Raw genomic sequence first — 72,089 nt, forward strand, 5'->3', positions numbered from 1 at the left:
TACAATCACCACCAACACCTACAATCAACACCACAACCATCTACAATCACCACCATCACCTACAATCACCACCATCACCTACAATCACCACCACCCTCACCACCCTCACCTACAATCACCACCACCTTCTATAATCACCACCACCTTCTACAATCACCACCCCCTTCTACAATCACCACCCCCTTCTACAATCACCACCACCATCACCTACAATCACCACCACCTTCTACAATCAACACCATCACCACCTACAATCACCATCTACAATAACCATCACCACCACCTACAATCAACACCATCACCATCTACAGTAACCATCACCACCACCTTCTACAATCACCACCATCACCATCTACAATAACCATCACCACCATCTACAATAACCATCACCACCACCTTCTACAATCACCACCATCACCATCTACAATAACCATCACCACCACCTACAATCAACACCGTCTACAATCACCACAACCACCTACAATCAACACCGTCTACAATCACCACCACCACCTCCATCTACAATAACCACCACCACCGTCTACAATCACCACCACCTACAATCAACACCACCACCTACAATCAACACCATCACCATCTACAATAACCATCACCACCACCTACAATCAACACCGTCTACAATCACCACCATCACCACCACCTCCATCTACAATAACCACCACCACCACTGTCTACAATCACCACCATCACCACCACCTCCATCTACAATAACCACCACCACCACCGTCTACAATCACCACCACCTACAATCAACACCATCACCATCTACAATAACCATCACCACCACCTACAATCAACACTGTCTACAATCACCACCATCACCACCACCTCCATCTACAATAACCACCACCACCGTCTACAATCAACACCATCACCACCACCTACAATCACCACCACCACCACTGTCTACAATCAACACCATCACCACCACCTACAATCAACACCATCACCTACAATCAACACCACCGTCTACAATCAACACCACCACCACCTACAATCAACACCACCACCGTCTACAATCACCACCACCTACAATCAACACCACCACCAACGTCTACAATCACCACCACCACCACCTACAATCACCACCACCACCTACAATCAACACCATCACCACCACCACCACCACCAACGTCTACAATCACCACCACCACCACTGTCTACAATCACTACCACCTACAATCACCACCACCACCACCGTCTACAATCACCACCACCTACAATCAACACCATGACCACCACCTACAATCACCACCACCACCAACGTCTACAATCACCACCACCTACAATCACCACCACCACCACCACCTACAATCAACACCACCACCAACGTCTACAATCACCACCACCACCACCACCTACAATCAACACCACCACCACCACCTACAATCAACACCACCACCAACGTCTACAATCACCACCACCACCACCACTGTCTACAATCACTACCACCTACAATCACCACCACCACCACCGTCTACAATCACCACCACCTACAATCACCACCACCACCGTCTACAATCACCACCACCTACAATCAACACCATCACCACCATCACCACCACCTACAATCACCACCACCACCACCGTCTACAATCACCACCACCTACAATCAACACCACCACCAACGTCTACAATCACCACCACCACCACCACCACCACCGTCTACAAATCACCACCACCTACAATCACCACCACCACCACCACCTACAATCACCACCACCACCGTCAACAATCACCACCACCACCGTCAACAATCACCACCACCTACAATCACCACCACCACCACCACCTACAATCACCACCACCACCACCTACAATCACCACCACCACCACCTACAATCACCACCACCACCACCTACAATCACCACCACCACCGTCAACAATCACCACCACCTACAATCACCACCACCTACAATCACCACCACCACCACCTACAATCACCACCACCTACAATCACCACCACCACCACCTACAATCACCACCACCACCACCTACAATCACCACCACCACCACCTACAATCACCACCACCACCACCTACAATCACCACCACCACCACCTACAATCAACACCACCACCAACGTCTACAATCAACACCGTCTACAATCACCACCACCACCTACAATCACCACCACCACCACCGTCTACAATCACCACCACCACCAACAATCACCACCACCACCACCCAATACAACCACCACCACCATCCAATCACCACCATCTACAATCACCACCACCTACAATCACCACCACCTACAATCACCACCACCACCACCTACAATCACCACCACCACCACCACCTACAATCACCACCACCACCACCACCATCTACAATCACCACCACCACCACCACCACCACCTACAATCACCACCACCACCACCACCATCTACAATCACCACTACCACCACCACCTACAATCACCACCACCACCATCTACAATCACCACCACCACCATCTACAATCACCACCACCTACAATCACCACCACCTACAATCACCACCACCTACAATCACCACCATCACCTCCATCTACAATAACCACCACCACCGTCTACAATCACCACCACCACCACCACCTACAATCACCACCACCACCACCACCACCATCTACAATCACCACCACCTACAATCACCACCACCACCACCGTCTACAATCACCACCACCACCACCACCTACAATCACCACCACCACCACCGTCTACAATCACCACCACCACCAACGTCTACAATCACCACCACCTACAATCACCACCACCTACAATCACCACCACCACCACCATCACCACCACCTCCATCTACAATAACCACCACCACCGTCTACAATCACCACCACCTACAATCAACACCACCACCTACAATCAACACCATCACCATCTACAATAACCATCACCACCACCTACAATCAACACCGTCTACAATCACCACCATCACCACCATCTACAATCACCACCATCACCACCACCATCTACAATCAACACCGTCTACAATCACCACCACCACCACCATCTACAATCACCACCATCACCACCACCTCCATCTACAATAACCACCACCACCACTGTCTACAATCACCACCATCACCACCACCTCCATCTACAATAACCACCACCACCACCGTCTACAATCACCACCACCTACAATCAACACCATCACCATCTACAATAACCATCACCACCACCTACAATCAACACTGTCTACAATCACCACCATCACCACCACCTCCATCTACAATAACCACCACCACCGTCTACAATCAACACCATCACCACCACCTACAATCACCACCACCACCACCGTCTACAATCAACACCATCACCACCACCTATAATCAACACCATCACCTACAATCAACACCACCGTCTACAATCAACACCACCACCACCACCACCTACAATCAACACCACCACCGTCTACAATCACCACCACCTACAATCAACACCACCACCAACGTCTACAATCACCACCACCACCACCTACAATCACCACCACCACCTACAATCAACACCATCACCACCACCTACAATCAACACCACCACCAACGTCTACAATCACCACCACCACCACTGTCTACAATCACTACCACCTACAATCACCACCACCACCACCGTCTACAATCACCACCATCACCACCACCACCTACAATCACCACCACCTACAATCACCACCACCACCACCACCTACAATCAACACCACCACCAACGTCTACAATCACCACCAACGTCTACAATCACCACCACCACCACCACCACCGTCTACAATCACCACCACCTACAATCACCACCACCACCACCACCTACAATCACAACCACCACCTACAATCAACACCATCACCACCACCTACAATCAACACCACCACCAACGTCTACAATCACCACCACCACCACTGTCTACAATCACTACCACCTACAATCACCACCACCACCACCACCGTCTACAATCACCACCACCTACAATCACCACCACCACCGTCTACAATCACCACCACCTACAATCAACACCATCACCACCACCTACAATCACCACCACCACCACCGTCTACAATCACCACCACCTACAATCAACACCACCACCAACGTCTACAATCACCACCACCACCACCACCGTCTACAATCACCACCACCTACAATCACCACCACCACCACCACCTACAATCACCACCACCACCGTCTACAATCACCACCACCTACAATCACCACCACCACCACCTACAATCACCACCACCTACAATCACCACCACCACCACCTACAATCACCACCACCACCACCTACAATCACCACCACCACCATCTACAATCACCACCACCACCGTCTACAATCACCACCACCTACAATCACCACCACCACCACCGTCTACAATCACCACCACCACCACCACCACCTACAATCACCACCACCACCACCACCATCTACAATCACCACCACCTACAATCACCACCACCACCACCTACAATCACCACCACCACCACCACCTACAATCACCACCACCACCACCATCTACAATCACCACCACCACCACCTACAATCACCACCACCACCACCACCATCTACAATCACCACCACCTACAATCACCACCACCACCACCTACAATCACCACCACCACCACCACCACCTACAATCACCACCACCACCATCTACAATCACCACCACCTACAATCACCACCACCACCACCGTCTACAATCACCACTACCACCACCACCACCTACAATCACCACCACCACCGTCTACAATCACCACCACCACCAACGTCTACAATCACCACCACCTACAATCACCACCACCTACAATCACCACCACCTACAATCACCACCACCTACAATCACCACCACCTACAATCACCACCACCACCACCTACAAATCACCACCACCACCACCACCTACAAATCACCACCACCACCACCACCACCTACAAATCACCACCACCACCTACAATCACCACCACCACCACCTACAATCACCACCACCACCACCTACAATCACCACCACCACCACCTACAATCACCACCACCACCACCTACAATCACCACCACCACCACCTACAATCACCACCACCGTCTACAATCACCACCACCACCGTCTACAATCACCACCACCTACAATCAACACCATCACCACCACCTACAATCACCACCACCACCGTCTACAATCACCACCGTCTACAATCACCACCACCTACAATCACCACCACCTACAATCACCACCACCTACAATCACCACCACCTACAAATCACCACCACCACCACCTACAAATCACCACCACCACCACCACCTACAATCACCACCACCACCACCACCTACAATCACCACCACCACCACCTACAATCACCACCACCTACAATCACCACCACCACCACCTACAAATCACCACCACCACCACCACCACCTACAATCACCACCACCACCTACAATCACCACCACCACCTACAATCACCACCACCTACAATCACCACCACCTTCAATCACCACCACCTACAATCACCACCACCACCACCACCACCACCTACAAATCACCACCACCACCTACAAATCACCACCACCACCACCACCTACAATCACCACCACCACCACCACCACCACCTACAATCACCACCACCGTCTACAATCACCACCACCACCACCGTCTACAATCAACACCACCACCACCTACAATAAACACCACCACCACCACCTACAATCAACACCACCACCACCACCGTCTACAATCACCACCACCACCACCTACAATAACCACCACCACCACCTACAATCACCACCACCTACAATCACCACCACCACCACCACCACCACCGTCTACAATCAACACCATCTACAATAACCATCACCACCACCTACAATCAACACTGTCTACAATCACCACCAACGTCTACAATCACCACCACCACCACCTACAATCAACACCACCACCACCTACAATCAACACCACCACCACCACCAATCAACACCACCACCACCACCGTCTACAATCAACACCATCTACAATAACCATCACCACCACCTACAATCAACACCGTCTACAATCACCACCAACGTCTACAATCACCACCACCACCACCGTCTACAATCACCACCACCACCACCTACAATCAACACCGTCTACAATCACCACCAACGTCTACAATCAACACCACCACCACCGTCTACAATCAACACCATCTACAATAACCATCACCACCACCTACAATCAACACCACCACCTCCATCTACAATCACCACCTCCATCTACAATCACCACCTCCATCTACAATCACCACCTCCATCTACAATCACCACCTCCATCTACAATCACCACCTCCATCTACAATCACCACCTCCATCTACAATCACCACCTCCATCTACAATCACCACCTCCATCTACAATCACCACCTCCATCTACAATCACCACCTCCATCTACAATCACCACCTCCATCTACAATCACCACCTCCATCTACAATCACCATCGTCCTCCCTGTACCCACCTGAAGGCAGCCAGTAGAGGAGTGTAGATAGAGTCCCCATCGTACACATACAGGTGGTCCCAGCTGCACTCTGTAGCAAAGTGGTCCAACCTCAGTCTGAGGATGCTGTTGGGCCTGCAGGACAGAACACAGTCAGGCCTTTGGTTGGAAAAAAAACTATTAGCCTTTAGTTCAACTAATTATGGATAACCTCAGGTCTAGGAGACACTGTTAAGATAAATATGGATAACCTCAGGTCTAGGAGACACTGTTAAGATAAATATGGATATGGTTGAAGTTCAGCAGAGCAGAAAACCCACAAGTGTTCAAAATGTTGTCACTGTAAAAACTCATGGAACACTTGGCAATGCTTGTAAAAAAAATCAATTCAACGTCTCTTCACCTCTGGAATAATTTACATGTTCACAAATATCATCATTTAGAGGCAGAAGGGTCAAAGAGAATGGTTCTCGGGAAAGAGGAACTTGTCCATATATGGTCACGGATATGTTGTCTATTAAAACCACAATCATGTCCTTCTGTCTCAGCACCAGATGCCCAGTGCTGAAGGTCAGTAGAGTTGTACTAGAAGACTGTCTCCCAAATGGCCCACAATTCTCTATATAATGAACTACTTTAGACCAGAGCACTATTAGAGCCCTATGGGTCCTGGTCAAAGAGCCCTATGGGTCCTGGTCAATGTGACCTATTAGAGCCCTATTGGTCCTGGTCAAAGAGCCCTATTAGAGCCCTATGGGTCCTGGTCAAAGTGCCCTATTAGAGCCCTATGGGTCCTGGTTAAGGTGCCCTATTAGAGCCCTATGGGTCCTGGTCAAAGAGCCCTATTAGAGCCCTATGGGTCCTGGTCACAGTGCCCTATTAGAGCGCTATGGGTCCTGGTCAATGTGCCCTATTAGAGCCCTATGGGTCCTGGTCAAAGAGCCCTATTAGAGCCCTATGGGTCCTGGTCAAAGTGCCCTATTAGAGCCCTATGGGTCCTGGTTAAGGTGCCCTATTAGAGCCCTATGGGTCCTGGTCAAAGAGCCCTATGGGTCCTAGTCAAAGTGCCCTATTAGAGCCCTATGGGTCCTGGTCAAAGTGCCCTATTAGAGCCCTATGGGTCCTGGTCAAAGTGCCCTATTAGAGCCCTATGGGTCCTGGTTAAATAGCCCTATGGGTCCTGGTCAAAGAGCCCTATTAGAGCCCTATGGGTCCTGGTCAAATAGCCCTATTAGAGCCCTATGGGTCCTAGTCAAAGTGCCCTATTAGAGCCCTATGGATCCTAGTCACAGAGCCCTATGTGTCCTGGTCAAAGTGCCCTATTAGAGCCCTATGTGTCCTGGTCAAAGTGCCCTATTAGAGCCCTATGGGTCCTGGTCAAAGTGCCCTATTAGAGCCCTATGTGTCCTGGTCAAAGTGCCCTATTAGAGCCCTATGGGTCCTGGTCAAAGTGCCCTATTAGAGCCCTATGTGTCCTGGTCAAAGTGCCCTATTAGAGCCCTATGGGTCCTGGTCAAAGTGCCCTATTAGAGCCCTATGGGTCCTGGTCAAAGTGCCCTATTAGAGCCCTATGGGTCCTGGTCAAAGTGCCCTATTAGAGCCATATGGGTCCTGGTCAAAGAGCCCTATTAGAGCCCTGATAACTGTGTGCCCTGATAACTGTGTGCCCTGATAACTGTGTGCCCTGATAACTGTGTGCCCTGATAACTGTGTGCCCTGCACGCTTAATGTAAATGAAACATCTCTATTTGCATAGAGAATGAACTGGCAAAAACAGTTAACACAAACATCACTGCATATTATGAAGCTTAGCTTATCACTTGGTATACCTTTCAGTTAATAAATAGCAACATATTTTTGGTTGATCTTTAAGAGAAGCTTGGCTATATACACTCAGTTTATTAGGTACACCCATCTAGTACTGGGTCGGTGCCCCCTAAGCCTCCAGAACAGTACCGGGTCGCCCCCCTTGGCCTCCAGAACAGTACCGGGTCGCCCCCTTGGCCTCCAGAACAGCACCGGGTCGGCCACCCCCTTGGCCTCCAGAACAGCACCGGGTCGGCCACCCCCTTGGCCTCCAGAACAGCACCGGGTCGGCCACCCCCTTGGCCTCCAGAACAGCACCGGGTCGGCCACCCCCTTGGCCTCCAGAACAGCCTGATTTGTTCAGGGATGGAAACGTTGCTCAAATGGTATCAAGGGACCTAATGTGTGCCAGAAAAATATTCTCCACAGCATTACACCACCAGCCTGTACCGTTGACACCAGGCAGGATGGGGCCATATCCTGACTCTGCCATCCGCATGGAACCAGGATTCGTGGCACCAGGTGACGTTTTGCCACTCCTCAGTTGTCCATCGTGTGCCCAATGGAGCCGCTTCTTCGAGCTGATAGGAGTGGAACCCGGTGTGGTCGTCTACTGCAATAGCCCATCTATGACAAGGACCAACGAGTTGTGCTCCGAGATGCTGTTCTGCACACTGTTGTACTGCACCATTATTTGTCTGTTTGTGCCTGTCAGCCTGCACCATTCTGCCATTCTCCTTGGACTTCTCTCATCAACGAGATGTCTTCACCCACAGGACTGCTGCTGACTGGATGTGTTTTGTTTGTCACACCATTCTCTGTAAAACACCTAGATACTGTTGGGTGTGAAAAGCCCAGTAGTGCAGCGGTTTCTGAGATACTGGAACCGGCGTGCCCGGCACCGACAATTATACCACGCTCAGAGTCTCTTAGGTCACTTGTTTTGCTCATTCTAACGGTCAATCAAACGGTAACGGAATACTTGGATGGCCGTCTGCCTGCTTTATATAGCAAGCCACAGCCACGCGACTCACCGTCTGTAGGAGCCAACCATTTGGGTGAACAGGGTGGTGTACCTAATAAACTGACACTGACTGTAGATTGGGCTTTCAGTGACATTGTGCAGGGTACAGGCATGCTGTTGTTGTGCTATTAGTCTAAAGTTAAACTGACGTTCCCTCAATGAGCCAGGTGCACTTGGTCTTGTACTTGTAGTTCCCTGGTCCGTCTGTCAGGAACCCTGAGGGACCAGTCAGCCTATAGGAGAGAGAAGAGGTCAAAGGTCAGACCAGTCAACCAATAGGAGAGCGAGAAAGGGTCAGAGGTTAGCCTATAGGAGAGGACAGATCAGTCAGATCAGTTTCCGACTTTGCAACCTTACTATAGACAGAGGACGGTTGAAGAGTTAAATGACAACATCCACATTTAATGACAGCTCACACAATCTACCATAATGTTTTAGTGTGACTGTCCTTGCCAGTCACAAAGCCAGATGGCTGATCAATGAACAGGGACAGAGAGGGACAGAGAGGGACAGAGAAGGACCTACAGGGACAGAGAGGGACAGAGAGGGACCTACAGGGACATACAGGGACAGAGAGGGACAGAGAGGGATGTATGCTGAGCTGTTCTTTAACCAGGAAATACCTTTATTTACTCCTGTTATGGTCGGTATGTTCTTCCAAAAAAAAGGAACCTCCAATCTATTGAGCTGTTGTAGACTTCCGACCTGTTCGTGTCAGTAATGAGTGATTGTTATCGTTACAAGCTATGGTTAGGCTACTCATTGTGTACAATTCCTCGTGCTATCATTTTTCCCTCTCTCTGCATTGTTGGGAAAGGCCAGTAAGTCAACATCTCACTGTTCGTCTACACTGGTTGTTTACCAAGCAGGTGCCAGATAATATTTGGAGGTGCTGGATAGGCATGTATTCGACTTACCATCATAAGAGGAGAAGTAAATGAAGGTAGTTGCTTAAAATTCCAGATTTTGTGAGTAACAAACTTATTTTGACATTAGAAAGCTGTTTGTTTTTGCATGGTTTTTGATCGACTACCTCATCTCTGTACCCCACACATACAATTATGTAAGGTCCCTCAGTCGAGCAAGGAGGTTTTCCAATGCCTTACAACAACAAAAAAGCAGACATTGAATATCCTTTGAGCATGGTGAAGTTATTAATTACATTTTGGATGGTGTATCAATACACACAGTCATTACAAAGAAACAGGCGTCCTTCCTAACCGAGTTACCGGAGTGGAAAGAAACCCCTCGGGGATTTCATCATGAGGCCAATGGTGACTTTAAAACAGTTACAGAGTTGAATGGCTGTGATAGGAGAAAACTGGAGATAGGTCATATTGTGGAGTAACTATTTGACTGACTAAAAAGAAGAATACAAATATTCCAAAACATGTATTCTGTTTGCAACACGACACCAAAGTAATACTGCAAACAAATGTGGTAAAGCAGTTCACTTTTTGTCCTGAATACAAAGTGTTTTGTTTTGGGCAAATCCAATACATCACGGAGTACCACTCTTCATATTTTCAAGCATAGTGGTGGCTGCATCATGTTATGGGTATGCTTGTAGAAAAAATTACAGAGCTAAGCACAGGCAAAATCCTAGAGGAAACCTGGTTCAGTCAGCTTTCCACCAGACACTGGGAGATGAATTCACCTTTCAGCAGGACAATAACCTGAAACACAAGGCCAAATCTACATTGGAGTTGCTTACCAAGAAGACAGTGAAAGTTCCTGAGTGTCCGAGTTACATTTTTAACTTAAATCTACTTGAAAAACGTAGCTCTTACTCCGAATGCAAAAAAACTGTTGAATTGAAGATTTTACACGGCCCTATTGTCTAACAAAGAATTCCTTCTAATTTATTTCGACCAACAGATGTATTCATTCAAATTAATAAAAATGATGACACCTCCCCCTCTCTTCTTTGGGAGACTTTCAACGCTGTATTACGAGGAAAGATCATTTCTTACAATGCTCATTATGTCAGGAACTGGTGGACTCAATCCTGGCAATAGACCGCCAATATTCAACTTCACCATCCCATTAATTATACGCAGAGGCTGAAACTTCAAACTCAATTAATCTGCTTTCCACTGATGAAGCAGAGTTTCTATTGCAACGAACAAGGGGGACGTACTACGAATATGGTGACAAGACCAGCCACCTATTGGCACACCAACTTAAATGCCATGTCAGCATCTTATCTCTCAGGTCTATGACTCTTCCCGTAATCTTACAAGTGATCCCTCTAATATTAATTCAACTAACCTCTACAAATCTGAACGCCCATCAGATAATACGGCTGTGGACAACTTTTTAGATAACGTGGATTTCTCATCCATTGATATGGACATGAGTAAAGTTCTGGATAACACTCTGCATCAAGATGACATAACAAAGGGTCTAAAGTTAATGCAAAGTGGCAAGGCCCCAGGCTCTGATGGCAAGGCCCCAGGCTCTGATGGCAAGGCCCCAGGCTCTGATGGCAAGGCCCCAGGCTCTGATGGCAAGGCCCCAGGCCGTGATGGCAAAGCCCCAGGCCGTGATGGCAAGGGCCCAGGCCCTGATGGCAAGGGCCCAGGCCCTGATGGCAAGGCCCCGGGCCCTGATGGCAAGGCCCCGGGCCCTGATGGCAAGGCCCCGGGCCCTGATGGCAAGGCCCCGGGCCCTGATGGCAAGGCCCCAGGCTGTGATGGCAAGGCCCCAGGCTGTGATGGCAAGGCCCCAGGCTGTGATGGCAAGGCCCCAGGCTGTGATGGCAAGGCCCCAGGCTGTGATGGCAAGGCCCCAGGCTGTGATGGCAAGGCCCCAGGCCCTGATGGCTTCCCAGTCAATTTGTATAAACAAATTCTCAGATCAACCCGCAGCGTTACTATTAGATATGTTCACCGACGCGTTATCACGTGGGTCTCTCCCCCTGACGCTAACCCTAGCCTCCATCTCACTTCTACTTAAGATAAAGATACAGCGGAATGTGGTGGATATCGGCCCGTTTCACTTTTGAACGCTGATGTTAAACTATTAGTTAAGGTTCTAGAATACCGGTTGGAACCTTCAGGGTGTCATATCTGATGGTCAAACGGGTTTCATCAAAGAGGCGACAACTGGCTTCCAAAGTACGCCTGCTTTTGAATATTATACTCTCTCCTATCTCTCCAGACCTCAGAATTGTTGTTTCTCTTGATGCAGAGAAGTCTTTCGCCTGGGTGGAGTGGGATTATTTATTTTAAGATTTGGTTTTGGGTCCAATTTCATATCATGGATTCATCTGCTCTATTCTGCTCCTACGGCTAGCGTCCACAAGAACTATCAACATTCAAAATACTTCACCCTCTCCAGAGGGACCCGCCAAGGGTGCTCTCTGTCCCTGCTCCTTTTTTCTTTTGATAAAGAACTGCTCTCCTTGGCCTTAAAATTATCACCATCAATTACTGGAATCCACTGAGGTGGTGAAGAGCACAAAGTGACACTATGCAGATGATCTACTATTATTTAAGTGTGAATATAACACACTCTCTGGCTACCCTCCATAAAACAAACTTTGCAAGCCTAGTCATACGAGTTAAAGTAGGATTACAATGCTGGGATAGTCTGCCTCTTTAGCTGGCAGAATCCAATCTGTTAAAATTAACATTTTACCAAGGCTTCTATACCTTTTTCAACATCTTCCGATCTTTCTACCAAAATTTTAAAAATTAGCAAGTTTGATAGGCTCATCAGTCATTATCTGGGCAGGCAAATCACCTAGGATACGTAGAGCAATACTTCAAAAGGAGACGAGATGGAGGATTGGCACTTCCAAATGTACTGCTTCACTATTGGGCAGCCAATATTCAAAAGATTATGGTCTGGTGTAATGCTCCAGGGACCAACTGCTGCTTATAAGATGTGCACACCTGCCAATCATCCTCCTTTCTGCTCTTGCCTGTGCCCCAATGTCCCACTGTCCCTGTGCCCCACTGTCCCTGTGCCCCACTGTCCCTGTGTCTTTCAGAGTATACTGGAAACCGCATTGTGCTCTCTGCTCTGAAGATCTGGAGATAATTTGGTCAACATGTTAGACTTTCTGTCCCTTCTCTTCTAAGCCCTCTGTATCGACCACCTATTTTTACCCTCCAAACTCCACCAGGCTTTTGTTTTGTGGCGTGAGAGAGGTTTGGTTTGTTTCAAAGATGTATTTTTAGATGGGAAGTTTGTCAGTTTTAATGATCTTGTTGCTAAATCTAATCTGGCTCATAATCTTTTCTGCTATATTCAAGCAAGTAACTTTGTTCACTCTCATTAGCTGCCTAGAGATTTTGTCCCTCCCGTGGAATCGGCAAGGTCTGATTTCTAGATTATATGACATTATGCTGTCCTCTGAACCCTCTCCAATAAACAAAATCAAGACAGACTGAGTTAGTGAACCTGAACTTGATTTTACAGATGACTGGAGGGAGGAGGACTTTACAGATGACTGGCAGGAGGAGGACTTTACAGATGACTGGAGGGAGGAGGCTTTACAGATGACTGGCGGGAGGAGGACTTTACAGATGACTGGAGGGAGGAGGACTTTACAGATGACTGGAGGGAGGAGGCTTTACAGATGACTGGAGGGAGGAGGACTTTACAGATGACTGGAGGGAGGAGGCTTTACAGATGACTGGAGGGAGGAGGACTTTACAGATGACTGGAGGGAGGAGGACTTTACAGATGACTGGAGGGAGGAGGACTTTACAGATGACTGGAGGGAGGAGGCTTTACAGATGACTGGAGGGAGGAGGACTTTACAGATGACTGGAGGGAGGAGGCTTTACAGATGACTGGAGGGAGGAGGACTTTACAGATGACTGGAGGGAGGAGGCTTTACAGATGACTGGAGGGAGGAGGACTTTACAGATGACTGGAGGGAGGAGGACTTTACAGATGACTGGAGGGAGGAGGACTTTACAGATGACTGGAGGGAGGAGGACTTTACAGATGACTGGAGGGAGGAGGCTTTACAGATGACTGGAGGGAGGAGGACTTTACAGATGACTGGAGGGAGGAGGCCTTACAGATGACTGGAGGGAGGAGGCCTTACAGATGACTGGAGGGAGGAGGAATTTACAGATGACTGGAGGGAGGAGGCCTTACAGATGACTGGAGGGAGGAGGCCTTACAGATGACTGGAGGGAGGAGGCCTTACAGATGACTGGAGGGAGGAGGAATTTACAGATGACTGGAGGGAGGAGGCCTTACAGATGACTGGAGGGAGGAGGCCTTACAGATGACTGGAGGGAGGAGGACTTTACAGATGACTGGCGAGAGGAGGACTTTACAGATGACTGACGAGAGGAGGACTTTACAGATGACTGGCGGGAGGAGGACTTTACAGATGACTGGAGGGAGGAAGACTTTACAGATGACTGGCGGGAGGAGGCTTTACAGATGACTGGAGGGAGGAGGCTTTACAGATGACTGGAGGGAGGAGGCTTTACAGATGACTGGAGGGAGGAGGCTTTACAGATGACTGGAGGGAGGAGGCTTTACAGATGACTGGAGGGAGGAGGCTTTACAGATGACTGGAGGGAGGAGGCTTTACAGATGACTGGAGGGAGGAGGAATTTACAGATGACTGGCGGGAGGAGGACTTTACAGATGACTGGAGGGAGGAGGCTTTACAGATGACTGGAGGGAGGAGGACTTTACAGATGACTGGAGGGAGGAGGACTTTACAGATGACTGGAGGGAGGAGGACTTTACAGATGACTGGAGGGAGGAGGACTTTACAGATGACTGGAGGGAGGAGGACTTTACAGATGACTGGAGGGAGGAGGCTTTACAGATGACTGGAGGGAGGAGGCTTTACAGATGACTGGAGGGAGGAGGCTTTACAGATGACTGGCAGGAGGAGGCTTTACAGATGACTGGAGGGAGGAGGACTTTACAGATGACTGGCAGGAGGAGGCTTTACAGATGACTGGAGGGAGGAGGCTTTACAGATGACTGGAGGGAGGAGGACTTTACAGATGACTGGAGGGAGGAGGACTTTACAGATGACTGGAGGGAGGAGGACTTTACAGATGACTGGCGGGAGGAGGACTTTACAGATGACTGGAGGGAGGAGGCTTTACAGATGACTGGAGGGAGGAGGACTTTACAGATGACTGGAGGGAGGAGGACTTTACAGATGACTGGCAGGAGGAGCACTTTACAGATGACTGGAGGGAGGAGGACTTTACAGATGACTGGAGGGAGGAGGACTTTACAGATGACTGGAGGGAGGAGGACTTTACAGATGACTGGAGGGAGGAGGACTTTACAGATGACTGGAGGGAGGAGGCTTTACAGATGACTGGAGGGAGGAGGCCTTACAGATGACTGGCGGGAGGAGGCTTTACAGATGACTGGAGGGAGGAGGACTTTACAGATGACTGGAGGGAGGAGGACTTTACAGATGACTGGAGGGAGGAGGCCTTACAGATGACTGGAGGGAGGAGGCTTTACAGATGACTGGAGGGAGGAGGCTTTACAGATGACTGGAGGGAGGAGGACTTTACAGATGACTGGAGGGAGGAGGACTTTACAGATGACTGGAGGGAGGAGGCTTTACAGATGACTGGAGGGAGGAGGACTTTACAGATGACTGGAGGGAGGAGGCTTTACAGATGACTGGAGGGAGGAGGCTTTACAGATGACTGGAGGGAGGAGGACTTTACAGATGACTGGAGGGAGGAGGCTTTACAGATGACTGGAGGGAGGAGGCTTTACAGATGACTGGAGGGAGGAGGACTTTACAGATGACTGGAGGGAGGAGGACTTTACAGATGACTGGAGGGAGGAGGACTTTACAGATGACTGGAGGGAGGAGGACTTTACAGATGACTGGAGGGAGGAGGACTTTACAGATGACTGGAGGGAGGAGGACTTTACAGATGACTGGAGGGAGGAGGACTTTACAGATGACTGGAGGGAGGAGGACTTTACAGATGACTGGAGGGAGGAGGACTTTACAGATGACTGGAGGGAGGAGGACTTTACAGATGACTGGAGGGAGGAGGACTTTACAGATGACTCGCGGGAGGAGGACTTTAGGGTTAACTCCACATCATGTGCTCAGTTAGGTTTAATTCAGGTCAAAGTCTTGCACAGAATTCACACAACCAAAGAAAAACGTAGTAAATTCTTCCCAGACACAAATGACATGTGATAGATGTTTATTCACTCCGGCAGACGACACCCACATGTTTTATTTGTGTTCTAAACTGTCTGAGTATTGGACATCCTTTTTTAATACTCTCTCTAGATATTGACCTGCAGCCTCGTCCTCTAATGGCCATATTTGGAGTTCCACCTTCATTGACTCGTCTCACTAAAAGTAAAGCGGACATTGTAACGTTTGCTTCCCTTATAGCCTGCCGGCACAACTGGAAATCCTTCAAATCTCCCACTGCATCATCCTGGTTGAAAGATCTGTGTTTTCTACACTCAGAAAAAAATATACTTTGAGAGGCTCTACGGATAACTTTAACTTGAGATGCTTTGAGAGGCTCTACGGATAACTTTAACTTGAGATGCTTTGAGAGGCTCTACGGATAACTTTAACTTGAGATGCTTTGAGAGGCTCTACGGATAACTTTAACTTGAGATGCTTTGAGAGGCTCTACGGATAACTTTAACTTGAGATGCTTTGAGAGGCTCTACGGATAACTTTAACTTGAGATGCTTTGAGAGGCTCTACGGATAACTTTAACTTGAGATGCTTTGAGAGGCTCTACGGATAACTTTAACTTGAGATGCTTTGAGAGGCTCTACGGATAACTTTAACTTGAGATGCTTTGAGAGGCTCTACGGATAACTTTAACTTGAGATGCTTTGAGAGGCTCTACGGATAACTTTAACTTGAGATGCTTTGAGAGGCTCTACGGATAACTTTAACTTGAGATGCTTTGAGAGGCTCTAGGGATAACTTTAACTTGAGATGCTTTGAGAGGCTCTAGGGATAACTTTAACTTGAGATGCTTTGAGAGGCTCTAGGGATAACTTTAACTTGAGATGCTTTGAGAGGCTCTAGGGATAACTTTAACTTGAGATGCTTTGAGAGGCTCTAGGGATAACTTTAACTTGAGATGCTTTGAGAGGCTATAGGGATAACTTTAACTTGAGATGCTTTGAGAGGCTCTAGGGATAACTTTAACTTGAGATGCTTTGAGAGGCTCTAGGGATAACTTTAACTTGAGATGCTTTGAGAGGCTCTAGGGATAACTTTAACTTGAGATGCTTTGAGAGGCTCTACGGATAACTTTAACTTGAGATGCTTTGAGAGGCTCTACGGATAACTTTAACTTGAGATGCTTTGAGAGGCTCTAGGGATAACTTTAACTTGAGATGCTTTGAGAGGCTCTAGGGATAACTTTAACTTGAGATGCTTTGAGAGGCTCTAGGGATAACTTTAACTTGAGATGCTTTGAGAGGCTCTAGGGATAACTTTAACTTGAGATGCTTTGAGAGGCTCTAGGGATAACTTTAACTTGAGATGCTTTGAGAGGCTCTAGGGATAACTTTAACTTGAGATGCTTTGAGAGGCTCTACGGATAACTTTAACTTGAGATGCTTTGAGAGGCTCTACGGATAACTTTAACTTGAGATGCTTTGAGAGGCTCTACGGATAACTTTAACTTGAGATGCTTTGAGAGGCTCTACGGATAACTTTAACTTGAGATGCTTTGAGAGGCTCTACGGATAACTTTAACTTGAGATGCTTTGAGAGGCTCTACGGATAACTTTAACTTGAGATGCTTTGAGAGGCTCTACGGATAACTTTAACTTGAGATGCTTTGAGAGGCTCTACGGATAACTTTAACTTGAGATGCTTTGAGAGGCTCTACGGATAACTTTAACTTGAGATGCTTTGAGAGGCTCTACGGATAACTTTAACTTGAGATGCTTTGAGAGGCTCTACGGATAACTTTAACTTGAGATGCTTTGAGAGGCTCTACGGATAACTTTAACTTGAGATGCTTTGAGAGGCTCTACGGATAACTTTAACTTGAGATGCTTTGAGAGGCTCTACGGATAACTTTAACTTGAGATGCTTTGAGAGGCTCTTACGGATAACTTTAACTTGAGATGCTTTGAGAGGCTCTACGGATAACTTTAACTTGAGATGCTTTGAGAGGCTCTAGGGATAACTTTAACTTGAGATGCTTTGAGAGGCTCTACGGATAACTTTAACTTGAGATGCTTTGAGAGGCTCTACGGATAACTTTAACTTGAGATGCTTTGAGAGGCTCTAGGGATAACTTTAACTTGAGATGCTTTGAGAGGCTCTACGGATAACTTTAACTTGAGATGCTTTGAGAGGCTCTAGGGATAACTTTAACTTGAGATGCTTTGAGAGGCTCTAGGGATAACTTTAACTTGAGATGCTTTGAGAGGCTCTAGGGATAACTTTAACTTGAGATGCTTTGAGAGGCTCTAGGGATAACTTTAACTTGAGATGCTTTGAGAGGCTCTACGGATAACTTTAACTTGAGATGCTTTGAGAGGCTCTAGGGATAACTTTAACTTGAGATGCTTTGAGAGGCTCTACGGATAACTTTAACTTGAGATGCTTTGAGAGGCTCTACGGATAACTTTAACTTGAGATGCTTTGAGAGGCTCTAGGGATAACTTTAACTTGAGATGCTTTGAGAGGCTCTAGGGATAACTTTAACTTGAGATGCTTTGAGAGGCTCTACGGATAACTTTAACTTGAGATGCTTTGAGAGGCTCTAGGGATAACTTTAACTTGAGATGCTTTGAGAGGCTCTAGGGATAACTTTAACTTGAGATGCTTTGAGAGGCTCTACGGATAACTTTAACTTGAGATGCTTTGAGAGGCTCTACGGATAACTTTAACTTGAGATGCTTTGAGAGGCTCTACGGATAACTTTAACTTGAGATGCTTTGAGAGGCTCTAGGGATAACTTTAACTTGAGATGCTTTGAGAGGCTCTACGGATAACTTTAACTTGAGATGCTTTGAGAGGCTCTAGGGATAACTTTAACTTGAGATGCTTTGAGAGGCTCTAGGGATAACTTTAACTTGAGATGCTTTGAGAGGCTCTAGGGATAACTTTAACTTGAGATGCTTTGAGAGGCTCTACGGATAACTTTAACTTGAGATGCTTTGAGAGGCTCTAGGGATAACTTTAACTTGAGATGCTTTGAGAGGCTCTAGGGATAACTTTAACTTGAGATGCTTTGAGAGGCTCTAGGGATAACTTTAACTTGAGATGCTTTGAGAGGCTCTAGGGATAACTTTAACTTGAGATGCTTTGAGAGGCTCTAGGGATAACTTTAACTTGAGATGCTTTGAGAGGCTCTAGGGATAACTTTAACTTGAGATGCTTTGAGAGGCTCTAGGGATAACTTTAACTTGAGATGCTTTGAGAGGCTCTAGGGATAACTTTAACTTGAGATGCTTTGAGAGGCTCTACGGATAACTTTAACTTGAGATGCTTTGAGAGGCTCTAGGGATAACTTTAACTTGAGATGCTTTGAGAGGCTCTAGGGATAACTTTAACTTGAGATGCTTTGAGAGGCTCTACGGATAACTTTAACTTGAGATGCTTTGAGAGGCTCTAGGGATAACTTTAACTTGAGATGCTTTGAGAGGCTCTACGGATAACTTTAACTTGAGATGCTTTGAGAGGCTCTAGGGATAACTTTAACTTGAGATGCTTTGAGAGGCTCTACGGATAACTTTAACTTGAGATGCTTTGAGAGGCTCTAGGGATAACTTTAACTTGAGATGCTTTGAGAGGCTCTAGGGATAACTTTAACTTGAGATGCTTTGAGAGGCTCTACGGATAACTTTAACTTGAGATGCTTTGAGAGGCTCTACGGATAACTTTAACTTGAGATGCTTTGAGAGGCTCTAGGGATAACTTTAACTTGAGATGCTTTGAGAGGCTCTACGGATAACTTTAACTTGAGATGCTTTGAGAGGCTCTAGGGATAACTTTAACTTGAGATGCTTTGAGAGGCTCTAGGGATAACTTTAACTTGAGATGCTTTGAGAGGCTCTACGGATAACTTTAACTTGAGATGCTTTGAGAGGCTCTAGGGATAACTTTAACTTGAGATGCTTTGAGAGGCTCTAGGGATAACTTTAACTTGAGATGCTTTGAGAGGCTCTACGGATAACTTTAACTTGAGATGCTTTGAGAGGCTCTAGGGATAACTTTAACTTGAGATGCTTTGAGAGGCTCTAGGGATAACTTTAACTTGAGATGCTTTGAGAGGCTCTAGGGATAACTTTAACTTGAGATGCTTTGAGAGGCTCTACGGATAACTTTAACTTGAGATGCTTCGAGAGGCTCTAGGGATAACTTTAACTTGAGATGCTTCGAGAGGCTCTAGGGATAACTTTAACTTGAGATGCTTTGAGAGGCTCTAGGGATAACTTTAACTTGAGATGCTTTGAGAGGCTCTAGGGATAACTTTAACTTGAGATGCTTTGAGAGGCTCTAGGGATAACTTTAACTTGAGATGCTTTGAGAGGCTCTACGGATAACTTTAACTTGAGATGCTTTGAGAGGCTCTAGGGATAACTTTAACTTGAGATGCTTTGAGAGGCTCTAGGGATAACTTTAACTTGAGATGCTTTGAGAGGCTCTAGGGATAACTTTAACTTGAGATGCTTTGAGAGGCTCTAGGGATAACTTTAACTTGAGATGCTTTGAGAGGCTCTACGGATAACTTTAACTTGAGATGCTTTGAGAGGCTCTAGGGATAACTTTAACTTGAGATGCTTTGAGAGGCTCTAGGGATAACTTTAACTTGAGATGCTTTGAGAGGCTCTACGGATAACTTTAACTTGAGATGCTTTGAGAGGCTCTACGGATAACTTTAACTTGAGATGCTTTGAGAGGCTCTAGGGATAACTTTAACTTGAGATGCTTTGAGAGGCTCTAGGGATAACTTTAACTTGAGATGCTTTGAGAGGCTCTACGGATAACTTTAACTTGAGATGCTTTGAGAGGCTCTACGGATAACTTTAACTTGAGATGCTTTGAGAGGCTCTACGGATAACTTTAACTTGAGATGCTTTGAGAGGCTCTACGGATAACTTTAACTTGAGATGCTTTGAGAGGCTCTACGGATAACTTTAACTTGAGATGCTTTGAGAGGCTCTACGGATAACTTTAACTTGAGATGCTTTGAGAGGCTCTAGGGATAACTTTAACTTGAGATGGCAGCCTTTCCTTTCCTTTTTTGAATAGTTGCCCTCTAAGTCATTTTGGCCAATGGGATACGGGAGGGTAGAGATAGTATGTTGTGATATTTTTTATAGTGTATGTGTACACATGTATATTTATATATTATCTCCAATTGTAAATTTGTTACAAAAAATTGTAAAATGTATGCTGGTTTTGTTGTTAAAGGGAGGTGTTTCAATAAGTATAGGGGATAAAAGGATGCATCTGTTTGATTTATAATTCTTCATATGTCCAATAAAAATATAGAGAAAAAAATACAATCGAAAACATCTACTTGAATGTCTATGGAGGAACTGAACATGGTTGTCTAGCAATGATCAACAACCAATTTGAAGAATTGTGAAAATAATACAAATAAAAATTTAAAATAAATGGGCAAATGTTGCACAATCCAGGTGTGTTGAAAGCTCTTAGAAACGTACAGCTGTAATCGCTGCCAAAGGTGCTTCTAAAAAGTATTGATTCAGTGGTCAGAGTCAGTTAATAACAGATTCTTATTTACAGTGACGACCTACCAAAAGGCCTCTTGTAGGGACAGGGGCCTGGGATTAAAAATATAAATATAGGGCAAAACACACATCACGACAAGAGAGACACCACAACACTACATAAAGAGAGGCACCACAAAGAGACACCACAACACTACATAAAGAGAGGCACCACAACACTACATAAAGAGAGACACCACAAAGAGGCACCACAACACTACATAGAGACACCACAACACTACATAAAGAGAGACACCACAACACTACATAAGACACCACAAAGAGACACCACAAAGAGACACCACAACACTACATAAAGAGAGGCACCACAACACTACATAAGAGACACCACAACACTACATAAAGAGACACCACAACACTACATAAAGAGACACCACAACACTACATAAAGAGAGGCACCACAACACTACATAAAGAGAGACACCACAACACTACATAAAGAGAGACACCACAACACTACATAAAGAGAGACCTAAGACAACAACATAGCAAGGCAGCAACACAGAACACAGCAACACAGAACACAGCAACACAGAACACAGAACACAGCAACACAGAACACAGCAACACAGAACACAGAACACAGCAACACAGAACACAGCAACACAGAATGGTAGCAACACAACATAGCAGCAGCACAGAACATGGAACAAACATTGTTGGGCACAGACAACAGCAAAGGGCAAGGTGGTAGAGACAGCAATACATCACGCAATATCTCATTTACATGATGTGTCTATTTACATTTTCCATAAATTAGCAAAATATTCCATTTAAAAAAATGAACTGTCATTATATGTAGATGGGTGATAGAAATACTATATGTAATCCATTTTGAGTTCAGGCTGTAACAACATGTGTAGTAAGTCCAGGGGTATGAATACTTTCTGAAGGCTCTGTATGAAACTCTGATAAACTTGAAATAATAGTTTGTAAACTTGATTCAGACAATCTACCATAGTGCAACTTAATATAGACATTTAATTTGAATGTTCAATTAAATTGAAATATATATATTTAAAAATGAATATAATATTCACTCAATTCAGTGTCAAATCAGGAAATACAAGTTCAATTTATGAATTCAATGATTACATTTGTACATATTAGAAATTCAAAAACATTAAATTCAAAGTCCTAGCTAATACAAATTAAAAATGAAGGAAATGAAATACAATTTGTTTTGGCACTGAAATCGCTGCATATTAATGTTGAGACCGAGCGTTGGGACAGGTAACAAGACTCCCCCGTACAGGAGAGGACCTCGTCCAATGACTTATATGTAATGGAAGTCGTAGGCGGCGATTCTCACCTGAACCTTCCTCCGCAGTGTTGGCATTGGTCCCCGACCCAGCCGGGGCTGCACACACAGTTGCCCGTAGACGTGTTGCATTGCCCATTCACGCACGGTTTGTCGCATTCTTTCGCCTCGGTGACAGCGGGCAGTCCAAGGAGCAGCCCGAAAGCCGAGAAAATGAGCAGTGTTTGGAGCATCGAGGCCCGGCCACCAACCTCCACCAGCCCGCTAGTCAGGATGCAGGCCGGTCGCCGTATCGCCCCGTCCATTCTCAAAAAGATGGCTACTGCTCCAAACAGGTCCGTATCACTGGTCCACTTCTGGTCGTGTTTGAATGCGACCGGCCTGGTTTTCAAGCTCCGTGGAAATTTGAGAGGGACACAATTGTTGCTAGAACGAAACCTTCCTATCTCCTTGTTGTGCCTGATTTTAATCTCATTCTTCCATTACATTTTTCCGGTGGCTATGATACCACCGCTGAACATAGCTGCATTTTGACATCCGGAAGTGACATGAGGAGGCGTTTACAGACACACACGGAAATGCGCAACGATTGCAGATGTCACGAGGACATCAATTTTATTATGGGTTTAAAATTCCAATTAAATTGGTTCCAGTGAATGTTTGATCATTTTTATCTAACACATGATTTAATGCATATTTAAACTTTAAAAATGTACCCTCAATTACAGATGATTCTGATTGAATTGCATTCAAAGTGAATTGTTTATTATAAAGGCCCTGCAAGCCCATGGAGCCACAACGCTCTTTCATGGTGAGGTCAGACCACAGAAGACATGAACAGACAACCCTGACTTTAAGCAATCAGATTAGAAATATAGACAACCAAACTGACTGTAAATGTCTCTGCTGTAATAATCACAGTCTAATGATGTCTATATACATTTTGGGAGGGTTTTATGCACACAACAATTAAACAGCATCACCATGTTGTCTGAGTAGAAACAACATGGTGATGAACCCGTTTTGTAGTTTAGAGTGTAGGTAAATCACCATCTCACTATCAGCACTAATACAATCTCATGATTTATCAATGTAATTATTCCCTTACTGGATTTGGCGAAGATGTGACATTTTATTCTGAAGATGATTTCATATGGAATGTGCCAGTCTTCCACTGCTGAAGCCTTGAGGACAGCCTGGTCCCAGATCTGTGCTGTGACAACGACCATAGGAGCTGGTATATGGCGAGACACCACAGACACATCTGAGATCAGGCTATTGAAAACAGGCAGGGAGGAGAGGAGACTACTGATGAATAAAAGGAACTATTCATAACATCCTGTGATTGTGTTTCTTTCTAGATGTGTGTCAACATTTGCCTCTCACTGACTGCTGGATCATCTACAGTGGGGCAAAAAAGTATTTAGTCAGCCACCAATTGTGCAAGTTCTCCCACTTAAAAAGATGAGAGAGGCCTGTAATTTATCATAGGTACACTTTAACTATGACAGACAAAATGAGAAAAAAAATCCAGAAAATCACATTGTAGGATTTTAAATGAATTTATTTGCAAATTATGGTGGAAAATAAGTATTTGGTCAATAATAAAAGTGTATCTCAATCCTTTGTTATATACCCTTTGTTGGCAATGACAGAGGTCAAATGTTTTCTGTAAGTCTTCACAAGGTTTTCACACACTGTTGCTGGTATTTTGGTATGGTGTTTTTGGATGGTATGGTGTTTTTGGATGCAACTCAGCATTCTTTGTCCTCCAAACACAACGAGTTGAGTTTTTACCAAAAAGTTATATTTTGGTTTCATCTGACATTCTCCCAATCTTCTTCTGGATCATCCAAATGCTCTATAGCAAACTTCAGATGGGCCTGGACATGTACTGGCTTAAGCAGGGGGACACGTCTGGCACTGCAGGATTTGAGTCCCTGGCGGCGTAGTGGGTTACTGATGGTAGGCTTTGTTACTTTGGTCCCAGCTCTCTGCAGGTCATTCACTAGGTCCCCCCGTGTGGTTCTGGGATTTTTGCTCACCGTTCTTGTGATCATTTTGACCCCACGGGGTGAGATCTTGCGTGGAGCCCCAGATCGAGGGAGATTATCAGTGGTTTTGTATGTCTTCCATTTCCTAATAATTGCTCCCACAGTTGATTTCTTCAAACCAAGCTGCTTACCTATTGCAGATTCAGTCTTCCCAGCCTGGTGCAGGTCTACAATTTTGTTTCTGGTGTCCTTTGACAGCTCTTTGGTCTTGGCCATAGTGGAGTTTGGAGTGGGACTATTTGAGGTTGTGGACAGGTGTCTTTTATATTGATAACAAGTTCAAACAGGTGCCATTACAGGTAATGAGTGGAGGACAGAGGAGCCTCTTAAAGAAGAAGTTACAGGTCTGTGAGAGCCATAAATCTTGCTTGTTTGTAGGTGACCAAATACTTATTTTCCACCATAATTTGCAAATTAATTAATTAAAAATCCTACAATGTGATTTTCTGGATTGTTTTCTTCTCATTTTGTCTGTCATAGTTGAAGTGTACCTATGATGAAAATTACAGGCCTCTCTCATCTTTTTAGGCGGGAGAACTTGCACAATTGGTGGCTGACTAAATACTTTTTTGCCCCACTGTAAAAGGACATTTATTAACTAGGTTTTTGATTTCAGGCTCCTTGACAACAACATAACAATATGCCTCCTCCTGGCAGTGCTGTAGGAACAACCCTTACATCCCAAATGGCATCCTATTCACTATAGAATGCACTACTTTGGATTAAAAATTGTATTCAGACAGATGAGAAGGGGGAGACCGATTATTATTAGGAGGAGACAAAGTGGGGTCTGCACAATAGTGCCCTACGTTGGACCAGGAATCTGCTAGCTAAACCTAACACACTGGTCCATTTCCTGTCCTGCTTTGGACCAGGAATCTGCTAGCCAGACCTAGCACACTGGTTCATTTCCTGTCCTGCTTTGGACCAGGAATCTGCTAGCCAGACCTAACACACTGGTCCATTTCCTACCCTGCTTTGGACCAGGAATCTGCTAGCCAAACCTAACCCACTGGTCCATTTCCTGTCCAACTAGATGAGCAGGCGCTACATTGCATCAACCAATGTTTGCGTGCCACGTCATCGGCTGTGCAGTCAGGCATCAGATTGCTATGTAATATGTTGTTAGCTGATGTGTAAATAACTATCCAGGCGTTGTAAGATCTGGCACAAGTCGGTGAGGTAGTCAGACAGGAACGCGACCACTTGCTTACTAATGGGGGAACAATGCGCCAGACGATGTCCTACCATAGCTGTGTTGGTCATGACATGTGGTAGGTCCTCTGTTCTGAGACCAGGGTCATGATATATGGTAGGTCCTCTGTTCTGAGACCAGGGTCATGATAGATGACAGGTCCTCTGTTCTGAGACCAGGGTCATGATAGATGACAGGTCCTCTGTTCTGAGACCAGGGTCATGACAGGTCCTCTGTTCTGAGTCCAGGGTCATGATAGATGGCAGGTCATCTGTTCTGAGACCAGGGTCATGATAGATGGTAGGTCCTCTGTTCTGAGACCAGGGTCATGATATATGGTAGGCCCTCTGTTCTGAGACCAGGGTCATGACAGGTCCCTTGTTCTGAGACCAGGGTCATGATAGGTCTTCTGTTCTGAGACCAGGGTCATGACAGGTCCTCTGTTCTGAGACCAGGGTCAAGATAGATGACAGGTCCTCTGTTCTGAGACCAGGGTCATGACAGGTCCTCTGTTCTGAGACCAGGGTCATGACAGGTCTTCTGTTCTCAGACCAGGGTCATGGCAGGTCCTCTGTTCTCAGACCAGGGTCATGACAGGTCCTCTGTTCTCAGACCAGGGTCATGACAGGTCCTCTGTTCTGAGACCAGGGTCATGACAGGTCCTCTGTTCTGAGACCAGGGTCATGACAGGTCCTCTGTTCTGAGACCAGGGTCATGATAGATGGTAGGTCTTCTGTTCTGAGACAAGGGTCATGATAGATGATAAGTCCTCTGTTCTGAGACAAGGGTCATGATAGATGATAAGTCCTCTGTTCTGAGACCAGGGTCATGATAGATGGTAGGTCCTCTGTTCTGAGCCCAGGGGCATGACAGGCCCTCTGTTCTGAGCCCAGGGTCATGACAGGTCCTCTGTTCTGAGACCAGGGTCATGACAGGTCCTCTGTTCTGAGACCAGGGTCATGATAGATGGTAGGTCTTCTGTTCTGAGACAAGGGTCATGATAGATGATAAGTCCTCTGTTCTGAGACAAGGGTCATGATAGATGATAAGTCCTCTGTTCTGAGACCAGGGTCATGATAGATGGTAGGTCTTCTGTTCTGAGACCAGGGTCATGATAGATGGTAGGTCTTCTGTTCTGAGACAAGGGTCATGATAGATGATAAGTCCTCTGTTCTGAGACAAGGGTCATGATAGATGATAAGTCCTCTGTTCTGAGACCAGGGTCATGATAGATGGTAGGTCCTCTGTTCTGAGCCCAGGGTCATGACAGGCCCTCTGTTCTGAGACCAGGGTCATGACAGGTCCTCTGTTCTGAGACCAGGGTCATGACAGGTCCTCTGTTCTGAGACCAGGGTCATGACAGGTCCTCTGTTCTGAGACCAGGGTCATGACAGGTTCTCTGTTCTGAGACCAGGGTCACACACCCCTACCCACCACACACCCCTACACACCACACACCCCTACACACCCCTACCCACCACACACCCCTACACACCACACACCCTTACCCACCACACACCCCTACCCACCACACACCCCTACCCACCCCACACCCCTACCCACCACACCCCTACACACCCCTACCCACCACACACCCCTACCCACCACACCCCTACCCACACACCACACACCCTTACCCACCACACAACAGACCCCTACCCACCACACAACAGACCCCTACCCACACACCACAGACCCCTACCCACACACCACAGACCCCTACCCACACACCACACCCCTACCCACCACACCACACACCCCTACCCACCACACACCCCTACCCACACACCACACACCCCTACCCACACACCACACACCCACCACACCCCTACCCACACACCACAACCCACCACACACCCCTACCCACACACCACACACCCCAACCCACCACACACACACCTACCCACACACCACACACCCCAACCCACCACACACCCCTACCCACAAACCACACACCCCTACCCACACACCACACACCCCTACCCACACACCACACACCCCTACACACCACACCCCTACCCCTACCCACACACCACACACCCTACACACACCACACACCCCTACCCACACACCCCTACCCACACACCACACACCCCTACCCACACACCCCTACCCACCACACACCCCTACCCACACACCACACACTCCTACCCACCACACCCCTACCCACACACCACACACCCCTACCCACCACACCCCTACACACCACACACCCCTACCCACCACACACCCCTACCCACACACCACACACCCCTACCCACACACCACACACCCCTACCCACCACACAACCCTACCCACACACCACACCCCTACCCACACACACCACACACCCCTACCCACACACCACACATCCCTACCCACACACCACACACCCCTACCCACCACACACCCCTACACACCACACACCCCTACCCACACACCACACACCCCTACCCACACACCACACACCCCTACCCACACACCACACACCCCTACCCACACACCCCTACCCACCACACCCCTACCCACACACCACACCCCTACCCACACACCCCTACCCACACACCACACACCCCTGCCCACCACACCCCTACACACCACACACCCTACCCACACACCACACACCCCTACACACCCCCTACCCACCACACCCCTACACACCCCCTACCCACCACACCCCCTACCCACCACACACCCCTACCCACCACACACCCCTACCCACCACACACCCCTACCCACCACACACCCCTACACACACCACACACCCCTACACACACCACACCCCTACCCACCACACCCCTACCCACCACACCACTACCCACCACACCCCTACACACACCCCCCTACCCACCACACCCCTAGCCACCCCTACCCACCACACACACCTTTTTTATTTTTACGAATTGGAGGCAAAAGATTTACGTCTTCTCCCCGACCAGGGGGCACAGATCCGGGTGTTTAGTGAGAATTTATCAGCGAGTTTATAATTCGCCTTCACCATCTGTCCGTTCTATTGGCAAACGTGCAGTCACTGGAGAATAAACTGGATGAGCTCCATTCGAGACTATGATACAGGGAGCGATGGGTTTCCTCTTCCATCTTCCGTTTATATCACCAGTTGCTGTAGTAGAAGCAGTGTTCTGAACTTCAAGGTGGTAAACTGTATCCAGAAAGGACAAATGCTAACAGAATGGTGACAGAAGATGGACCACTAAAATGTCCATCAATGAAACAGACTCCTCAAATTCAAAACGTAATAAAACTGTCAATAGGTTCTATAAAAGTTAAGACATTATATATACTGTGTGTGGATTTATTAACTGGGTGGTTTGAGCCCTCAATGTTGAGCCCCCAGAAGCTAGCCAGTTTACTGGCTAACGTTAGTATTCAGCTAACCATGGTTGGTGGTCGAAAAGCTATCGCCAGTTTTGTACAACGCGACTCAGACCAGAGCATACCGGACCTATTTTCTCTCCATATCCCCAGATTTCTACCGCAAGCTCTGGACATTTACACCTGGATCTCGCAGCTAGTTAGCTGCTATCCGTGTGACTATTGACTTACGTCGGTCCCGGAGCAAACATAAATTATTCTGGAGCCAGCTGAAGAGTTCCATCAGCCACTCCTAGGCTACAATCACCTATCCGGACCCATTTTACTGCCGATGCGGAGCCCCACCGGGCCTTCACGACTGGACTACCGATGTTATCTGCCTGAGGGAGTTATCCAACTGGCCCCTCCGTCTCAACGTCACCTGAACGCCCATCTGCAGCCCGCTAATCGTTAGCTGTCTTATCGGCTGATATCTGAATAGGTCTATCGGACAATTTTCTTGGGTCACTATAACTATATCTATTTTGCCAATTGGATTGGTCCCCTCTACTACACGGAACCCCACTAATCTACCGACGGAAACGCACAAGGTGGCTAAAAACAGACCTCCATCCTATGCTAGTGTAACGGATGTGAAATGGCTAGCTAGTTAGCGGTGGTGCGCGCTAATAGCATTTCAATCAGTGAAGTCACTCGCATTGAAACCTTGAAGTAGTGGTTCCCCTTGCTCTGCAAGGGCTGTGGCTTTTGTGGAGCGATGGGTAACGACGCTTCGAGGGTGACTGTTGACGTGTGCAGAGCGTCCCTGGTTCGCGCCCAGGTCGGGGCGAGGGGACGGACGTAAAGTCTATACTGGCCCGGCTAGCTGTCTGAATCGCCGTTACCCCAACCAACCTCACTACTCTCTGGACCATTATGATCACTCTAGCATGCCTCTCCTTAATGTCAATATGCCTTGTCCATTGCTGTTCTGGTTAGTGTTTAATGGCTTATTTCACTGTAGAGCCTCTAGCACTGCTCATTATACCTTATCCAACCTTTCAGTTCCACCACCCACACATGTGATGACATCACCTGGTTTCAATGATGTTTCTAGAGACAATATCTCTCTCATCATCACTCAATGCCTAGGTTTACCTCCACTGTATTCACATCCTACCATACCTTTGTCTGTACATTATACCTTGAAGCTATTTTATCGCCCCCAGAAACCTCCTTTTACTCTATGTTCCGGACATCCTAGACGACCAATTCTCATAGCTTTTAGCCGTACCCTTATCCTGTTCCTCTGGTGATGTAGAGGTGAATCCAGGCCCTGCAGTGCCTAGCTCCACTCCTATTCCCCAGGTGCTCTCTTTTGATGACTTCTGTAACCGTAAAAGCCTTGGTTTCATGCATGTTAACCTTAGAAACCTCCTCCCTAAGTTTGTTTTATTCACTGCTTTAGCACACTCTGCCAACCCGGATGTTCTAGCCATGTCTGAATCCTGGCTTAGGAAGACCACCAAAAACCGTGAAATTTCCATCCCTAAATATGACATTTTCTGACAAGATAGAACTGCCAAAGGGGGCGGTGTTGCAATCTATTGAAGCGATAGCCTGCAGAGTTCTGTCCTACTATCCAGGTCTGTACCCAATCAAATTGAACTTCTACTTTTAAAAATCCACCTCTAAAAACAAGTCTCTCACCGTTGCCGCCTGCTATAGACCACCCTCTGCCCCCAGCTGTGCTCTGGACACAATATGTGAACTGATTGCCCCCCATCTATCTTCAGAGCTTGTGCTGCTAGGTGACCTAAACTGGAACATGCTTTAACACCCCGGCCATCCTACAATCTAAGCTTGATGCCCTCAACCTCACACAAATTATCAACGAGCCTACCAGGTACCTCCCCAAAGCCTTAAACACGGGCACCCTCATAGATATCATCCTGACCAACTTGCCCTCTAAATACACCTCTGCTGTTTTCAACCAAGCGATCACTGCCTCTCAGCGATCACTGCCTCATTGCCTGCGTCCGTAATGGGTCAGCGGTCAAGCAACCTCCACTCATCACTGTCAACTGTTCCTTGAAACACTTCAGCGTGCAGGCCTTTGTAATCGACCTGGCCCAGGTATCCTGGAAGGATATTGACCTCACCCTGTCAGTAGAGGATGCCTGGTTATTTTTTTTAAATGCCTTCCTCACCATCTTAAATAAGCATGCCCCATTCAAGAAATTTAGAACCAGGAACAGATATAGCCCTTGGTTCTCTCCAGACCTGATTGCCCTTAACCAACACAAAAACAGCCTATGGCGTTCTGCATTAGCATTGAACAGCCCCCGTGATATGCAACTTTGGAGGGAAGTTAGGAACCAATATACACAGGCAGTTAGAAAAGCCAAGGCTAGCTTTTTCAAGCAGAAATTTGCTTCCTGCAACACAAACTCAAAAAAGTTCTGGGACACTATAAAGTCCATGGAGAATAAGAGCACCTCCTCCCAGCTGCCCACTGCTCTGAGGATAGGAAACACTGTCAGCTCCGATAAATCCACTATAATTGAACATTTCAATAAGCATTTTTCTACGGCTGGCCATGCTGTCCACCTGGCTACCCCGGTCAACTGCACTGTACCCCCCACAGCAACTTCCCCATTTCTCCTTCTCCCAAATCGTCAGCGGATGTTCTGAAAGAGCTGTAAAATCTGGACCCCTACAAATCAGCCGGGTTAGACAATCTGGACCCTTTCTTTCTAAAATGATCTGCCGAAATTGTTGCAACCCCTATTACTAGCCTGTTCAACCTCTCTTTCGTGTCGTCTGAGATTCCCAAAGATTGGAAAGCAGCTGTGGTCATCCCCCTCTTCAAAGGGGGGAGGACACTCTTGACCCAAACTGCTACAGACCTATATCTATCCTACCCTGCCTTTCTAAGGTCTTCGAAAGCCAAGTCAACAAACAGATTACCGACCATTTCGAATCCCACCATACCTTCTCCGCTATGCAATCTGGTTTCAGAGCTGGTCATGGGTGCACCTCAGCCACGCTCAAGGTCCTAAACGATATCATAACCGCCATGGATAAGAAACAATACTGTGCAGCCATATTCAACGACCTGGCCAAGGCTTTTGACTCTGTCATTCACCACATTCTTATTGGTAGACTTGACAGCCTTGGTTTCTTAAATGACTGCTTCGCCTGGTTCACCAACTACTTCTCTGATAGAGTTCAGTGTCAAATCGGAGGGCCTGTTGTCCAGACCTCTGGCGGTCTCTATGGGGGTGCCACAGAGTTCAATTCTTGGGCCGACTCTCTTCTCTGTATACATCAATGATGTCGCTCTTGCTGCTGGTGAGTCCCTGATCCACCTCTACACAGACGACACCATTCTGTATACTTCTGGCCCTTCTTTGGACACTGTGTTAACAACCCTCCAGACGAGCTTCAATGCCATACAACTCTCCTTCCGTGGCCTCGAACTGCTCTTAAATGCAAGTAAAACTAAATGCATGCTCTTCAACTGATCGCTGCCTGCACCTGCCCGCCCGTCCAGCATCACTACTCGGGACGGTTCTGACTTAGAATATGTGGACAACTACAAATACCTAGGTGTCTGGTTAGACTGTAAACTCTCCTTCCAGACTCACATTAAGCATCTCCAATCCAAAGTTAAATCTAGAATTGGCTTCCTATTTCACAACAAAGCATCCTTCACTCATGCTGCCAAACATACCCTTGTAAAACTGAGCACCCTACCAATCCTCGACTTTGGCGATGTCATTTACAAAATAGCCTCCAATACTCTACTCAATAAATTGGATGTAGTCTATCACAGTGCCATCCGTTTTGTCACCAAAGCCCCATATACTACCCACCATTGCGACCTGTACGCTCTCGTTGGCTGGCCCTCGCTTCATACTCGTCGCCAAACCCACTGGCTCCAGGTCATCTACAAGACCCTGCTAGGTAAAGTCCCCCCTTATCTCAGCTCGTTGGTCACCATAGCATCACCTACCTGTAGCACACGCTCTGGCAGGTATATCTCACTGGTCACCCCAAAACCAATTCTTTCTTTGGCCGCCTCTCCTTCCAGTTCTCTGCTGCCAATGACAGGAACGAACTACAAAAATCTCTGAATCTGGAAACACTTATCTCCCTCACTAGCTTTAAGCACCAGCTGTCAGAGCAGCTCACAGATTACTGCACCTGTACATAGCCCATCTATAACTTAGCCCAAACAACTACCTCTTCCCCTACTGTATTTATTTATTTTGCTCCTTTGCACCCCATTCTTTGTATTTCTACTTTGCACATACTTCCACTGCAAATCTACCATTCCAGTGTTTTACTTGCTATATTGTATTTACTTTGCCACCATGGCCTTTTTTTTGCCTCCCTTATCTCACCTCATTTGCTCACATTGTATATAGACTTATTTTTCTACTGTATTATTGACTGCATGTTTGTTTTACTCCATGTGTAACTCTGTGTTGTATGTGTCGAACTGCTTTGCTTTATCTTGGCCAGGTCGCAGTTGCAATTGAGAACTTGTTCTCAACTTGCCTACCTGGTTAAATAAAGGTGAAATAAATAAAATGTTGAAAGCCGTAGTTTATTTTCCAGGAATTGTGAACAGATACTGGGGACATGGGCCCGTGCATTATCATGCTCATCATCTCTGTCAAATTGACCGATAAAATGCAATTGTGTTCATTGTCTGTAGTTTATGCCTGCACATACAATAACCCCACCACCACAGGGCACTCTTTTCACAGCATTCTGCAAACCACTCGTCACAACGCCATCAACACCTTCTGCCCGGTACAGTTGATACCAGGATTAATCTGAACAGCACACTTCTCCAGCGTGGTCATCGAAGGTGAGCATTTCCCCCACTGAAGTCAGTTACAATGCCGAACTGCAGTCAGGTCAAGACCCTGGTGAGGACGATGAGGAACTTCTCAGATGGTTTCTGAAGAGATTCTTCGGTTGTGCACACCCAGTTTCATCAGCTGTCAGGGTGGCTGGTCTCAGCCGATCCCGCAGGTGAAGGAGCCAGATGTGGAGGTCCTGGGCTGGCGTTGTTACATGTGGTCTGCGGTCATGAGGCCGGTTGGACGTACTGCGGCTTATGGTAGAGAAATTAACATTAAATTATCTGGCAACAGCTTTGGTGGACATTCCTGCACCCAGCATACCAATTGCTCAAAACCTAAGATCTGTGGCATTGTGTGACAAAACTGCACATTTTAGAGTGGCCTATTATTGCACCTGTGTAATGACCACGCTGTTAAATTAGCTTCTTGATAGTCCGACCGGTGTGGCGTATCTTGGCTCAGGAGAAAATGCTCATTAACAGAGATGTAAACAAATGTGCACAACATTTGAGAGAGTATAGAACATTTCTGGGATCTTTTATTTCAGCTCATGAAACATGGGACCAACACTTCACATGCTGCGTTCCTGTTTGTTCAGTGTACATCACTTCAAAGTGAATAAGGATCCAATTTAAAGCTGCAATGTGTCACGTTTTGGGTGAGCTGACCAAATCCACATAGAACTGTGAGTTATAGATCTGTCACTCATTGAATGCAAGTCTAAGAAGTGGTAGAGCTATTCAGAGCTTTTCTATGCTTCCCATTCTTAAAATGTTGTTTTCATCAGTTTCAACACACCTGAAACAACAATGTTGCATTATGGAAAATATATTTCACATCGGTTTAGATGCTACATTATACGCTGTTTGTCGAACTGTTCGAATTTTAGCAACTTTTTAATTATTACATAATCTCAAGAGTAAATTTAGCCTCACAATTAAAATTTGTCATACACACACACGGTTTGCCTAAAATATATATAATATATAGTCTGTCTGATAACCAACAACGACAGGCAGGCAGCAGAATCGTCAAGGACCCCACATAGAAGCAGTTCTCTCCCTTATCGTCGATCAGACTGTATCAGAGCATGAGGTCTGACCGAAACGGTCTCGGAGCCTGTTGGTATCTACAAGCCACCAGACTGCTGAACACTTGAACAGGACTGACCACCTGCTCTGATTCTGCTTGCCATGCGGTAGCAGAGAGAACAGTCTATGACTGGGGTGACTGGAGTCTCTGACAATTTTCAGGGCCTTCCTCCGACACCACCTGCTGTAGAGGTCCTGGATGGCAGGCAGCTTTTCCCCAGTGATGTACTGGGCCGTACGCACTACCATCTGTAGTACTTTGCGGTTGGAGGTCGAGCAGTTGCCGTACCAGGCAGTGATGCAACCAGTCAGGATGCTCTCGATGTTGCAGCTGTAGAACCTTTTGAGGATCTCAGGACCTATGCCAAATCTTTTTAGTTTCTGAGGGGGAAAAGGCTTTGTCGTGCCCTCTTCACAACTGTCTTAGTGTGTTTGGACCATTCTAGTTTGTTGTTGTGGTCACCAAGGAATTTGAAGCTCTCAACCTGCTCCACTGCAGCCCCGTCGATGAGAATGGGGGCGTGCTTGGTCCTCCTTTTTCTGTAGTCCACAATCATCTCCTTTATCTTGATCACATTGAGGGAAGAGGTTGTTGCTGCTACCAAACACTTATTATGCTGTTCAGTTTAGAATAAAACGTTATCGTTGATTCCTGAGAATGGTCAAAATATTTTTTGCCCAAAAAACTGTGGTAAACTAAATGTGTAATAATCTCCATGATATTCTAGATAAAGGAAACCGTAATGTTGGTTTAATCTTTAATACAACCCAGTACCTTACAGCCAACTCATCACAGTCATATAGTCATTGAAAGGTATAGCTATGGTAGGTAGGTAGGTAGGTAGGTAGGTAGGTAGGTAGGTAGAGAGGTATAGCTATGGTAGGTAGGTAGGTAGAGAGAGAGAGAGGTATAGCTATGGTAGGTAGAGAGAGAGGTATAGCTATGGTAGGTAGGTAGAGAGAGGTATAGCTATGGTAGATAGGTAGAGAGAGGTGTAGCTATGGTAGGTAGGTAGAGAGAGGTGTAGCTATGGTAGGTAGGTAGAGAGAGAGAGAGAGGTATAGCTATGGAGAGAGAGAGAGAGAGGTATAGCTATGGTAGGTAGAGAGAGAGAGAGGTATAGCTATGGTAGGTAGAGAGAGAGAGGTATAGCTATGGTAGGTAGAGAGAGAGAGGTATAGCTATGGTAGGTAGAGAGAGAGAGGTATAGCTATGGTAGGTAGAGAGAGAGAGGTATAGCTATGGTAGGTAGAGAGAGAGAGGTATAGCTATGGTAGGTAGAGAGAGAGAGGTATAGCTATGGTAGGTAGAGAGAGAGAGGTATAGCTATGGTAGATAGAGAGAGAGAGGTATAGCTATGGTAGATAGAGAGAGAGAGGTATAGCTATGGTAGGTAGAGAGAGAGAGAGGTATAGCTATGGTAGGTAGAGAGAGAGAGGTATAGCTATGGTAGGTAGAGAGAGAGAGAGGTATAGCTATGGTAGGTAGAGAGAGAGAGAGGTATAGCTATGGTAGGTAGAGAGAGCGAGAGGTATAGCTATGGTAGGTAGAGAGAGAGAGAGGTATAGCTATGGTAGATAGAGAGAGAGAGGTATAGCTATGGTAGGTAGAGAGAGAGGTATAGCTATGGTAGGTAGGTAGAGAGAGGTGTAGCTATGGTAGGTAGGTAGAGAGAGGTATAGCTATGGTAGGTAGGTAGAGAGAGGTATAGCTATGGTAGGTATAGAGAGTTGTAGCTGGAGCTAAACTGCAACATCCTGCTAATTGACCCATAAAGGATCTACAATAGAAGAAGTGATGTTATTGGAGCCAGAAGCAGACAGTCAGCACAGCCAGTCGGCTACAGATCGGGACATGCACAGCCATTTAATAGTTACATTTGGTGCATTATAACCGTGTTCAAGTGTTAAGGTGAACCCCCCCCATCCCCCTCACTTTGAACACAACTTCCCCTGTACTGCTGTTTGGAAGCAGGCGGAGACTCAGGGAGCATTGAGTACACCAGGGCCTGGGTTTTGAAAACCTTAAGAAATGTTTTGTAAATCCAGGCACTGCAACTTTGGTATTAGGTAAGAGAATGGCACAAGGCTGGCTTGAGCAACGAAAGGAAACGATGTGCAACAACTAGACAGAGACATGTCCTGAGAAACAGTGTGTGGGCCATCCTGCCGACTTCAACACGCATTGTTAGCTTAGCAGACCTGGGACCAGGCAACCAGAGGCAGACCTGGGACCAGGCAACCAGAGGCAGACCTGGGACCAGGCAACCAGAGGCAGACCTGGGACCAGGCAACCAGAGGCAGACCTGGGACCAGGCAACCAGAGGCAGACCTGGGACCAGGCAACCAGAGGCAGACCTGGGACCAGGCAACCAGAGGCAGACCTGGGACCAGGCAACCAGAGGCAGACCTGGGACCAGGCAACCAGAGGCAGACCTGGGACCAGGCAACCAGAGGCAGACCTGGGACCAGGCAACCAGAGGCAGACCTGGGACCAGGCAACCAGAGGCAGACCTGGGACCAGGCAACCAGAGGCAGACCTGGGACCAGGCAACCAGAGGCAGACCTGGGACCAGGCAAATGATCAACAACATGTTGTAAGACAGTGAAAGGGCAAACGGATGAGACAGTTCTCAGTACAAACAGAGACAGATGTTCAGGCTAGTGGTCAAAATGCCACCCTATTCCCCATTTTAGTGCACTACATTTGACGAAGGCCCATTGGTTTCAGTGTGCTCCAACTGCACCAGGGTTCTCTGTTTATCTGAAGAGAATAGAAACCACTCAGGGAGTCCATGCAGGTTTAGCTACAGCCACAGTGAGTCAATACGGGCTACAAGTTTATGACTAGACCGACAGAGCTCTAATAGGTAACTGTGACCAGGACCCATAGGGCTCTAATAGGTAACTGTGACCAGAACCCATAGGGCTCTAATAGGGCACATTGACCAGGACCCATAGGGCTCTAATAGGGCACATTGACCAGGACCCAGAGGGCTCTAATAGGGCACTGTGACCAGGACCCAGAGGGCTCATTGACCAGGACCCATAGGGCTCTAATAGGGCACATTGACCAGGACCCATAGGGCTCTAATAGGGCACATTGACCAGGACCCAGAGGGCTCTAATAGGGCACTGTGACCAGGACCCAGAGGGCTCGTTGACCAGGACCCATAGGGCTCTAATAGGGCACATTGACCAGGACCCATAGGGCTCTAATAGGGCACATTGACCAGGACCCATAGGGCTCTAATAGGGCACATTGACCAGGACCCATAGGGCTCTAATAGGGCACATTGACCAGGACCCATAGGGCTCTAATAGGGCACATTGACCAGGACCCATAGGGCTCTAATAGGGCACATTGACCAGGACACATAGGGCTCTAATAGGGCTCTTTGACCAGGACCCATAGGGCTCCAATAGGGTACTGTGACCAGGACCCAGAGGGCTCGTTGACCAGGACCCATAGGGCTCTAATAGGGCACTTTGACCAGGACCCAGAGGGCTCTAATAAGGCACTGTGACTAGGACCCATAAGGCTCTAATAGGGCACTGTGACCAGGACCCATAGGGCTCTAATAGGGCTCGTTGACCAGGACCCATAGGGCACTGTGACCAGGACCCATAGGGCTCTAATAGGGCACTGTGACCAGGACCCATAGGGCTCTAATAGGGCTCTGGTCTAAAGTAGTGCACTATATAGAGAATAGGTGGCCATTTGGGATGCATCCATAATAAAATAGGGCACTGAGGCTGGTTGGTTCCAGGTGGAGGGGGTGCTGGTTGGTTCCAGGTGGAGGGGGTGCTGGTTGGTCCTAGGTGGAGGGGGGTGCTGGTTGGTTCCAGGTGGAGGGGGTGCTGGGTGGTTCCAGGTGGAGGGGGTGGTGCTGGTTGGTTCCAGGTGGAGGGGGTGGTGCTGGTTGGTTCCAGGTGGAGGGGGTGGTGCTGGTTGGTTCCAGGTGGAGGGGGTGGTGCTGGTTGGTTCCAGGTGGAGGGGGTGGTGCTGGTTGGTTCCAGGTGGAGGGGGTGGTGCTGGTTGGTTCCAGGTGGAGGGGGTGGTGCTGGTTGGTTCCAGGTGGAGGGGGTGGTGCTGGTTGGTTCCAGGTGGAGGGGGTGGTGCTGGTTGGTTCCAGGTGGAGGGGGTGGTGCTGGTTGGTTCCAGGTGGAGGGGGTGGTGCTGGTTGGTTCCAGGTGGAGGGGGTGGTGCTGGTTGGTTCCAGGTGGAGGGGGTGGTGCTGGTTGGTTCCAGGTGGAGGGGGTGGTGCTGGTTGGTTCCAGGTGGAGGGGGTGGTGCTGGTTGGTTCCAGGTGGAGGGGGTGGTGCTGGTTGGTTCCAGGTGGAGCAGGGCTCAGGTCAGTTGACTGGAGGGTCTCTAACCCCAACATTACCATCCTCCATCCCAAAGTACACCCGCTCTGCCATCCCCACAAACAGACCTGTCTCTACCACACCTAGGAGGGAGGGAGAGAGGCAAGGTGAGGTAGAGACATGAGGTAGGGGGAGGGAGAGAGGCAAGGTGAGTTAGGGGGAGGAAGAGAGGCAAGGTGAGGTAGGGGGAGGGAGGGAGAGACATGAGGTAGGAGGTAGAGAGGCAAGGTGAGGTGGGGGGCATGGTGAGGTAGGGGGAGGGAGAGGGGCAAGGTGAGGTAGGTAGGAGGGAGAGATGCATGGTGAGGTAGGGGGAGGGAGGCAAGGGGGAGGGAGAGCGGCATGGTGAGGTAAGGGGGAGGGAGAGAGGCAAGGTGAGGTAGGGGGGAGGGAGAGGGGCGAGATGGGAAGGAGAGAAACAGACAAACATTCATGTCCCAGAACAAGTCACTGTCGGAGCAGGAACAGCAGCAGCAATTTCAGTGTGTGTGTGTGTGTACCTGGAATCATCTTGATAGCGATATTGACCTCCTTCCAGTTGTGAGTGTGTTCAAACTTCCAGTCCAGAATGAAGTTACTATTGTCTGTTACCACCGGACCCTGAACAATCAAAATACTGGATCTCACATTTAAATGACCAATGAGAATGCTTTCCTCTCAGAAGAGGTCCAATGAAAACTCTTCCTGTCGTAAATGTCATGCTTTATGTGCTCTACACTGAAAGCCTGTTAATGACTTTCCACTCATTAATACGCTTCTCTTCTTGTGATTTATTCAACTGTTCATTTACAATTTTATATTCACTATAATACACAACAAATTACCTGAATGAACCACAGTGCATTCGGAAAGTATTCAGACCCCTTGACTTTTGCCACATTGTTATATTACAGCGTTATTCTAAAATTGATTCAATTGTTTTTTTCCCTCAATCTACACACAATATCCCATAATGACAAAGCAAAAACAGGTTACATTTTTGTAAATTTATTACAAATAAAAAGCTGAAATATAACATTAACATAAGTATATGCTTAACACCCCGCCAGTCCTACAATCTAAGCTAGATGCCCTCAATCTCACACAAATCATCAAGGAACCCACCAGGTACAACTCTGAATCTGTAAACAAGGGCACCCTCATAGACGTCATCCTGACCAACTGGCCCTCCAAATACACCTCCGCTGTCTTCAACCAGGATCTCAGCGATCACTGCATCATTGCCTGTATCCACTACGGATCCGCAGTCAAACGACCACCCCTCATCACTGTCAAACGCTCCCTAAAACACTTCTGTGAGCAGGCCTTTCTAATCGATCTGGCCCGGGTATCCTGGAAAGACATTGACCTCATCCCGTCAGTTGAGGATGCCTGGTCATTCTTTAAAAGTAACTTCCTCACCTTCTTAGATAAGCATGCTCCGTTCAAAAAAATGCAGAACTAAGAACAGATATAGCCCTTGGTTCACTCCAGACCTGACTGCCCTCGACCAGCACAAAAACATCCTGTGGTGGACTGCAATAGCATCGAATAGTCCCCACGATATGCAACTGTTAAGGGAAGTCAGGAACCAATACACGCAGTCAGTCAGGAAAGCTAAGGCCAGCTTCTTCAGGCAGAAGTTTGCAGGTTTTCATCAAGGATCTCGCTGTACTTTGCTCTGTTCCCCTTTCCCTCGATCCTGACTAGTCTCCCAGTCCCTGCCACTGATAAACATCCCCACAGCATGATGCTGCCACCACCATGCTTCACCGTAGGGATGGTGCCAGGTTTCCTCCAGACGTGACACTTGGCATTCAGGCCAAAGTGTTCAATCTTGATTTCATCAGACCAGAGAATCTTGTTTCTCGTGGACTAAGTCCTTTAGGTGCCTTTTGGCAAACTCCAAGTGTGCTGTCATGTGTCTTTTACTGAGGAGTGGCTTCCGTCTGGCCACTCTACCATAAAGGCCTGATTGGTGGAGAATTGCAGAGATGGGAGAAGCTTCCAGAAGGACAACCATCTCCACAGAAGAACCTTTGAGCTCTATCAGAGTGACCATCAGGTTCTTGGTCACCTCCCTGACCAAGGCCCTTCTTCCCCCGATTGCTGTGTGTTCTTGGAGACCTTCAATGCTGCAGACATTTTTTGCTACCCTTGCCCAGATCTGTGCCTCGACACAATCCTGTCTCGGAGCTCTACGGACAGTTCTTTCAACCTCAAGGCTTGGTTTTTGCTCTGACATGCACTGTCAACTGTGGGACCTTATATAGACAGGTGTGTGTCTTTCCAAATCATATCCAATCAATTTAATTGACCACAGGTGGATTCCAATCAAGTTGTAGAAACATCAAGGTGTTTCAATGGAAACAAGATGCACCTGAGCTCAATTTAGAGTCTCATAGCAAAGAGTCTGACTACTTATGTAAATAAGGAATCTGTTTCTGATTTTTCATACATTTGCTAACAATTCTAAAAACCTGTTTTCGCTTCGTCATTATGGGGTATTGTGTGTAAATTGATCAGAAAAAAATATTCAATCCATTTTAGAATACGGCTGTAAATTAACAAAATTTGGAAAAAGGGATCTCAATACTTTCCAAAGGCAATGTATCGTGTTAGTTCTTCACAGCTTTACAACAGGAAGAGTTGTATATATGGTGACTCACAGCTTTACAACAGGAAGAGTTGTGTATATGGTGACTCACAGCTTTACAACAGGAAGAGTTGTATATATGGTGACTCACAGCTTTACTGACGGCCATGCGGAGTACTGCCTCCCCTCCGAAGCGCTTGGCTATAGTCCTGGAGACGGGGACGTAGGCCATAGGGATCACCTCAATAGGAACACCCTTCTTCCACTGCTGACCCAGGACCGAGGAATCCTTCCTGGGGGGACACCCAGTTATTCAGGGCTCAACATTCAGGCACATTTTCCAGTGGAACACAGAGGTCAAGATCTGACAGAAATGTGGATGAGGCATAATTTGAACAGCAGGTGATTCTCTGTACTACGTTGGCTGAGCAAGAGGCCTACACAGGGTTCATACAGACATTGTCAAGTCAAATTCAAGGACCTACATTTTACTTATTGTAATAATCTATAGAAAAGCTCGCCCCGCGGGCGTGGCGGCTAGTCAGTGATATCAGTGATACTTGCTCCGGGTTTCAGAGTTGAATTTGACGGCTGTAGAAGGTGTCCAATTGAACTAGCTTCAGGTCTTAGCTGTAAATTAAATATGATCAACTGTATGTTCGGTTTTTACTAACTGTTGCTCAGATTCATGCATTTTATAGTTTTACTCACTGTTAAATTCTCATCTTCATGTGTTGTTTTATAGTTACTTGACCTTTTCATGTTTATTACCCGGCTTTGCAACACCCAAACCGCCCGCGTGGCGGCTAGTCGCCATTTATTTTTATTTATTTATTTTTATTTTTTTAAATAATGGAATCAAATCAAATGTACTTATATAGCCCTTCTTACATTAGCTGATATATCAAAGTGCTCTACAGAAACCCAGCCTAAAACCCCAAACAGCAAGCAATGCAGGTGTAGAAGCACGGTGGCTAGGAAAAACTCCCTAGAAAGGCCCAAACCTAGGAAGAAACCTAGAGAGGAACCAGGCTATGAGGGGTGGCCAGTCCTCTTCTGGCTGTGCCAGGTGGAGATTATAAACCTAGAGAGGAACCAGGCTTTGAGGGGTGGCCAGTCCTCTTCTGGCTGTGCCGGGTGGAGATTATAACAGAACATGGCCAAGATGTTCAAATGTTGGAATTGTTGAATAAAGTTGAAAAGCTGAAATATCTAGAGTCAATAAGTAGTCAACCCTTTATGGCGCATTGAAATACTGCATAATAAGTTACATGGACTCACTGTGTGCCGTAATAGTGTTTAACATGATTTTTTAAAGACTACCCCATCTCTGTACCCCACACATACAATTACCTATGGTTCCTCAGTCTAGCAGTGAATTTCAAACAGTTTCAACCACAAAGACCAGGGAGGCATCTATTGGTAGATGGGTAAAAATAAAAAAGCAGACATTGAATATCCCTTTTGAGCATGAAGTTATTAATTACACATTGGATGATATCTACTGGGTGAAATTCCACAGTGTGCCATCAAAGCAGCAAGATTTGTGACCTGTTGCCACGAGAAAAGGGCAACCAGTGAAGAACACACACCATTGTAAATACAACCCATATTTATGCTCATTTATTTTATCTTGTGTCCTTTACCATTTGTACATTGTTAAAACACTGTGTGTGTGTGTGTGTGTGTGTGTGTATATATATATATATATAAAATATGACATTTGTAATGTCTTTATTGTTTTGAAACTTCTGTATGTGTAATGTTTACTGTTAATTTTTATTGTTTATTTCACTTTGTATATTATCTACCTCACTTGCTTTGGCAATGTTAACACATGTTTCCCATGCCAATAAAGCCCTTGAATTGAATTGAGAGAAGGGAGAGAGAAAGAAGGGAGAGAGAGAGAGAGAAGGAAGAGAGACAGAGACAGAGAGCGAGAGAGCGAGAGAGCGAGAGAGCGCGAGAGAGAGAAGGGAGATATAGTGAGAGAGTAAGAGAGAGAGAGCTAAAGAGTGAGAGAGAGAGAGAGAGATTGAGTGAGCATGGCCTTGCTATTGAGAGAAGCCGGAATAGACTATCTTCTCTTGAGAGACACGTCTGCCTATGTGTACACTGTCCACAAAATGAGGTGGACACCTAGCTGCACTTCCTATCCTCCTGCCAAATGTATGACCATATTAGAGACACGTATTTCCCTCAGATTACACAAACCCCAAAAGAACACATTTTGATAAAGTCCCATATCTATTGGCTGAAAACCACAGTGTACCATCACAGCAGCAACATTTGTGACTTGTTGCCACAAACACAAAAAAATAATGTAAATTCAGCCCATATTTATCCATTTGCACATCATTACAACACTGTATATAGTCATAATATGTATATTGTCTTGGAGCTTTTTGTGTGTAATGTCCAAATGTTTTTTTAGTCTTTTGTTTATGATCTATTTCACTTGCTTTGGCAATGTAAACATATGTTTCCCATGCCTATAAAGAACTTTGAATTGAATTGGTGTATCAATACACCCAGTCACTACAAAGATACAGGCGTCCTTCCTAACGCAATTATCGGAGAGGAAGGAAGCCGCTCAGAGATTTCACCATGAGGCCAATGGTGACTTTAAAACAGTTAGAGTTTAATGGCTGTGATTGGAGACAACTGAGGATGGGGCAACAGTGTAGCTACTCCACAATACGAACCTAAATGACAGAGTGAAAAGAAGGAAGCCCTTACAGAATAATCTCCCAAAACATGCATCCTATTTGCAACAAGGCACTAAAGTCATACTGCAAAGAGTGTGGCAAAGAAATTAACTTATTGTCCTGAATACAAAGAGGTTGTTTGGGGAAAAACCAATACCACACAGTGGTAACTGCATCATGTTATGAGTATGCTCAACAGGGCAATAACCTAAAACACAAGGCCAAATCTACTCTGGAGTTGCTGACCAATAAGACAGTGAATCTACTTCAATCTATGGCAAGACCTGAAAATGGTTGTCTAGCCATGATCAATACCCAATTTGACAACACCTAAAGATGCCTCAACAAAGCATTGCCTCAAGGGTGTGAATACTTCTGCATTTCATTCAATACATTTGCTAAAATCCCCTTGTCATTAAGGGGTATTGTGTGTAGATCGGTGAGAAAACATTAATTCATTTGAAAATCAGGCTGTAACAACAAAATGTGGAATAAGTCAAGGGGTATGAATACTTTCTGAAGGCACTGGCCTAGATTAAAAATAGCATTACTACAATATTATTTTCACTGGCTCAAGCGGGCCACTGACGGGGATGAAGGACCTGGCCTGGAGGGTTCCCAGGCCTGCAGTGGAGTCCTCCGGGGTTTCTTTATATTTTTAACCTCTATTATACTTTAGCCAATCAAAGACCTCACCAAGTCTAGGCACTATGCAATTACAGGAGAACACACCCACCTGAAGTCAGCGATGACGATGAAGTGTTTGGCACAGCCGGCTACAATCTTCTCCTGAGTCAGACAGCCTCTAGGAGAGTGAGTGAGGGAGAGGAGTGAGGGAGAGGGGAGACAAAGATAACTGGTGAGATGGTGATGTATGGAGCCTGGCATGGATAGTAAACAGGACTGTTAGCCAGGGAGAGCAACGGGACTGTTAGCCAGGGAGAGCAACGGGACTGTTAGCCAGGGAGAGCAACGGGACTGTTAGCCAGGGAGAGCAACGGGACTGTTAGCCAGGGAGAGCAACGGGACTGTTAGCCAGGGAGAGCAACGGGACTGTTAGCCAGGGAGAGCAACGGGACTGTTAGCCAGGGAGAGCAACGGGACTGTTAGCCAGGGAGAGCAACGGGACTGTTAGCCAGGGAGAGCAACGGGACTGTTAGCCAGGGAGAGCAACAGCCTAGAACTGTGATCCGGTGAATATACAGCGTCTTACCCTCCTCCTTTGATGAGTGTGAGAGCAGCATCCACCTCGTCTGCCCCATCGATGGCCACGTCCAGCTGGAAGGGGGTTAGAGGTCAGAGAGGTAGAACACAATACTGCTGACAATAACACAGTCTACAGGACAAACTTCTGATTTAACACACTAACCCCACACGTTTCCTAAAGAATGTGTCAAATGTGACATGTAACACATCGTTTAAAAAAAGTTGCTAACCAACAGTACCTCTGGGTGTCTATCCAGATCAGACAGGGTTAGACCATGCTGCAGAATCAACTGACGAGCCTGGAGGACAAGATCAAATGTTGAGGGCCATCTGCCAGATTAAAGTCGGCTCTCTGAGATCCCTGTAGAATACATGATACACAGCCATCGCACCTCACACTCACCTGGAAGGAGGTGGGGACACACACTATGTTGAGTTTCTCCTGACGAACTCTCTCCGCTAGAACAGGTCAGAGAGGTGATCACAATCAGCCTTTGTGGATGAATAAAGTACTACATTCTCTTGTTCTACAATCAACCGGTAGGCTAGTATTATAGTCTCCTCACCTAGTCTGTCTACAGCATACACAATGGTGGATCCACTGCCCACTCCAACCACCTGGTTGTTCTGTGATGGAAGGAAAGACATGTAACAGCCAGTTCACATGATCATATAGCCAGAAGATACAGACCCACCGTTACGCTTGTTTACACTGAGCTGCACTGGGGTCAGAACGCAATCATGGTTACATTAAGACACCGTGGAACCGGAGAGAGATATGGGTTGGTAAACGTACCTCGATGCAGGGATGGGATATGGAACTGTACTCCAAATGTTACCTTTATCCTTACCGATACAGCGAGAAGACTGTAAAACCCGCGGTGTCTCACAAAAAACTGCCCCGAAAGATGTAGCAGAGGGAGGAGAGGCTCCAGCTTAATGGCCGTCGGGGGACAAGGAGAGTTTGGAAGCATTGAGTGACTCTGTTGGCGGGAGTAAAGTTGGTGAAAAGGACGCACATCGCTTGGCACGAATGATAGAAAGGAAGTATGCCTAGTGAGGTTTGATGAAGTGGTTCTCCTGAATCCTGGAAACCTTGGGTATGTGAGATATGAGGTAATACCGTACGTACAGAAGCCGCTGCAGTGTTACATTGTAAAAGTTCACACGTTGACAAGTGTTTGACAAAGGAAGAAATATGTATTAGCTGACAAGTCAGATGAGGCATGTTGCTGTAATTGTGATGGGAATCACATTCCCGGAGTGCCCTGTATGGATGAAGAGGTCGCAGTAGCTAGGATCAGGGTCATCCAGCAGGTCTCCTATGTAGAGGCAGTGAAAATAGCTTGAGTAGAGATGGTAGTGGATGTCCCACAGTCTGCAGTCAAAGACATGCAGGAGAAGGATCCCAACACAGTGAAAATAGCTAGAGTAGAGATGGTAGTGGATGTCCCACAGTCTGCAGTCAAAGACATGCAGGAGAAGGATCCCAACACAGTGAAAATAGCTAGAGTAGAGATGGTAGTGGATGTCCCACAGTCTGCAGTCAAAGCCATGCAGGAGAAGGATCCCAACACAGTGAAAATAGCTAGAGTAGAGATGGTAGTGGATGTCCCACAGTCTGCAGTCAAAGCCATGCAGGAGAAGGATCCCAACACAGTGAAAATAGCTAGAGTAGAGATGGTAGTGGATGTCCCACATTCTGGAGTCAAAGCCATGCAGGAGAAGGATCCCAACACAGTGAAAATAGCTAGAGTAGAGATGGTAGTGGATGTCCCACAGTCTGCAGTCAAAGCCATGCAGGAGAAGGATCCCAACACAGTGAAAATAGCTAGAGTAGAGATGGTAGTGGATGTCCCACAGTCTGCAGTCAAAGACATGCAGGAGAAGGATCCCAACACAGTGAAAATAGCTAGAGTAGAGATGGTAGTGGATGTCCCACAGTCTGCAGTCAAAGCCATGCAGGAGAAGGATCCCAACACAGTGAAAATAGCTAGAGTAGAGATGGTAGTGGATGTCCCACATTCTGCAGTCAAAGCCATGCAGGAGAAGGATCCCAACACAGTGAAAATAGCTAGAGTAGAGATGGTAGTGGATGTCCCACAGTCTGCAGTCAAAGCCATGCAGGAGAAGGATCCCAACACAGTGAAAATAGCTAGAGTAGAGATGGTAGTGGATGTCCCACAGTCTGCAGTCAAAGCCATGCAGGAGAAGGATCCCAACACAGTGAAAATAGCTAGAGTAGAGATGGTAGTGGATGTCCCACATTCTGCAGTCAAAGCCATGCAGGAGAAGGATCCCAACACAGTGAAAATAGCTAGAGTAGAGATGGTAGTGGATGTCCCACAGTCTGCAGTCAAAGCCATGCAGGAGAAGGATCCCAACACACAAGCAGTGAAGGTGGACTTGTTGCGTTCATACAGCAAGTGATAAATTGCCACAGAAACAATCTAAAGAAGCTAGACAAAAATGTGATGGCGGCAAAAATATTTCTGGAACGCCAGTACTTTACAGCCGAAATGTTAAAGAAAACTGAATGAAGAGGTTCCCCCCTCCCAGGTTCCTGCGCCTGTGTAAAGGTCTGAATAGACTTTTCAATCAGGCTGAAAGAATATTTAAAAATTTTTACTTTTGAATACTAATAGTACATTTGTTCACATTTCCCTAGTCTAGGTTTGTTTAGCGTTAAAGCTGATCAGTTTTCCCCTCAGCCAGTAGGTGGCGGCATGCACCTCTAACGCTGTTTGCGGACTGCGATAATACCATAGAAAACTGCCCTTTTTGTCCTCATGCTAGCTAGCAGTAGCCACCTCAGCCATTTTGGAATGGCAGGGTCAGCCAATCAGCTCCTTTGTTGTTCAAGGCAACGTGCCATTCCAAAATTGCTGCTGTGGCTACTGTTAGCTAGCATGAGGATGAAAAGGGCAGTTTCACAGGACAACTACCATTATTTCCATCTTTGATGGAGCAGTGTGGATAGGAGGTCAAACTCGGTGTACAGTGGCACATCCCATCCCTGCATTGAGGAACGTTTTTCAACCCATATCTTTCGTCAAACTCGGTGTACAGTGGCACATCCCATCCCTGCATTGAGGAACGTTTTTCAACCAATATCTTTCGTCAAACTCGGTGTACAGTGGCATATCCCATCCCTGCATTGAGGTACGTTTACCAACCCATATCTTGCGCCAAACCCAGTGCAGCTCAGTGTAAACGAGAATAACGGCACGGTCAGTATCTTCTGGCAATATGATAATACCACCATTTCCCATGACCATGGCACTATGAAATAACTATTCCTAGAATCCCAGTAGTACATCTCTCCATAATAGTGTAAGATCTTCATACATCTGTTCCATTATAAATCTACTGATGTCTTACCACAGATTCCTTACATTAATACAATGCAGAAAAAGATGCAACACATTACAAAATATTTTATTTAAACTTCTTCATATTAGGTGGTTGGCAGGATAATATTTCTGAATAATATAAAAAGAAACTAACTTAATTTTGTTAATAAATAGGTATGTGTGGAGCAACATCCAAACTTTTCCCCAACAGATATTAACAATAAAACCATTCCAATAGGGAATGACATGAGGTATAGAATCAACATCATGTTGAAACAGGGTTCCTATAGCTCTGTTGTTGTTGAATGGACCAACATGACATAAGTGATCAGAATTCCTTAGAACTAAGTAAAAAGACCCTCTGTATTTACAAATTGGCTCACCAATAGGATATTATTTCAGAACCAATATTCTAAAAAACAATATTTTTATACAATATGTCCCAATTATTCCATATGTAATATCTATGTGGAGAAAAATTGTGTTTATAAATTAAGGACCATGACAAGAAAACGTTCTGCTTTTCATCGACAGGTTTCACTGGAACTTTGCCAATATATACCAACATGAAGTTAAGGCCACCAAAAGTAGAAGACATGAGGAATAAAGTTCCCCATAGAAGTGAGTCTTCTTAGGAATTGTTTTATCCAATTGATGTTAAACTTATTATTTAGAAGGCCAGAAAAATTCAGCCCGCCATACTCATAAGTGTTCACAGTTTCCTAATGTAATTGGTACGGTTTCTCCACAGAAAGTTTAAAATCATCTGGTTGCTCTTCGCTTATTTTACAGGCAAGACAAAGATATGCTGCCCTATGTTAGTCCAGTCAAGAGATTCCCTCAGCCTTGGTTATTAGGACTCTTCCTTTTAAAGATAAGCCCCTCTGTGGCCATCGATTTAGCTTCTGTTTTTTTTAGTAAGATGTTTAAAATGTAAACAGCATCTAGACTTCTGATCCTTAGTGATGGTTCGGCCTAAATATATCAGTTCTTTCACCGGAATACCATATGAAGGTGTCACACAAACTTAGAATCCTTTTCCAAAGCATCTAGTCTATCACACTGATCGATATGAGATGCTTGGGAATGCAGCCCAAAGCGGGTGGTAAACTCCATCTAAGGCTAAATACCAGCACAAGACCGATAGTCGACAAGTACCGTAAGGGAAAGTTGAAAAGAACTTTGAAGAGAGAGTTCAAGAGGGCGTGAAACCGTTGAGGTAAAAATCTGACTAGTGTCTTTCAGGAAGTGTCGAAATCAGCCAGCTGGCTTATTATTTTTATACCAGCCATGGAAATACCTTGTACAGGACTATTCTTTAAAGAATGTAAGAAGTTGGGTGATTAATAAAAATAGATAGTGAGTGGAATTAGGCAAGGTTGTCCTATCACAAATCTAGGTGAGGTGCCATGTTTAAGTTTGATAGTGCTGTTACCTTTCGTAGCGTCTTAATAGCCTCACAGAAAACAAATCCCAAATTTCTCAAGGGATTGTCAGAGGAACCGACAGGTCTGTGTCAAATGCTTTACAAAACTCGCCCCATAATCATATGAAGCTATCCTGTTGTCAGGTCTGACTAGTTAAGTATGTCTAATACTAGTCTGATATTGTTAGAAATATGTCTGTTCCTCATGAAGCCAGACTGTGTTACATCAATAATTGCATCCAGGACTTCTTTAAATATTTTTGAAAGTAGTAAGACTAATATCTTAGTCATTATTAAGATGACAAAATGGTCGCCAGTTATGGATGAGCAGCACTTATTTTTTAGTGTTTTGACCTCGGACTCATTGTAGGAGGGAGAACATTGTTACAATACTCAGAAAATAACTTCTGACGTAATTCCATCAATACCTGGGGATTTATTGTTCTTTAGATGTTTGATAGAGATGATTGAGTCTTCAACTATCACACGGTTTAGATTCTATATCACTGAGAGAGGGTCTAGTTTGAGAAACAGGCGCATCAAGTCCTCAACTGGCAGCTACATTAAATAGTACCCACAAAACACCTGTCTCAATGTCAACAGTGAAGAGGCAATTCAGGGATGCTGGCCTTCTAGGCAGAGTTGCAAACAAAAAGCCTAATCTAAGACTGGCCAATAAAAAGAAAAGATTAAGATGGGCAAAAGTACACAGACACTGGACAGAGGAACTCTGCCTACAAGGTCAGCATCCCAGAGTCGCCTCTTCACTGTTGACATTGAGACAGGTGTTTTGTGCGAACTATTTAATGAAGCTGCCAGTTGAGGACTTGTGAGGCGTCGGTTCTCAAACTAGACACTAATGTACTTGTCCTCTTGCTCAGTTGTGCACCGGGGCCTCCCACTCTTTCAATTCTGGCTGGAGCCAGTTTGCGAGGTCTGTGAAGGGAGTAGTACACAGCATTGTACGAGATCTTCAGTTTCTCGCATGGAATAGCCTTCATTTCACAGAACAAGAATAGACTTCAGAAGAAAGTCCTTTGTTTCTGGCCATTTTGAGCCTGTAATCGAACCCACAAATGCTGATACTCCAGATACTCAACTAGTCTAAAGGTGGCCAGTTTTATTGCTTCTGTAAATCAGAACAGTTCAGCTGTGCTAACATAATTGCAAAAGGGTTTTCCTACGATCAATTAGCCTTTTAAAATGATAAACTTGGATTAGCTTACACAACGTGCCATTGGAACACAAGAGTGATGGTTGCTGATAATGGACCTATGTACGCCTATGTAGATATTCCATAGTAATGCGACTCAATGCCTATGAAGAAGTCCATAAATTTCCATTAATTATTTAAAAATTTAAAAGCAGTTTCCAGCAACAATAGTCATTTACAACATTAACAATGTCTACACTGTATTTCTGATCAATTTGATGTTATTTTAAATGGACAAAAGTGCTTTTCTTTCAAAAACAGAAATATACTTAAGTGACCGCAAACCTTTGAACGGTAGTGTATAGTTGAAGTCAGAAGTTTAAATGTATTTGGCTAAGGTGTATAAACTCAGTTTCACAATTCCTGACAGTTAATCCTAGTAAAAATTCCCTGTTGTAGGTCAGCTAGGATCACCACTATTTTAAGAATGTGAAATGTCAGAATAAGAGTAGAGAGAATTATTTATTTCAGCTTTTATTTCATTCATCACATTCCCAGTGGGCCAGAAGTTTACATACACTCAATTAGTATTTTGTATCATTGCCTTTAAATTGTTTAACTTGGGTCAAACGTTTTGGGTAGCCTTCCACAATAAGTTGGGTGAATTCTGACCCATTTCACCTGACAGAGCTGGTGTAACTGAGTCAGGTTTGTAGGCCTTTGATGTCCTTATGCCATTTTACCACAGCTTTGGAAGTATGCTTGGGGTCATTGTCCATTTGGAAGACCCATTTGTGACCAAGCTTTAACTTCCTGACTGATAGCTAGAGATGTTGCTTCAATATATCCACAATTTTCCTCCCGCATGATGTCATCTGTTTTGTGAAGTGCACCAGTCCCTCCTGCAGCAAAGCACCCTACAACATGATGCTGCCTCCCCCATGCTTCACGGTTGGAATGGTGTTCTTTGGCTTACAAGCCACCCCCTTTCTTCTCCAAACATAACGATGGTCATTATGGCCAAACAGTTCTATTTTTGTTTCATCAGACCAGAGGACATTTCTCCAAAAAGTACAATCTTTGTCCCCATGTGCAAATCGTAGTCTGACTTTATGGCGGTTTTGGAGTAGTGGCTTCTTCCTTGCTGAGCGGCCTTTCAGGTTATGTCGATTTAGGACTCGTTTTACTGTGGATATAGATACTTTTGTACCCGTTTCCTCCAGCTTCTTCACAAGGTCCTTCGCTGTTGTTCTGGGATTGATTTGCACTTTTCGCACCAAAGTACGTTCATCTCTAGGAGACAGAATGTGTCTCCTTCCTGAGCGGTATGACGGCTGCGTGGTCCCATTGTGTTTATACTTGCGTACTATTGTTTGTACAGATGAACATGGTACCTTCAGGCATTTGGAAATTGCTCCCAAGGATGAACCAGACTTGGAGGTATTTTTTTCTGAGGTCTTCTCTGATTTATTTGGATTTTCCCATGATGTCAAGCAAAGAGGCACTGAGTTTGAAGGTAGGCCTTGAAATACATCCACAGGTGCACCTCCAATTGACATCAATTAGCCTATCTGAAGCAATGACATTTTCTGGAATTTTCCAAGCGGTTTAAAGGCACAGTCAACTTAGTGTATGTAAACGTCCTACTTCAACTGTATGTGTATTTATGTATATCCAGTTGATTTCATCTCTATATATTATCCAGTTTATTTCATCTTCAAATCAAATCAAATTTTATTTGTCACATACACATGGTTAGCAGATGTTAATGCGAGTGTAGCGAAATGCTTGTGCTTCTAGTTCCGACAATGCAGTAATAACCAACAAGTAATCTAACTAACAATTCCAAAACTACTGTCTTATACACAGTGTAAGGGGATAAAGAATATGTACATAAGGATATATGAATGAGTGATGGTACAGAGCAGCATAGGCAAGATACAGTAGCTGATATCAAGTACAGTATATACATATGAGATGAGTATGTAAACAAAGTGGCATAGTTAAAGTGGCTAGTGATACATGTATTACATAAGGATGCAGTCGATGATATAGAGTACAGTATATACGTATGCATATGAGATGAATAATGTAGGGTAAGTAACATTATAGAAGGTAGCATTGTTTATATATTTACATCATTTCCCCATCAATTCCCATTACTAAAGTGGCTGGAGTTGAGTCAGTGTCATTGTCAGTGTGTTGGCAGCAGCCACTCAATGTTAGTGGTGGCTGTTTAACAGTCTGATGGCCTTGAGATAGAAGCTGTTTTTCAGTATCTCGGTCCCAGCTTTGATGCACCTGTACTGACCTCGCCTTCTGGATAATAGCGGGGTGAACAGGCAGTGGCTCGGGTGGTTGATGTCCTTGATGATCTTTATGGCCTTCCTGTAACATCGGGTGGTGTAGGTGTCCTGGAGGGCAGGTAGTTTGCCCCCGGTGATGCGTTGTGCAGACCTCACTACCCTCTGGAGAGCCTCATGGTTGAGGGCGGAGCAGTTGCCGTACCAGGCGGTGATACAGCCCGCCAGGATGCTCTCGATTGTGCATCTGTAGAAGTTTGTGAGTGCTTTTGGTGACAAGCCGAATTTCTTCAGCCTCCTGAGGTTGAAGAGGCGCTGCTGCGCCTTCTTCACGATGCTGTCTGTGTGAGTGGACCAATTCAGTTTGTCTGTGATGTGTATGCCGAGGAACTTAAAACTTGCTACCCTCTCCACTACTGTTCCATCGATGTGGATGGGGGGGGTGTTCCCTCTGCTGTTTCCTGAAGTCCACAATCATCTCCTTAGTTTTGTTGACGTTGAGTGTGAGGTTATTTTCCTGACACCACACTCCGAGGGCCCTCACCTCCTCCCTGTAGGCCGTCTCGTCGTTGTTGGTAATCATTGTGTCGTCCGCAAACTTGATGATTGAGTTGGAGGCGTGCGTGGCCACACAGTCGTGGGTGAACAGGGAGTACAGGAGAGGGCTCAGAATGCACCCTTGTGGGGCCCCAGTGTTGAGGATCAGCGGGGAGGAGATGTTGTTGCCTACCCTCACCACCTGGGGGCGGCCCGTCAGGAAGTCCAGTACCCAGTTGCACAGGGCGGGGTCGAGACCCAGGGTCTCGAGCTTGATGACGAGCTTGGAGGGTACTATGGTGTTGAATGCCGAGCTGTAGTCGATGAACAGCATTCTCACATAGGTATTCCTCTTGTCCAGATGGGTTAGGGCAGTGTGCAGTGTGGTTGAGATTGCATCGTCTGTGGACCTATTTGGGCGGTAAGCAAATTGGAGTGGGTCTAGGGTGTCAGGTAGGGTGGAGGTGATATGGTCCTTGACTAGTCTCTCAAAGCACTTCATGATGACGGATGTGAGTGCTACGGGGCGGTAGTCGTTTAGCTCAGTTACCTTAGCTTTCTTGGGAACAGGAACAATGGTGGCCCTCTTGAAGTATCATATATATATATATATATAAAATCCAGTTTATTTATTAACTCAATCAGTTCCATCTTCTCCCCGAGAGGCCAGCTGGTGACCTCTGAGAAAGGGAAGTTTCCTCTGCTCTTAGCCAGATTAAGACCACATAAGGTATTTGACCACCTCAACTTTAAAAGAGCTCACAGTTCTTGCAATATGATTTTTCTTCACAAGCCATTTCCAAAAGTGTGAGAGCAGATCTTTAACCTCAAATTTCATTATTTAACAAGGAGCCATTTAGCTTCCAGTAGGATGCCCTACCAAGGTTAGTATCAGGGGTAAATATTTTGACATTAATGTAAATGGCCCTATGGTCTGAGGGGAGTACAACACACTATCAATACATTTCAATATAAGCCAAAAATGTATTCTGGAACCTGTTTTGTTACTCCAACTGGATGATCTGTCAGCCAGAAACCTCTCTCTCCATATATCAGTAAGATCAAACTTTTCCATAAAAAGTATTAAACCCAAATTCTGATTGGTTGGTCTACCTGGGGGCCATCTATCAGTTGAATTATCTATAGTGATGTTAAAGTCGCCTCCTATCAATAATAACGAATTGGTAAATTTAGATAATGAAGTATACGTTTCTCTACTGACTCAAGCAACTCATTCTCATGTTCAGTGTTTACAGTAATGAGCGTAATGTCATTGTAACTAATCACAAGACAAATAAAGTGACCAAAGGGGTCACAGTCCAACTGGACTGGAATGCGGACCTCAGTTCATGTTGCAATCGCCCACGTGGGTATATGTTCCTAAAAACCAACGAGGAGATGGGAGAGGCGGGACATGCAGCACGTCCAGTGTCACAAAATCAACATGCGGACACACGGGCACCAGAGGTCTGGTTAGCAAGGTGCAGATGCTCCTGAGCAGTGTGGGTGCAATGATTGAAGAACATGTACACGAGCCTCGCAAAATAATTGTACACATTATTCCCTCATTGCGTCAACGAGCATCTGTGTAGCCAGGTGCTAAAATAGAACTTGGTTCTATTCGTAACACTTGATGCGCTGCAAGTCTCGCCTCTCCACATTGGTTTTTAGGAACAAAAACGCACGTGGGTGATTGCAACATGAACTGAGGTCCACACTCCAGTTGGTGGTGGTAATGCACCTTAAAGTTGGTTGCCAACTGCCATATAAAGTCCAAAGAAGAAGAAGCCTGAAGGAGGAGAGATTACTAGACACTAACTAGGTTTACCCTTTTATCTGTCTGAGTAGAGGACCTTGTGCATTTCAGGTAAAATAACAACCCAATGTTTATATCACAGGACAAATGAGCTAGCAACAGCAAGGTAGCAAATATAAATGTTTAATGCTTTTAGATCTGTCCCAAAATTAATATAGTTGGTTCAGAGTTCATTTTGATATTTCAATTGTGCCCTGCCCTATGGGGCTCCCGATCACAGCCTGTTGTGATACAGCCCGGGATCGAACCAGGGTCTGTTGTGACGCCTCTATCACCGAGATGCGGTACATTAGACCACTACGCCACTCAGTAGCGCATTCACTAGATGGTTGTGCAGCTTTGTTGTGGTCATGTTCACTTACCTGGCCGCCACTACCGTCTACCTGGCCGCCACTACCGTCTACCTGGCCGCCACTACCGTCTACCTGGCCGCCACTACCGTCTACCTGGCCGCCACTACCGTCTACCTGGCCGCCACTACCGTCTACCTGGTCGGCACATAACATATCTGCGCCAACTAGCTAGATACCGTGTCGAAGTCCAGGTATGTTTACTGTCTAACTACTTCCTAACGTTTCACTAGTACATTACATGATGTACTAGTCAGTCAACTAGGTACCTGGACACGGTATGTTTACTGTCTAACTACTTCCTAACGTTTCACTAGTACATTACATGATGTACTAGTCAACTAGGTACCTGGACACGGTATGTTTACTGTCTAACTACTTCCTAACGTTTCACTAGTACATTACATGATGTACTAGTCAACTAGGTACCTGGACACGGTATGTTTACTGTCTAACTACTTCCTAACGTTTCACTAGTACATTACATGATGTACTAGTCAGTCAACTAGGTACCTGGACACGGTATGTTTACTGTCTAACTACTTCCTAACGTTTCACTAGTACATTACATGATGTACTAGTCAACTAGGTACCTGGACACGGTATGTTTACTGTCTAACTACTTCCTAACGTTTCACTAGTACATTACATGATGTACTAGTCAACTAGGTACCTGGACACGGTATGTTTACTGTCTAACTACTTCCTAACGTTTCACTAGTACATTACATGATGTACTAGTCAACTAGGTGTTTAGCATGAGCATGGCCCCCACATTAACACACTGAACTGAGCCCGTAGCTGACCTAGCTATCTGCTAAACAAAATACATGAACTGTCCCCATTGTTAGCTATATTAGTCAACACAATATCAGTTGTGTTACCTGAACATGATTATCCACCGCAGCATAGCCTGCTAGTTTCTTCGCTTCTTCCGCCATGCCGTGTCTGCTGCTGGGACTCCTAAAGAGAGACACGTGTTTCAGCTTGGGGGTGAACGGCGTCTGTTTCCTCCCTCCTGCAGAACGGTGGCCGGCTGACAGCAGGGTGGGACCGAGCCACCTCTGGAGGAGCATAGCCCTGCCCATCGACGACTGACAAATGCACGATGTGCTGCAAAATAAACCTACTATGTTGTTGCTGAGTCCTTATGCCGCTCGACCAACGCGTTAAACCCACTGAACTGTTGACATGTATATCTGTGTACATGTAACCTTCCTCGATTAGTGCTGCGTTCAACATCCCAACATCCCTGAACGGTTTAAAACTGTTCATCAATTAAAGGGACAGTCTGTACGTTTTCCAGTCATTTGATAAATGATAAATGCCCCTTGATTTAGGCGTTTTGTTGTTATAGGTAAAAGTTACACTATGCAGAAATCACTCCACCATTTCCCGGGTGCTAAAACTCTAATAGTTTGTCTAATTTCAGTTTATGGGTCAAAATAAGTAAGTATAGTAAGTATAGCGTAGATAATCATTATACCGTCTAAACCGCTGTGAAATAGATTTTACAGAACTCAAAATATTGTTGTTTCAGCTGTTTAAAGTTGGTGTACAAAACAGAAAGTACAAGTTGCTCAAACAAAAAAGTAAGAAGCATAGATATAGCACACATATATCAGATCCACCGCTTCTTAGACTTGCTTTCAGGTAGAATGATAGATCTATAGTTTATTTTTCTATGTGAAATAAGGACGATGTTTTGTGTGGGCTTATGCTGGCGTGACGTTTTGATAACGGTGTAAATCTCTCTCCGACAAGGTGGCCGTTGAAAACAGTAATGTTCTCATCGAAAGTAGGCTAATTCTTAGAGCACTTCAAACATACATTTCATTCAAATCTAGTGATATTTGTGAAAATGTCACAGGACGCATTAGCTCCATTCTTTACATTATTGTAGTTTTAATTCATCTTCTGTTACCCCTTTTCGACATCTATCCACAGGGGTGCAACTTTGGTTTTAGAAGTGGGGGGGACATAACCTGGCAGTGGATCTGGGGGTCCTCCCTCAGAATTGGTTGGGGCATCTAAAGCTCATTTCTACTAGGGCTGTCCCCGACTAAAAAAAAACTTGTTCGTCCAAGAGTAGTCTTTTCTACATTGATTGACATTTTTAATTGTGATTTTTTTCATACATAGACACACCCTATGTGTTTGAATAAAATCAACTAGGCTATATGTAATGAACTTGTCTGATGCTTTAATTAAGCATGGTGTTTGATTGAATAATCAAGACACACAAATGACTCAAGGGAGCCAGAGATCACGATAGCCTAACCAGAAGAAAGAAAACACTGCTCCCGACCTTCCTCTTGTGGCTGCTGGACTTTGCGTATTCTGCCCTTAGGCTCCTGAAGTTGCCGGTATAGTGCTACACCAGTGGTCGGCAACCTTTTCCATTTGGAGTGCCAAGTTATCTTACCATTTCTACCAATTTGCGTTCCAGTTATGATTTTCATATGCACATTTTACTGGAACAGTTTAATTTAATTTATAATAGTAATTGTATCTCAAAATCATTTCTGTGGTTAATCTACATTCTATCTAAATCTAAATTAAAATGATACAAATCTAAAAGTAACTTTTATTGCCATTACCTGCAGGCTATTTTTACATAGTTGGCAGACAACATCCTGAAATAAATATACTATAAATCATCACATTGGCTATGCATGGCCTGTCTGCAACCAACTGGAAACATTGTATCAACTATCAACTGGGTCACCCTAAACTAGCAAACTTGAAACATTGTATCAAATATTCTGGGCCCTCAGAGTCTCCCTCTCCAGTGACCTCGGGACAGACACAGATGTAGGCTATTTGTGCAAGGGATAAGAAGTAATCAGGTATTTTATGAGGTTTCCACTGGATCAGAGCATGTCATGTTCCCTCTGTGCCGAGTGGTTATTGAACGGGAGAGAGCTGGATATATTGTTCAAATACTTTGAGGAACAATTGTCATTCTCAATGGATTCTAAGTAAAAGCAGACTTTGTTTACTTGCTGTTTGAGGTGAAGAAAAAATTACTTTGAGAAGCTCCACAGTTCATTAGTGGTGGTGAGTTAAGACAATCAGAAATACTATCAGACATCCCCAAATAGGCACATTTATAGGCCTAAATTTGTGAGCAGGCCAAGTAGACCAGTCCTACTTCTATATGTGTAATCAGGTGCGTGACCTTACCCAATATTGACTGGAGCATTTCAAACAAAAGACTATCAATAAATTGACAAAACTCATAAATGGAATGAAATAAACCAAAACGTGTTTCTCATAAGTGTATGTTGTGAGTTCTGCAAAACGTGTCCAATCCGACAATGAGAACGGTAAATAACTGTAATAATAATATATTGAAACCATTAACAGAAATTACCGTAACCAAACAAACATTGCAGATTAGAAATTATGGGAATTAATGTAGGCTACTACTGGTGATACAGTGCATTCGGAAAGTATTCAGACCCCTTGACTTTCCACATTTTGTTACCTTACACCCTTATTCTAAAATTGATTAAATACATGTTTTTCCTCATCAATCTACACACAATACCCCATAATGACATCACAATACCCCATAATGACATCACAATACCCCATAATGACATCACAATACCCCATAATGACATCACAATACCCCATAATGACATCACAATACCCCATAATGACATCACAATACCCCATAATGACATCACAATACCCCATAATGACATCACAATACCCCATAATGAAAAAGTGAAAACAGGTGTTTTTCAAATTTTTTGCAAATGTATTACAAAGAAAAGAACTTGAAAGACCTTATTTACATAAGTATTCAGACCCTTTGCTATGAGACTCTAAATTGAGCTCAGGTGAATGCTGTTTCCACTGATCATCTTTGAGATGTTTCTACAACTTGATTGGATTCCACCTGTGGTAAATTCAATTGATTGGACGTGATTTGGAAAGGCACACACCTGTCTATATAAGGTCCCACAGTTGACAGTGCATGTCAGACCAAAAACCAAGCCATGATGTCGAAGGAATTGTCCGTAGAGCTCCGAGACAGAATTGTGTCGAGGCACAGATCTGGGAAAAGGTACCAAAAAATGTCTGCAGCATTGAAGGTCCCCAAGAAAACAGTGACCTCCATCATTCTTAAATGGAAGACGTTTAGAACCATTGTTACATGTGTTGGTCTGTGTCTGTAGTTACATATGTTGGTCTGTGTCTGTAGTTACATGTGTTGGTCTGTTACATGTGCTGGTCTGTGTCTGTAGTTACATGTGTTGGTCTGTTACATTTGTTGGTCTGTTACATGTGTTGGTCTGTGTTTGTAGTTACATGTGTTGGCCTGTTACATGTGTCTGTAGTTACATGTGTTGGTCTGTGCCTGTATCTACCTGTGTTGGTCTGTGTCTGTATCTACATGTGTTGGTCTGTGTCTGTAGTTACACGTGTTGGTCTGTTAAATGTTTTTGTCTTGTGTCTGTAGATACATGTGTTGGTCTGTTGCATGTGCTGGTCTGTGTCTGTAGTTACATGTGTTGGTTTGTTACATGTGTTGGTCTGTTACATGTGTTGGTCTGTGTCTGTAGTTACATGTGTTGGTCTGTTACATGTGTTGGTCTGTGTCTGTAGTTACATGTGTTGGTCTGTAACGTGTGTTGATCTGTGTCTGTAGTTACATGTGTTGGTCTGTTAAATGTTTTTGTCTTGTGTCTGTAGATACATGTGTTGGTCTGTAAACATGTGTTGGTCCGCTGCATGTGCTGGTCTGTGTCTGTAGTTACATGTGTTGGTTTGTTACATGTGTTGGTCTGTTACATGTGTTGGTCTGTGTCTGTAGTTACATGTGTTGGTCTGTAACGTGTGTTGATCCGTGTCTGTAGTTGCATGTGTTGGTCTGTGTCTGTAGTTACATGTGTTGTACTGTAACATGTGTTGATCTGTGTCTGTAGTTACATGTGTTGGTCTGTGTCTGTAGTTGCATGTGCTGGTCTGTTACATGTGCTGGTCTGTGTCTGTAGTTACATGTGTTGGTCTGTTAAATGTTTTTCTCTTTGTCTGTAGTTACATGTGTTGGCCTGTATCTGTTACATGTGCTGGTCTGTGTTTGTAGTTACATGTGTTGGTTGTGTTACATGTGTTGGTCTGTAACATGTGTTGGTCTGTTACATTTGCTGATCTGTTACATGTGTTGGTCTGTGTCTGTAGTTACATGTGTTGGTCTGTTACATATGTTGGTCTGTGTCTGTAGTTAGATGTGTTGGTCTGTTAAATGTTTTTGTCTTGTGTCTGTAGATACATTTGTTGGTCTGTAAACATGTGTTGGTCCGTTACATGTGTTGGTCTGTGTCTGTAGTTACATGTGTTGGTTGTGTTACATGTGTTGGTCTGTAACATGTGTTGGTCTGTGTCTGTAGTTACATGTGTTGGTCTGTAACATATGTTGATCTGTGTCTGTAGTTACATGTGTTGGTCTGTGTCTGTAGTTGCATGTGCTGGTCTGTTACATGTGCTGGTCTGTGTCTGTAGTTACATGTGTTGGTCTGTTAAATGTTTTTCTCTTTGTCTGTAGTTACATGTGTTGGCCTGTATCTGTTACATGTGCTGGTCTGTGTTTGTAGTTACATGTGTTGGTTGTGTTACATGTGTTGGTCTGTTACATGTGTTGGTCTGTGTCTGTAGTTAGATGTGTTGGTCTGTTAAATGTTTTTGTCTGTGTCTGTAGATACATTTGTTGGTCTGTAAACATGTGTTGGTCCGTTACATGTGTTGGTCTGTGTCTGTAGTTACATGTGTTGGTTGTGTTACATGTGTTGGTCTGTAACATGTGTTGGTCTGTAACCTGTGTTGGTCTGTTACATTTGCTGATCTGTTACATGTGTTGGTCTGTGTCTGTATCTACATGTGTTGGTCTGTGTCTGTAGTTACATGTGTTGGTCTGTTACATGTGTTGGTCTGTGTCTGTAGTTACATGTGTTGATCTGTAACATGTGTTGATCTGTGTCTGTAGTTACATGTGTTGGTCTGTTACATGTGTTGGTCTGTTACATGTGCTGGTCTGTGTTTGTAGTTACATGTTTTGGTTTGTTACATGTGTTGGTCTGTTACCTGTGTTGGTCTGTTACATGTGTTGGTCTGTTACATGTGTTGTTCTGTGTCTGTAGTTACATGTGTTGATCTGTAACATGTGTTGATCTGTGTCTGTAGTTACATGTGTTGGTTTGTTACATGTGTTGGTCTGTGTCTGTAGTTATATGTGTTGGTCTGTAACGTGTTCATCTGTGTCTGTAGTTACATGTGTTGGTTTGTTACATGTGTTGGTCTGTTACACGTGTTGGTCTGTGTCTGTAGTTACATGTGTTGGTCTGTAACATGTGTTGATCTGTGTCTGTAGTTACATGTGTTGGTCTGTGTCTGTAGTTGCATGTGCTGGTCTGTTACATGTGCTGGTCTGTGTCTGTAGTTACATGTGTTGGTCTGTTAAATGTTTTTCTCTTTGTCTGTAGTTACATGTGTTGGCCTGTATCTGTTACATATGCTGGTCTGTGTTTGTAGTTACATGTGTTGGTTGTGTTACATGTGTTGGTCTGTTACATGTGCTGGTCTGTGTCTGTAGTTACATGTGTTGGCCTGTTACATGTGTTGGTCTGTTACATGTTTTGGTATGTTACATGTGCTGGTCTGTGTCTGTAGTTACATGTGTTGGTCTGTTACATGTGTTGGTTTGTTACATGTGTTTGTTTGTTACATGTGTTGGTCTGTGTCTGTTGACACATGTGTTGGATTGTTACATGTGTTGGTCTGTGTCTGTAGTTACATATGTTGGTCTGTGTCTGTAGTTACATGTGTTGGTCTGTTACATGTGCTGGTCTGTGTCTGTAGTTACATGTGTTGGTCTGTTACATTTGTTGGTCTGTTACATGTGTTGGTCTGTGTTTGTAGTTACATGTGTTGGCCTGTTACATGTGTCTGTATTTACATGTGTTGGTCTGTGTCTGTATCTACCTGTGTTGGTCTGTGTCTGTATCTACATGTGTTGGTCTGTGTCTGTAGTTACACGTGTTGGTCTGTTAAATGTTTTTGTCTTGTGTCTGTAGATACATGTGTTGGTCTGTTGCATGTGCTGGTCTGTGTCTGTAGTTACATGTGTTGGTTTGTTACATGTGTTGGTCTGTTACATGTGTTGGTCTGTGTCTGTAGTTACATGTGTTGGTCTGTAACGTGTGTTGATCTGTGTCTGTAGTTACATGTGTTGGTCTGTTAAATGTTTTTGTCTTGTGTCTGTAGATACATGTGTTGGTCTGTTGCATGTGCTGGTCTGTGTCTGTAGTTACATGTGTTGGTTTGTTACATGTGTTGGTCTGTTACATGTGTTGGTCTGTGTCTGTAGTTACATGTGTTGGTCTGTAACGTGTGTTGATCTGTGTCTGTAGTTGCATGTGTTGGCCTGTGTCTGTAGTTACATGTGTTGGTCTGTAACATATGTTGATCTGTGTCTGTAGTTACATGTGTTGGTCTGTGTCTGTAGTTGCATGTGCTGGTCTGTTACATGTGCTGGTCTGTGTCTGTAGTTACATGTGTTGGTCTGTTAAATGTTTTTCTCTTTGTCTGTAGTTACATGTGTTGGCCTGTATCTGTTACATGTGCTGGTCTGTGTTTGTAGTTACATGTGTTGGTTGTGTTACATGTGTTGGTCTGTAACATGTGTTGGTCTGTTACATTTGCTGATCTGTTACATGTGTTGGTCTGTGTCTGTAGTTACATGTGTTGGTCTGTTACATATGTTGGTCTGTGTCTGTAGATACATTTGTTGGTCTGTAAACATGTGTTGGTCCGTTACATGTGTTGGTCTGTGTCTGTAGTTACATGTGTTGGTTGTGTTACATGTATTGGTCTGTAACATGTGTTGGTCTGTAACCTGTGTTGGTCTGTTACATTTGCTGATCTGTTACATGTGTTGGTCCATGTCTGTTGTTACGTGTGTTGGTCTGTGTCTGTAGTTACGTGTGTTGGCCTGTGTCTGTAGTTACATGTGTTGGTCTGTGTCTGTAGTTGCATTTGATGGTCTGTTACATGTGTTGGTCTGTGTCTGTAGTTACATGTGTTGGTCTGTAACATGTGTTGATCCGTGTCTGTAGTTACATGTGTTGGTCTGTTACATGTGTTGGTCTGTTTCATGTGTTGGTCTGTTACATTTGCTGATCTGTTACATGTGTTGGTCTGTGTCTGTATCTAAATGTGTTTGTCTGTGTCTGTAGTTACATGTGTTGGTCTGTTACATGTGCTGGTCTGTGTCTGTAGTTACATGTGTTGGTCTGTTACATTTGCTGATCTGTTACATGTGTTGGTCTGTGTCTGTAGTTACATGTGTTGGTCTGTAACATGTGTTGATCTGTGTCTGTAGTTACATGTGTTGGTCTGTTACATATGTTGGTCTGTTACATGTGCTGGTCTGTGTTTGTAGTTACATGTTTTGGTTTGTTACATGTGTTGGTCTGTTACATGTGTTGGTCTGTGTCTGTAGTTACATGTGTTGGTCTGTAACATGTGTTGATCTGTGTCTGTAGTTACATGTGTTGGTCTATTAAATGTTTTTGTCTCGTGTCTGTAGTTACATGTGCCGGTCTGTGTCTGTAGTTACGTGTGTTGGTCTGTTAAATGTTTTTGTCTTGTGTCTGTAGTTACATGTGTTGGTTGTGTTACATGTGTTGCTCTGTGTCTGTTGTTACACGTGTTGGTCTGTTACATGTGTTGGTCTGTGTCTGTAGTTACATGTGGTGGTCTGTAAACATGTGTTGGTCCGTTACATGTGTTGGTCTGTGTCTGTAGTTACATGTGTTGGTTGTGTTACATGTGTTGGTCTGTTACATTTGCTCATCTGTTACATGTGTTGGTCTGTGTCTGTAGTTACATGTGTTGGTCTGTTACATATGTTGGTCTGTGTCTGTAGTTAGATGTGTTGGTCTGTTAAATGTTTTTGTCTTGTGTCTGTAGATACATTTGTTGGTCTGTAAACATGTGTTGGTCCGCTACATGTGTTGGTCTGTGTCTGTAGTTACATGTGTTGGTCTGTTACATGTGTTGGTCTGTGTTTGTAGTTACATGTGATGGTCTGTTACACGTGTTGGTCTTTGTCTGTAGTTACATGTGTTGGTCTGTGTCTGTAGTTACATGTGTTGGTCTGTTACATGTGTTGGTCTGTTACATGTGTTGGTCTGTGTCTGTAGTTACATGTGTTGGTCTGTTGCACGTGTTGGTCTGTGTCTGTAGTTACATGTGTTGGTCTGTGTCAGTAGTTACATGTGTTGGTCTGTTACATGTGTTGGTCTGTTACATGTGTTGGTCTGTTACATGTGTTGGTCTGTTACATGTGCTGGTCTGTGTTTGTAGTTACATGTGTTGGTTTGTTACATATGTTGGTCTGTTACATGTATTGGTCTGTGTCTGTAGTTACATGTGTTGGTCTGTTACATTTGCTGGTCTGTGTTTGTAGTTACATGTGTTGGTTTGTTACATGTGTTGGTCTGTTACATGTGTTGGTCTGTAACATGTGTTGATCTATGTCTGTAGTTACATGTGTTGGTCTATTAAATGTTTTTGTCTCGTGTCTGTAGTTACATGTGCTGGTCTGTGTCTGTAGTTACGTGTGTTGGTCTGTTGAATGTTTTTGTCTTGTGTCTGTAGTTACATGTGTTGGCCTGTATCTGTTACATGTGCTGGTCTGTGTTTGTAGTTACATGTGTTGGTTGTGTTACATGTGTTGCTCTGTGTCTGTTGTTACATGTGTTGGTCTGTTACATGTGCTGGTCTGTGTCTGTAGTTACATGTGTTGGTCTGTTACATGTGTTGGTCTGTTACATGTGTTGGTCTGTGTCTGTAGTTACATGTGTTGGTCTGTTACATTTGTTGGTCTGTTTCATGTGTTGGTCTGTGTCTGTAGTTACATGTGTTGGTCTGTAACATGTGTTGGTCTGTTACATTTGCTGGTCTGTTACATGTGTTGGTCTGTGTCTGTAGTTACATGTGTTGGTCGGTTACATGTGTTGGTCTGTGTCTGTAGTTACATGTGTTGGTCTGTTACATGTGTTGGTCGGTGTTTGTAGTTACATGTGATGGTCTGTTACATGTGTTGGTCTGTGTTTGTAGGTACATGTGTTGGTTTGTTACATGTGTTTGTTTGTTACATGTGTTGGTTTGTTACATGTGTTGGTCTGTGTCTGTAGATACATGTGTTGGTTTGTTACATGTGTTGGTCTGAGTCTGTAGTTACATATGTTGGTCTGTGTCTGTAGTTACATGTGTTGGTCTGTTACATGTGTTGGTCTGTGTCTGTAGTTACATGTGTTGGTCTGTTACACGTGTTGGTCTGTGTCTGTAGTTACATGTGTTGGTCTGTGTCTGTAGTTACATGTGTTGGTCTGTAACCTGTGTTGGTCTGTTACATTTGCTGATCTGTTACATGTGTTGGTCCATGTCTGTTGTTACGTGTGTTGGTCTGTGTCTGTAGTTACATGTGTTGGTTGTGTTACATGTGTTGGTCTGTAACATGTGTTGGTCTGTAACCTGTGTTGGTCTGTTACATTTGCTGATCTGTTACATGTGTTGGTCTGTGTCTGTAGTTACATGTGTTGGTCTGTTAAATGTTTTTGTCTTGTGTCTGTAGATACATTTGTTGGTCTGTAAACATGTGTTGGTCCGTTACATGTGTTGGTCTGTGTCTGTAGTTACATGTGTTGGTTGTGTTACATGTGTTGGTCTGTAACCTGTGTTGGTCTGTGTCTGTAGTTACATGTGTTGTACTGTAACATGTGTTGATCTGTGTCTGTAGTTACATGTGTTGGTCTGTGTCTGTAGTTGCATGTGCTGGTCTGTTACATGTGCTGGTCTGTGTCTGTAGCTACATGTGTTGGTCTGTTAAATGTTTTTCTCTTTGTCTGTAGTTACATGTGTTGGCCTGTATCTGTTACATGTGCTGGTCTGTGTTTGTAGTTACATGTGTTGGTTGTGTTACATGTGTTGGTCTGTTACATATGTTGGTCTGTGTCTGTAGTTAGATGTGTTGGTCTGTTAAATGTTTTTGTCTTGTGTCTGTAGATACATTTGTTGGTCTGTAAACATGTGTTGGTCCGTTACATGTGTTGGTCTGTGTCTGTAGTTACATGTGTTGGTTGTGTTACATGTGTTGGTCTGTAACATGTGTTGGTCTGTAACCTGTGTTGGTCTGTTACATTTGCTGATCTGTTACATGTGTTGGTCCATGTCTGTTGTTACGTGTGTTGGTCTGTGTCTGTAGTTACATGTGTTGGTTCTGTTACATGTGTTGGTCTGTGTCTGTAGTTACATGTGTTGATCTGTAACATGTGTTGATCTGTGTCTGTAGTTACATGTGTTGGTCTGTTACATGTGTTGGTCTGTTACATGTGCTGGTCTGTGTTTGTAGTTACATGTTTTGGTTTGTTACATGTGTTGGTCTGTTACCTGTGTTGGTCTGTTACATGTGTTGGTCTGTTACATGTGTTGTTCTGTGTCTGTAGTTACATGTGTTGATCTGTAACATGTGTTGATCTGTGTCTGTAGTTACATGTGTTGGTTTGTTACATGTGTTGGTCTGTGTCTGTAGTTATATGTGTTGGTCTGTAACGTGTTCATCTGTGTCTGTAGTTACATGTGTTGGTTTGTTACATGTGTTGGTCTGTTACATGTGTTGGTCTGTGTCTGTAGTTACATGTGTTGGTCTGTAACATGTGTTGATCTGTGTCTGTAGTTACATGTGTTGGTCTGTGTCTGTAGTTGCATGTGCTGGTCTGTTACATGTGCTGGTCTGTGTCTGTAGTTACATGTGTTGGTCTGTTAAATGTTTTCTCTTTGTCTGTAGTTACATGTGTTGGCCTGTATCTGTTACATATGCTGGTCTGTGTTTGTAGTTACATGTGTTGGTTGTGTTACATGTGTTGGTCTGTTACATGTGCTGGTCTGTGTCTGTAGTTACATGTGTTGGCCTGTTACATGTGTTGGTCTGTTACATGTTTTGGTATGTTACATGTGCTGGTCTGTGTCTGTAGTTACATGTGTTGGTCTGTTACATTTGTTGGTTTGTTACATGTGTTTGTTTGTTACATGTGTTGGTCTGTGTCTGTTGACACATGTGTTGGATTGTTACATGTGTTGGTCTGTGTCTGTAGTTACATATGTTGGTCTGTGTCTGTAGTTACATGTGTTGGTCTGTTACATGTGCTGGTCTGTGTCTGTAGTTACATGTGTTGGTCTGTTACATTTGTTGGTCTGTTACATGTGTTGGTCTGTGTTTGTAGTTACATGTGTTGGCCTGTTACATGTGTCTGTATTTACATGTGTTGGTCTGTGTCTGTATCTACCTGTGTTGGTCTGTTAAATGTTTTTGTCTTGTGTCTGTAGATACATGTGTTGGTCTGTTGCATGTGCTGGTCTGTGTCTGTAGTTACATGTGTTGGTTTGTTACATGTGTTGGTCTGTTACATGTGTTGGTCTGTGTCTGTAGTTACATGTGTTGGTCTGTAACGTGTGTTGATCTGTGTCTGTAGTTACATGTGTTGGTCTGTTAAAAGTTTTTGTCTTGTGTCTGTAGATACATGTGTTGGTCTGTTGCATGTGCTGGTCTGTGTCTGTAGTTACATGTGTTGGTTTGTTACATGTGTTGGTCTGTTACATGTGTTGGTCTGTGTCTGTAGTTACATGTGTTGGTCTGTAACGTGTGTTGATCTGTGTCTGTAGTTGCATGTGTTGGCCTGTGTCTGTAGTTACATGTGTTGGTCTGTAACATATGTTGATCTGTGTCTGTAGTTACATGTGTTGGTCTGTGTCTGTAGTTGCATGTGCTGGTCTGTTACATGTGCTGGTCTGTGTCTGTAGTTACATGTGTTGGTCTGTTAAATGTTTTTCTCTTTGTCTGTAGTTACATGTGTTGGCCTGTATCTGTTACATGTGCTGGTCTGTGTTTGTAGTTACATGTGTTGGTTGTGTTACATGTGTTGGTCTGTAACATGTGTTGGTCTGTTACATTTGCTGATCTGTTACATGTGTTGGTCTGTGTCTGTAGTTACATGTGTTGGTCTGTTACATATGTTGGTCTGTGTCTGTAGATACATTTGTTGGTCTGTAAACATGTGTTGGTCCGTTACATGTGTTGGTCTGTGTCTGTAGTTACATGTGTTGGTTGTGTTACATGTATTGGTCTGTAACATGTGTTGGTCTGTAACCTGTGTTGGTCTGTTACATTTGCTGATCTGTTACATGTGTTGGTCCATGTCTGTTGTTACGTGTGTTGGTCTGTGTCTGTAGTTACGTGTGTTGGCCTGTGTCTGTAGTTACATGTGTTGGTCTGTGTCTGTAGTTGCATTTGATGGTCTGTTACATGTGTTGGTCTGTGTCTGTAGTTACATGTGTTGGTCTGTAACATGTGTTGATCCGTGTCTGTAGTTACATGTGTTGGTCTGTTACATGTGTTGGTCTGTTTCATGTGTTGGTCTGTTACATTTGCTGATCTGTTACATGTGTTGGTCTGTGTCTGTATCTAAATGTGTTTGTCTGTGTCTGTAGTTACATGTGTTGGTCTGTTACATGTGCTGGTCTGTGTCTGTAGTTACATGTGTTGGTCTGTTACATTTGCTGATCTGTTACATGTGTTGGTCTGTGTCTGTAGTTACATGTGTTGGTCTGTAACATGTGTTGATCTGTGTCTGTAGTTACATGTGTTGGTCTGTTACATATGTTGGTCTGTTACATGTGCTGGTCTGTGTTTGTAGTTACATGTTTTGGTTTGTTACATGTGTTGGTCTGTTACATGTGTTGGTCTGTGTCTGTAGTTACATGTGTTGGTCTGTAACATGTGTTGATCTGTGTCTGTAGTTACATGTGTTGGTCTATTAAATGTTTTTGTCTCGTGTCTGTAGTTACATGTGCCGGTCTGTGTCTGTAGTTACGTGTGTTGGTCTGTTAAATGTTTTTGTCTTGTGTCTGTAGTTACATGTGTTGGTTGTGTTACATGTGTTGCTCTGTGTCTGTTGTTACACGTGTTGGTCTGTTACATGTGCTGGTCTGTGTCTGTAGTTACATGTGTTGGTCTGTTACATGTGTTGGTCTGTTACATGTGTTGGTCTGTTTCATGTGTTGGTCTGTGTCTGTAGTTACATGTGTTGGTCTGTAACATGTGTTGGTCTGTTACATTTGCTGGCCTGTTACATGTGTTGGTCTGTGTCTGTAGTTACATGTGTTGGTCTGTTACATGTGTTGGTCTGTGTCTGTAGTTACATGTGTTGGTCTGTTACATGTGTTGGTCTGTGTCTGTAGTTACATGTGCTGGTCTGTTACATGTGTTGGTCTGTGTCTGTAGTTACATGTGCTGGTCTGTTACATGTGTTGGTCTGTGTTTGTAGTTACATGTGATGGTCTGTTACACGTGTTGGTCTTTGTCTGTAGTTACATGTGTTGGTCTGTGTCTGTAGTTACATGTGTTGGTCTGTTACAT

General features: G+C 45.0%; 2 protein-coding genes across 6 annotated transcripts in view; both read right to left on the reverse strand.

The window, feature by feature from the left end:
• Nucleotides 1-23,829, reverse strand: part of LOC112236362 (attractin) — a 210,999-nt gene extending 187,170 nt beyond the window's left edge. The window contains 3 exon segments of the mRNA XM_042330405.1: nt 6,481-6,594; nt 9,439-9,522; nt 23,340-23,829. Of these exon segments, the coding sequence (XP_042186339.1) occupies nt 6,481-6,594; nt 9,439-9,522; nt 23,340-23,593 (452 nt within the window). The 5' untranslated portion in view covers nt 23,594-23,829.
• Nucleotides 23,830-40,099: 16,270 nt separating this feature from the next.
• On the reverse strand, nt 40,100-58,862 carry LOC112237362 (ribose-5-phosphate isomerase-like). 5 transcript variants are annotated; one of them, XM_042330409.1, is made up of 11 exons: nt 58,729-58,843; nt 58,483-58,561; nt 47,512-47,643; nt 47,227-47,287; nt 47,064-47,119; nt 46,900-46,959; nt 46,668-46,732; nt 46,191-46,259; nt 42,898-43,039; nt 40,672-40,771; nt 40,100-40,254 (listed from the first exon to the last, which is right to left on the reverse strand). In XM_042330409.1, exons 2-11 carry the CDS (start codon nt 58,537-58,539, stop codon nt 40,157-40,159), a joined length of 840 nt encoding a protein of 279 aa, XP_042186343.1. In that variant the 5' UTR covers nt 58,540-58,561; nt 58,729-58,843; the 3' UTR covers nt 40,100-40,156. The 5 variants fall into 5 exon arrangements, with proteins under 5 accessions (XP_042186343.1, XP_042186340.1, XP_042186345.1 ...); XM_042330406.1 differs by having other exon boundaries at nt 58,483-58,848; XM_042330411.1 differs by lacking the exon at nt 47,512-47,643 and having other exon boundaries at nt 58,729-58,835.
• Between the last annotated feature and the right edge of the window lie 13,227 nt (nt 58,863-72,089).

This window comes from Oncorhynchus tshawytscha, linkage group LG11, assembly GCF_018296145.1.
Source record: "Oncorhynchus tshawytscha isolate Ot180627B linkage group LG11, Otsh_v2.0, whole genome shotgun sequence".
Classification (NCBI taxonomy): Eukaryota; Metazoa; Chordata; class Actinopteri; order Salmoniformes; family Salmonidae; genus Oncorhynchus; species Oncorhynchus tshawytscha.

Excerpts from the sequence above, each read along its gene's own strand:
- LOC112237362 (XM_042330406.1), bottom strand. The coding sequence starts at position 58,686 with ATGGGCAGGGCTATGCTCCTCCAGAGGTGGCTCGGTCCCACCCTGCTG. Across the intron at positions 47,288-47,511 it reads ACAGTCTTCTCGCTGTATCG|AACAACCAGGTGGTTGGAGT; the intron begins GTAAGGATAAAG and ends CTTCCATCACAG. Across the intron at positions 46,260-46,667 it reads ACACTCATCAAAGGAGGAGG|AGGCTGTCTGACTCAGGAGA; the intron begins GTAAGACGCTGT and ends TCACTCTCCTAG.